At 45.6% G+C, this 69,227-nt stretch overlaps 5 protein-coding genes across 9 annotated transcripts in view; 1 reads left to right on the plus strand and 4 right to left on the minus strand.

The window, feature by feature from the left end:
- Window positions 1-6,535: 6,535 nt before the first annotated feature.
- On the minus strand, window positions 6,536-19,204 carry ik (IK cytokine). Of its 2 annotated transcripts, XM_084565186.1 has the most exons (19): window positions 19,029-19,204; window positions 18,191-18,350; window positions 18,042-18,101; window positions 17,794-17,961; window positions 16,569-16,683; window positions 16,350-16,420; window positions 16,040-16,086; window positions 15,776-15,939; window positions 14,930-15,038; window positions 14,763-14,802; window positions 14,508-14,688; window positions 14,338-14,356; window positions 12,780-12,864; window positions 12,570-12,656; window positions 10,893-10,950; window positions 10,719-10,807; window positions 9,791-9,899; window positions 6,851-6,885; window positions 6,536-6,730 (listed from the first exon to the last, which is right to left on the minus strand). In XM_084565186.1, the coding sequence occupies exons 1-19, from the start codon at window positions 19,036-19,038 to the stop codon at window positions 6,703-6,705; spliced, it is 1,635 nt and encodes a 544-aa protein (XP_084421312.1). In that variant the 5' UTR covers window positions 19,039-19,204; the 3' UTR covers window positions 6,536-6,702. The 2 variants fall into 2 exon arrangements, with proteins under 2 accessions (XP_084421312.1, XP_084421313.1); XM_084565187.1 differs by lacking the exons at window positions 6,536-6,730; window positions 6,851-6,885; window positions 9,791-9,899 and adding an exon at window positions 9,906-10,347.
- An 841-nt stretch (window positions 19,205-20,045) lies between these two features.
- On the minus strand, window positions 20,046-26,505 carry ndufa2 (NADH:ubiquinone oxidoreductase subunit A2). Its single transcript, XM_084564406.1, has 3 exons — window positions 26,349-26,505; window positions 20,425-20,531; window positions 20,046-20,250 (listed from the first exon to the last, which is right to left on the minus strand). The coding sequence occupies exons 1-3, from the start codon at window positions 26,450-26,452 to the stop codon at window positions 20,159-20,161; spliced, it is 303 nt and encodes a 100-aa protein (XP_084420532.1). The 5' UTR covers window positions 26,453-26,505; the 3' UTR covers window positions 20,046-20,158.
- Window positions 26,506-28,457: 1,952 nt separating this feature from the next.
- On the minus strand, window positions 28,458-46,433 carry LOC311502758 (A disintegrin and metalloproteinase with thrombospondin motifs 2-like). The gene is made up of 26 exons (XM_084565123.1): window positions 46,282-46,433; window positions 44,419-44,876; window positions 43,495-43,553; window positions 43,259-43,359; window positions 38,760-38,983; window positions 38,546-38,629; window positions 38,334-38,417; window positions 37,873-38,026; window positions 37,663-37,768; window positions 36,993-37,136; window positions 36,785-36,917; window positions 33,418-33,531; window positions 32,772-32,917; window positions 32,598-32,687; window positions 32,242-32,324; window positions 31,725-31,858; window positions 31,508-31,631; window positions 31,342-31,422; window positions 31,107-31,270; window positions 30,871-31,030; window positions 30,660-30,792; window positions 30,366-30,573; window positions 30,158-30,287; window positions 30,008-30,082; window positions 29,681-29,864; window positions 28,458-29,600 (listed from the first exon to the last, which is right to left on the minus strand). The coding sequence occupies exons 1-26, from the start codon at window positions 46,367-46,369 to the stop codon at window positions 28,979-28,981; spliced, it is 4,083 nt and encodes a 1,360-aa protein (XP_084421249.1). The 5' UTR covers window positions 46,370-46,433; the 3' UTR covers window positions 28,458-28,978.
- Window positions 46,434-48,672: 2,239 nt separating this feature from the next.
- Window positions 48,673-52,204, plus strand: LOC311502963 (uncharacterized protein). 3 transcript variants are annotated; one of them, XR_014699564.1, is made up of 4 exons: window positions 48,673-49,496; window positions 49,630-50,107; window positions 50,186-50,359; window positions 51,732-52,204. XR_014699564.1 is itself a non-coding variant. In XM_084565436.1 (3 exons), exons 1-3 carry the CDS (start codon window positions 50,071-50,073, stop codon window positions 51,782-51,784), a joined length of 264 nt encoding a protein of 87 aa, XP_084421562.1. In that variant the 5' UTR covers window positions 48,673-50,070; the 3' UTR covers window positions 51,785-52,204. The 3 variants fall into 3 exon arrangements, 2 of the variants coding, with proteins under 2 accessions (XP_084421562.1, XP_084421561.1); XM_084565436.1 differs by having other exon boundaries at window positions 48,673-50,107; XM_084565435.1 differs by lacking the exon at window positions 51,732-52,204 and having other exon boundaries at window positions 50,186-51,439.
- A 5,797-nt stretch (window positions 52,205-58,001) lies between these two features.
- Window positions 58,002-69,227, minus strand: part of LOC311502959 (arf-GAP with Rho-GAP domain, ANK repeat and PH domain-containing protein 1) — a 17,070-nt gene continuing 5,844 nt past the window's right edge. For both annotated transcript variants that reach the window (XM_084565426.1, XM_084565427.1), the window contains exons 8-25: window positions 69,146-69,206; window positions 68,928-69,048; window positions 68,353-68,617; window positions 67,919-68,118; window positions 67,377-67,462; window positions 66,309-66,491; window positions 66,152-66,220; window positions 65,683-65,782; window positions 65,545-65,601; window positions 65,020-65,146; window positions 64,745-64,844; window positions 63,194-63,395; window positions 62,016-62,061; window positions 61,713-61,918; window positions 60,920-61,129; window positions 59,738-59,843; window positions 59,038-59,179; window positions 58,002-58,623 (exon numbers count right to left, since the gene is read on the minus strand). In XM_084565426.1, coding sequence (XP_084421552.1) covers window positions 58,570-58,623; window positions 59,038-59,179; window positions 59,738-59,843; window positions 60,920-61,129; window positions 61,713-61,918; window positions 62,016-62,061; window positions 63,194-63,395; window positions 64,745-64,844; window positions 65,020-65,146; window positions 65,545-65,601; window positions 65,683-65,782; window positions 66,152-66,220; window positions 66,309-66,491; window positions 67,377-67,462; window positions 67,919-68,118; window positions 68,353-68,617; window positions 68,928-69,048; window positions 69,146-69,206 — 2,335 coding nt within the window. In that variant the 3' untranslated portion in view covers window positions 58,002-58,569. The remainder of the gene's footprint in view (window positions 58,624-59,037; window positions 59,180-59,737; window positions 59,844-60,919; window positions 61,130-61,712; window positions 61,919-62,015; window positions 62,062-63,193; window positions 63,396-64,744; window positions 64,845-65,019; window positions 65,147-65,544; window positions 65,602-65,682; window positions 65,783-66,151; window positions 66,221-66,308; window positions 66,492-67,376; window positions 67,463-67,918; window positions 68,119-68,352; window positions 68,618-68,927; window positions 69,049-69,145; window positions 69,207-69,227) is intronic.

A 69,227-nucleotide genomic window follows, 5' to 3' on the forward strand; every position in this document is an offset into this window, starting at 1 on the left:
TTTGAGAAGGGTCAAATCATTGGCATGCATCAAGCAGAGAAAACATCCAAGGAGATTGTAGAAACTACTAAAACTGGGTTAAGAACTGTCCAAGGCATTATTAAAAACTGGAAGGATAGTGGAGAAGCATCAGGGGAAGAAGAGAGGCAGATGAAGTGATGCACCCATCATGCCTAGTGTCTACTGTACAAGCCTGTGGGGGCAGTGCTATGATCTGGGGTTGCTGCAGTTGCTCAGGTCTAGGTTCAGCAACATTATGTGTCCAAAGAATGAGGTCAGCTGACTACCTGAATATACTGAATGACCAGGTTATTCCATCAATGGATCATATTCCAAGATGACAATGTCAGGATTCATGGGGCTCAGATTGTGAAAGAGTGGTTCAGGGAGCATGAGACATCATGTTCACACATGGACTGGCCACCACAGAGTCCAGACCTGAACCCCACTGAGAATCTTTGGGATGTGCTGGAGAAGGCTTTGTGCAGTGGTCAGACTCTCCATCATCAATACAAGATCTTGGTGGAAAATGAATGAAACACTGGATGGAGATAAATCTGGAGACATTGGAGAAGATTATAGAAACAATGATACAGAGAATGAGCTGGAATCAGAGATAAAGGAGGTCCAACCACCTGTTTTTTTGATGGTGACTTTTTTTTTGGCCAGACAGTGTATTTATCGTCCATTTTTAAAGCAGCACTAAATAAGTTTTCCTCTTCGGTCCCCCTACTGGTTGGAAGTGTAATTGTCCATTACTTCCGTCGTAAATAAGTAAGCCTACTGCATCCTACTGTCGCAGGCACGTTATTTGTCTATGCAGAACCGGCTTTGGAAACAATCAACGATTTGAAGGATGTCCAGTGACAAGGTAGAGTGTGTTGCATGATTTTACGAAAGTATGATGTATTGCAACATTAGAATGAAGTAAAACAAAATAATGACATTGCTTGCTATTTTTATTTCTGTGTGAAACTGTAAATTTGAAACGGCAGATTAGCAATAGCCAGATAGGTTTACATAAGGATGAAAAATAAAGAAACGTATTGCCTAACAGTTTAGCATGTAATAGCCATTTGCATTGTCTGTGAAAATCTTGTGAATGTTGTTGAAAAAAGTTTCAGAGACCGTTGTGAACTAAGAATCAACAACTTTGGGAACGATCAAACATTTGGGGTTATTTTGGCAGTTATTGTCTTAGCTTGCAGTGATAGTTACAGCGATATTTAGCTTAGCGATAGTTACATACAATAGCGAACACCTTAGCTAACATGAGCCATAGCGATAGTTACATATATATTAGCACAATAGCTAACGCCTTAGCTAAGATGAGCCGAAAAAATAATTGACAATGTATTGTACACCGATGCACAGCAGCAAAGCCAAGTCACCATCCGTCTTGCATTTTGTTGCCTCCTTCAGCTCCTTCAGCTCTCGCCATCGAGTATGAGCCGGTCCGATATTCACTCTCGTTTTAGCTCTTTCTTTATCATGCTCTCGTTTTCTTTTCTTCGCCTCATCGGACAGTACACTCCTCCTTTTCTTTGCAGGCTCTGTCATGAAGCTGGTATCTTCCACACACCTGCTGAGTGTTCTCTCACTGATCTGATTCACTCTCTCACTGATTTGAGCCTCAACCTACCGGCTTTTGTAGCCGCGTTGCCGTAAAGCAGGTCAAATTTGTAGTCTTTTTAGAACTACAAAAACGCTACCCGACGAAGCAAAGTTACATAGTGCGGTTACAGCCAATAGAGGGCCGCAAAGCGAATACAGAATTGGCTTTCACCCGGTTTTGAGGTGATAAATCACTGAAACTATTTTTGAAACATTATTTTAAGGTACTAAAAACTCTTTATTGTTGCTTTAAGTTTTTTATATGTATATTTATTCTATTTTGTACATACCATTTCTGTCAATATTCCTGCTGTGCTCTGAGGCATTGCACTGAAATTTCATTTTGATGGAAATCTAAATGAGAAATAAAATCTGACTAAGTCTAAGTCCTAAGTCTTTAATCCCAGAACATCTCCAGGTGGTGGAGCAGCAGAGATGTCTCCCTTTAGCCGGCCCTAGGATCTGTCTCTGCCCAAACCTTGTCCTTTCTATGGAGTCAGAGCCAAAAGCTCCCTTGCTCTGCCTCCTATTCCAGCTCTTTGAGGACTCTCTCCAGTTTGGTGCCTCTAATGCCAAGGGTCTAGAGTAGGGGTGTCAAACTGATCCGTGAAAGGGCCACTGTGGCTGCAGGTTTTCATTCCAACCATGCAGCAACCATGCAGTGGGTGTGGCTGGCAAGTTTTTGTTCCAATCAAGCAAGAGGACACCTGAAATGACTGCGTGAAGGCAGTTCAGTTGATTGACTGAGCCAAGTCAGGTGTGCTGCTGCATGGTTGGAATGAAAACCTGCAGCCACATGGCCCTTTCACGGATCAGTTTGACACCTGTGGTCTCGAGGAATCGCTGGATGGAGGTTCCCCTGCAGCCAGCTTCCACTGGGTAGGTGTGTACTCTCCACCTAGCTCGTGTGCAGCTTTGATCCTGCGTGCTTCGATGGCTTCAGATAGCTTTCACAGGATCCTGTTGTGACGCCAACCATCAAACCCCTGGGTCAGTGCAGTCTCGCAACCAGAGAGGATATGCTGGAGGCTGGGACTGTGGCACAGCTTCTCTGTTTTTTTCTTGTTCAGACTTGGACTTTGGCACTTTAGCACTCTGTACAACTGGGTCAAGATGAATCTTTCAGTTCAAACAGCAGTCTCACCTTCTCCAGTTTGTATCCCAAGGTGATGGTTTTCAGCGGAAGTCTCAAGGCATTCCCTCCGAATGGAGCTGAACTTGACAGGCATCAGGGATGGCCCAGCCACTTCCAGATGTAATTGTTTGCCTTAGCATCCATCTTCAGGTGTTGCTGAAAAGGGGATGTCACAGTTTTAAAGGCCACATGAGGTGATAGATCAGGGTGAACTGGTAGCACCAGACCTTAAACTTGCCAGGTAGTGGGCTTTGGTCGATCTTCTTTAGACCAACAGAGAGCTGTGCAGTGACAGAGGCAGCCATGTTTTTATCTTCCCAGGCTTTTCACCGACTCTTCTGCCTCGCCATCCACTGAGAAGGAGATGTCGTCCCTCCTGGCTCCTTTGTGGATTGAGACACTGTGAGACTCAGATGGCTTTATCTTTATCCTGGCCCAGGCCCGGAGTGGCTAATCGGGAGGACCGGGACAATTCCCGGTGGGCCGGTCTGACTTTCGCGCCGCGAGGGCCGGTGTTCAATTATTATTTTTATTTATTTATTTATTTTGGGCCGGTGTTCAGTCATGGCACTGAGTGGGTATCACGTGTATGCTGTTACCGCTGTCGCTGGGCCGTCTCCACTTGCAGCTCTTTTCTTTTTCTTTTTTTGCAGACGCAGCCTGACGTAATCACGTCCGTGCACACCGCACACTGTCAGTGGTGTTTGGAGCCTGGCTCCAGCCCCAGAAATGCAAGGGTGTTTGCAAAATGGAAAATAAAAAGAGCAAGGGTGGCGCAGAAAAAGCGAGAATTAAAAAGAGAAAAGCACTGGAGACAGATGCAGCCAAATGTGCAAAAATCGGCAGCTTTTTCAATAAAATGTGCTCGCGGTCTGAAACGACCAATGAAGATGATGAAACGGGTAAGACAAGATGTTGAACAAAATGCAACTTTACCTGCACCGTTCAAGTTAATTAATAAGCCTATCAAGTCAATGAATTGCGTGGCGTTGTAACATAGCCTGTCTAACCTAACGTTACATAATTTAAATAATAGTATGATGCGACGTCACATAACTGGCCACAAACTTTCTCTTGTAGCCCCTTAGATGAAAGATGCATCACCAAGCACCAGCCATGAGCCCACAGGTCCAGAGTGTGCAGGTAAGATTTCTCATTAAGTGACTATTATTAGAATTAATATAATGAAGAGTATGGTGTACCAGCTCTATATGATAAATACCCTGAGATAATTGATGATGATAGATGATTCAGCACTACAATAATGAAACTGACTTGAATTTTTAACTTGAAAAAGGGGAGAGTTGTGTTGAGATTTATGACAATTTTTATGATTTAGTGTCAGAGGCAGAGCCAGGAGCCAGTGGTGAGGAAGAAACAGGTGAGCTAGTGTGTGAACAAGCAAGCATCAGTTCCAATAAAACCACTTTCTATGCCCAAATGATAGTAGTGGCCCGTTATACTTTTTATCATTAGTAATAGTAAAGTAATACCTGCTTATTTTTGCCATTGAACAAAATCTTAATTGGTTCAGTCAAAAGTTTTGACTGAACCAGTAATGTCAATAATTCCTCCTTATATTTCACAATGCTGTTTCCTTTTTTTTTTTTTCTTTGGCACTCCTGAGATTCCATGGAATTCTGCTAGATCTAATTTTGACAAGTTGTTAAACCAGCCTTGAACAGGTTCATACAAAGGCAGGTCTCGGAAGAGTTACTTTAAAAGGGGAGTTAACATTGGGTGGGGTATGTATCATAATGACTCCTAAAACTCTGGAGGAAGGAATAACAGAGACTGCACAGGACACGTTTGCAGAAAGAATAATATACCTTGACAATGGAAAATTGTTTTAATATGAAGGATTATGCCGACGCTGTTGCTTTTCTGGGTCTCTTTTCTGGTTCAGTCAAAACTTTTGACTGAACCTATTACATTATTTTAATGTAATAGGTTGTGATCTAAAGTGGGCCGGTCTGAGGCATGCAACTCCAGGGCTGAAAATGAGTCCCACTCCGGCCCTGTCCTGGCCCATATCAACAGTTCCTCACATCTTTTCAGGAGTCTATGAGTGCATGCTGCTGGTACTGCAGTTACCGTAGCCCAGAGGTATAAAGTAGGTTAAGGATAAAATCAGGACAGAAGAACTTGAAACCGAGGCAACAATCCAACTCCTTAATGTTAAGTTGAGGTTGATGCTATATGAGACAGGGTCTTTAGTAAATCTAACTCTTTCATCTATGATGCATCAACTACACACAGTTACAGCTGTCATGAGCTCAGAGGATCAGGGCTAAACAGGATAAACTATGGTAAAGTACATGTGAGGAAGCTCACTGTTATACCTGTCATATACTTATATATAAACCCATTGTGCTTATTAAATTAAAACATTTCAGTTGCATTAACTATAGCAGCCAATAAATGTGATAACCAATCAGGGGAAAGTACAAACATACTGGTGTTGGGACCTGAACCTGGTGGTGACCTATGGAAGCTCATCATGCATAACCAAGTTAACCACGTTTGTCTTTGTCTTGGAAACAAAGGGAAGTTCAATGCTTAGCTAAGCTAAGCTAAGCTAAGCATTGAACTCTTAAACTTTGATTTAATGTGATATTTGTTTTTATTGAGTTGTTGTGACCATTCGGTTGTAAGGTTAGAGTATTGTTAAGTTGATGTTAGATTATGCAACACATAGACTCAGGGTCTTACATGCTAAACTAACCATCTTTCCTCTAACCTGACACCTCATAGACTATTATCACAATCGACGAAGGCATTCAGCCGCATACACACACACACACACACACACTTGTATAAAGTACACTGTAGTTTGAAAATATGTTTTACTTTTATTCTTGTTAATAAATGTCTTTTAAACATACCTGTTTAATGTTGCACAAGAATGAATACTGCCAACCTCTACACTGTCAAGAACTCTAAATTCCTTCAACTTTAACGTGGTAATTTTGGTTATTATAGTTAATTATTAATCAGAAATCCAAATTGACAACTTAGTATAATTTATGAGACTGATTTGATTAATTGGCTATCTTTTCCCTTCTTAGAAGGGTGGCGCCCCGAGGTGATCTAGTAATTCAGATCCAATTATTTAGTAATTAATAATTACTTTTGATAATTATTAATTATTCATGATAGCCGAACCCCAATATTTAGTGCCTTAGTAACACAGGGTTTCCAAGTCTCCCTATCTAGGGGCACAGCTGACAGACACTTTTGACACTCAGTGAGCACATGTACAGGTCAACATATTTAATCGTCCACTTTTTCCCTCTTTGCTGCTGCTCAACACAGAACAACTCCGTGTTAAAGTGGCGTTCTCTGAGTTGAGCGTCTCTTTTCTTCAACAACATGTGAGTGAAGTCATTTCAGGACTACAAACTAAAACCAAGACTTTGAACTCATTATCAGGAAATCTTTCAGCTCCACCTCAACCACAGCTTCTGTCCTTATTTGGACATCTCAAGTGTTGATGCTGAAGAAAAAGATCAGACAATCAAACAAGGTGTGACTCGAGGTTTACATCGTTTTAGCTGATAACTAGAAATAAGAGGGGGGGGGCTTTAAATACAAGATTATCAACAGAAGGTCACACACTCAGACTGCTGTGTGTGAGACAGTGCATTATTATTAAGTTGTAAGAACACTGTTGTAGTCAGCTGTTTGCATAGAAGCCACTGCTGAGCTAAAGGTTTATCTGTTGATGTGAAACGTTCCTGTACGGAGACAACGTCCAAAGATTATACAGTAAATAATAAACTGTAATCTGATCAGATGGTTCATGAGTTTAATGAGTCATGCTTCAAATGTTCACAAATAAAACTGGATCAATAATTGATCAATAGGTCGTTAATAGCATCTAATTAACAACATCAATAACATCTAATTAACATGTAATTAACATCTAATCAACATGTAATAATCAGAAGTCCTCAGTACTTTGGTCTCTTCATGTCCACCCTGAAAAACAAAGAACACAGTTACTTCCTGTTTATGGTTTTACTTCCTGTTTACTGTTGCACAGCTGATCATGGAGCGTGTGCTCTGATTGGCTGGTGAATAGAAAGAGGAAGTAGTCACCCGTCAGCCTCCATCTTCTTCCTCTTCTCAATGATCTGAAACAGAAACAGATGTTCTGAGGCTCCTCCCACTCCTCATTACTTAATGAATAATTAATGAGTCATTGAGTCTCACAGCGCTGATCTGAGGCTCCTCCCACTCCTCAGTCAGTTAAGGAGTTAACTAATGAATAATTAATGAGTCATTGAGGCTACTCCCACTCCTCAGTCAGTTAAGGAGTTAACTAATGAATAATTAATGAGTCATTGAGGCTCCTCCCACTCCTCAGTCAGTTAACCAGTTAACTAATGAATAATTAATGAGTCATTGAGTCTCACAGCGCTGATCTGAGGCTCCTCCCACTCCTCAGTCAGTAAACGAGTTAATTAATAATTAATGAGTCATTGAGTCTCACAGCGCTGATCTGAGGCTCCTCCCACTCCTCAGTCAGTTAACCAGTTAATTAATTAATAATTAATGAGTCATTGAGTCTCACAGCGCTGATCTGAGGCTCCTCCCACTCCTCAGTCAGTTAACGAGTTAACTAATTAATTAATGAGTCATTGAGTCTCACAGCGCTGATCTGAGGCTCCTCCCACTCCTCAGTCAGTAAACGAGTTAACTAATTAATTAATGAGTCATTGAGTCTCACAGCGCTGATCTGAGGCTCCTCCCACTCCTCAGTCAGTTAACCAGTTAATTAATTAATAATTAATGAGTCATTGAGTCTCACAGCGCTGATCTGAGGCTCCTCCCACTCCTCAGTCAGTAAACGAGTTAACTAATTAATTAATGAGTCATTGAGTCTCACAGCGCTGATCTGAGGCTCCTCCCACTCCTCAGTCAGTTAACCAGTTAATTAATTAATAATTAATGAGTCATTGAGTCTCACAGCACTGATCTGAGGCTCCTCCCACTCCTCAGTCAGTTAACCAGTTAATTAATTAATAATTAATGAGTCATTGAGTCTCACAGCGCTGATCTGAGGCTCCTCCCACTCCTCAGTCAGTTAACCAGTTAATTAATTAATAATTAATGAGTCATTGAGTCTCACAGCGCTGATCTGAGGCTCCTCCCACTCCTCAGTCAGTTAACCAGTTAATTAATAATTAATGAGTCATTGAGTCTCACAGCACTGATCTGAGGCTCCTCCCACTCCTCAGTCAGTAAACGAGTTAACTAATTAATTAATGAGTCATTGAGTCTCACAGCGCTGATCTGAGGCTCCTCCCACTCCTCAGTCAGTTAACCAGTTAATTAATTAATAATTAATGAGTCATTGAGTCTCACAGCGCTGATCTGAGGCTCCTCCCACTCCTCAGTCAGTAAACGAGTTAACTAATTAATTAATGAGTCATTGAGTCTCACAGCACTGATCTGAGGCTCCTCCCACTCCTCAGTCAGTTAACCAGTTAATTAATTAATAATTAATGAGTCATTGAGTCTCACAGCGCTGATCTGAGGCTCCTCCCACTCCTCAGTCAGTAAACGAGTTAATTAATAATTAATGAGTCATTGAGTCTCACAGCACTGATCTGAGGCTCCTCCCACTCCTCAGTCAGTTAACCAGTTAATTAATTAATAATTAATGAGTCATTGAGTCTCACAGCGCTGATCTGAGGCTCCTCCCACTCCTCAGTCAGTAAACGAGTTAACTAATTAATTAATGAGTCATTGAGTCTCACAGCGCTGATCTGAGGCTCCTCCCACTCCTCAGTCAGTTAACCAGTTAATTAATTAATAATTAATGAGTCATTGAGTCTCACAGCACTGATCTGAGGCTCCTCCCACTCCTCAGTCAGTTAACCAGTTAATTAATTAATAATTAATGAGTCATTGAGTCTCACAGCGCTGATCTGAGGCTCCTCCCACTCCTCAGTCAGTAAACGAGTTAACTAATTAATTAATGAGTCATTGAGTCTCACAGCGCTGATCTGAGGCTCCTCCCACTCCTCAGTCAGTTAACCAGTTAATTAATTAATAATTAATGAGTCATTGAGTCTCACAGCACTGATCTGAGGCTCCTCCCACTCCTCAGTCAGTTAACCAGTTAATTAATTAATAATTAATGAGTCATTGAGTCTCACAGCGCTGATCTGAGGCTCCTCCCACTCCTCAGTCAGTAAACGAGTTAACTAATTAATTAATGAGTCATTGAGTCTCACAGCGCTGATCTGAGGCTCCTCCCACTCCTCAGTCAGTTAACCAGTTAATTAATTAATAATTAATGAGTCATTGAGTCTCACAGCGCTGATCTGAGGCTCCTCCCACTCCTCAGTCAGTTAACCAGTTAACTAATGAATAATTAATGAGTCATTGAGTCTCACAGCACTGATCTGAGGCTCCTCCCACTCCTCAGTCAGTTAACCAGTTAATTAATTAATAATTAATGAGTCATTGAGTCTCACAGCGCTGATCTGAGGCTCCTCCCACTCCTCAGTCAGTAAACGAGTTAATTAATAATTAATGAGTCATTGAGTCTCACAGCACTGATCTGAGGCTCCTCCCACTCCTCAGTCAGTTAACCAGTTAATTAATTAATAATTAATGAGTCATTGAGTCTCACAGCGCTGATCTGAGGCTCCTCCCACTCCTCAGTCAGTAAACGAGTTAACTAATTAATTAATGAGTCATTGAGTCTCACAGCGCTGATCTGAGGCTCCTCCCACTCCTCAGTCAGTTAACCAGTTAATTAATTAATAATTAATGAGTCATTGAGTCTCACAGCGCTGATCTGAGGCTCCTCCCACTCCTCAGTCAGTTAACCAGTTAACTAATGAATAATTAATGAGTCATTGAGTCTCACAGCACTGATCTGAGGCTCCTCCCACTCCTCAGTCAGTTAACCAGTTAATTAATGAATAATTAATGAGTCATTGAGTCTCACAGCGCTGATCTGAGGCTCCTCCCACTCATCAGTCAGTTAACGAGTTAATTAATTAATAATTAATTGAGTCTCACAGCGCTGATCTTCTTCCACTGTCGGTCCAGTTCTGCTTTCTCATTGGTTTCTTTGAAACGACGAGTTTTTCTTCCTTCAGACATTTTGATGCCGTACTGGAAGGCTGCCCTGGACACACAATGTACACAACGTTAACTACACACTGGAAGGCTGCCCTGGACACACAATGTACACAACATTAACTACACACTGGAAGGCTGCCCTGGACACACAATGTACACAACATTAACTACACACTGGAAGGCTGCCCTGGACACACAATGTACACAACGTTAACTACACACTGGAAGGCTGCCCTGGACACACAATGTACACAACGTTAACTACACACTGGAAGGCTGCCCTGGACACACAATGTACACAACATTAACTACACACTGGAAGGCTGCCCTGGACACACAATGTACACAACATTAACAACACACTGGAAGGCTGCCCTGGACACACAATGTACACAACATTAACTACACACAATGTACACAACATTAACTACACACAGGAAGGCTGCCCTGGACACACAATGTACACAACGTTAACTACACACTGGAAGGCTGCCCTGGACACACAATGTACACAACATTAACTACACACTGACTTGGGCAGGGCCTCCTTGTTGTTCATGTAGTCTGAATATTAACACACTAACACACACACACACACAGTGTAACAGACACACTAACACACACACACACTAACAGACACACACAGTAACACACAGACACACACAGTAACAGACACTGACTTGGGCAGGGCCTCCTTGTTGTTCATGTAGTCTGAATATTAACACACTAACACACACACACAGTGTAACAGACACACTAACAGACACACACAGTGTAACAGACACACTAACACACACACACACTAACAGACACTAACAGTAACACACAGTGTAACACACAGTAACACACACTAACACACACTGACTTGGGCAGGGCCTCCTTGTTGTTCATGTAGTCTGAATATTCCTCCTGAGTGTCAAAGTCCCAGCGTCCCAGAGGACCCTTCTTGTTGCCCTGGCAACACACACACACACACAGTGAGTTAGCATCAGGCTGAGGCAGCAGCAGAGCAGCAGTGCATGCTGGGAGCTGGAGTCACCTGGTCCATCTTACTGTAGTCCACCTCCTCATCACTGTCCACAGCCAGGTCGTCCATCCTGGAGACACGAGACAACAGAGACACGCTCAGCCAATCACAGCTCACCTGGCTCGGCCAATCACAGCTCACCTGGTTCACCTGGCTCGGCCAATCACAGCCAATCACAGCTCACCTGGCTCGGCCAATCACAGCTCACCTGGCTCGGCCAATCACAGCTCACCTGGTTCACCTGGCTGTGTGTGTAGCAGTAGTGTGTATCTTACGTAGCAGGGTAACACTGAGTTGTGTAGCAGGTGTGTAGCAGTAGTGTGTATCTTACGTAGCAGGGTAACACTGAGTTGTGTAGTAGGTGTGTAGCAGTAGTGTGTATCTTACGTAGCAGGGTAACACTGAGTTGTGTAGCAGGTGTGTAGCAGGTGTGTGTATCTTACGTAGCAGGGTAACACTGAGTTGTGTAGCAGGTGTGTAGCAGGTGTGTGTATCTTACGTAGCAGGGTAACACTGAGGTGTGTAGCAGGTGTGTAGCAGTAGTGTGTATCTTACGTAGCAGGGTAACACTGTGTTGTGTAGCAGGTGTGTAGCAGTAGTGTGTATCTTACGTAGCAGGGTAACACTGAGGTGTGTAGCAGGTGTGTAGCAGTAGTGTGTATCTTACGTAGCAGGGTAACACTGTGTTGTGTAGCAGGTGTGTAGCAGTAGTGTGTATCTTACGTAGCAGGGTAACACTGTGTTGTGTAGCAGGTGTGTAGCAGGTGTGTGTATCTTACGTAGCAGGGTAACACTGAGGTGTGTAGCAGGTGTGTAGCAGTAGTGTGTATCTTACGTAGCAGGGTAACACTGAGGTGTGTAGCAGTAGTGTGTATCTTACGTAGCAGGGTAACACTGAGTTGTGTAGCAGGTGTGTAGCAGTAGTGTGTATCTTACGTAGCAGGGTAACACTGAGGTGTGTAGCAGGTGTGTAGCAGTAGTGTGTATCTTACGTAGCAGGGTAACACTGAGGTGTGTAGCAGGTGTGTAGCAGGTGTGTAGCAGGTGTGTGTATCTTACGTAGCAGGGTAACACTGAGGTGTGTAGCAGGTGTGTAGCAGTAGGTGTGTATCTTACGTAGCAGGGTAACACTGAGGTGTGTAGCAGGTGTGTAGCAGTAGTGTGTATCTTACGTAGCAGGGTAACACTGAGTTGTGTAGCAGGTGTGTAGCAGTGGTGTGTATCTTACGTAGCAGGGTAACACTGAGGTGTGTAGCAGGTGTGTAGCAGGTGTGTAGCAGGTGTGTGTATCTTACGTAGCAGGGTAACACTGAGGTGTGTAGCAGGTGTGTAGCAGTAGGTGTGTATCTTACGTAGCAGGGTAACACTGAGGTGTGTAGCAGGTGTGTAGCAGTAGTGTGTATCTTACGTAGCAGGGTAACACTGAGGTGTGTAGCAGGTGTGTAGCAGTAGGTGTGTATCTTACGTAGCAGGGTAACACTGAGTTGTGTAGCAGGTGTGTAGCAGTAGTGTGTATCTTACGTAGCAGGGTAACACTGAGTTGTGTAGCAGGTGTGTAGCAGTAGTGTGTATCTTACGTAGCAGGGTAACACTGAGGTGTGTAGTAGGTGTGTAGCAGGTGTGTGTATCTTACGTAGCAGGGTAACACTGAGGTGTGTAGCAGGTGTGTAGCAGTAGTGTGTATCTTACGTAGCAGGGTAACACTCAGCGTATGAGTTGGATCCTCCAAAGAAATCTCCCAGCTGTTCTTTACCAGAGTCTCTCCTCTGAGAACCAGTTCACTCTGGTTAAGGTCTACTACCACTACTACTGGTACTAATACTACTACTACTGCAGTACTACAAGTAGTATACACAGTGTAGTACATTTAGCCCCTCCCCCAACAGTAATGAAGGATATGGCTCCTGGCTCTGCCATTGGCTGCCTGCTGCTCCTGCAAACTTCTCATTGATCATCTTGATGTGATCTCTGACTGATGCAGGACCTGGAGACAGAATACTGGTCACTGATTGGTCCGTTACTACTACTGGTCACTGATTGGTCCGTTACTGATACTGGTCACTGATTGGTCCGTTACTGATACTGGTCACTGATTGGTCCGTTATTACTACTGGTCACTGATTGGTCCGTTATTACTACTGGTCACTGATTGGTCCGTTATTACTACTGGTCACTGATTGGTCCGTTACTGATACTGGTCACTGATTGGTCCGTTATTACTACTGGTCACTGATTGGTCCGTTACTGATACTGGTCACTGATTGGTCCGTTATTACTACTGGTCACTGATTGGTCCGTTATTACTACTGGTCACTGATTGGTCCGTTACTGATACTGGTCACTGATTGGTCCGTTACTGATACTGGTCACTGATTGGTCCGTCACTGATACTGGTCACTGATTGGTCCGTCACTGATACTGGTCACTGATTGGTCCATTACTGATACTGGTCACTGATTGGTCCATTACTGATACTGGTCACTGATTGGTCCGTCATTGATGATTGGTCCGTCACTGATACTGGTCACTGATTGGTCCGTCACTGATGATTGGTCCGTCATTGATACTGGTCACTGATTGGTCCGTCACTGATACTGGTCACTGATTGGTCCATTATTACTACTGGTCACTGATTGGTCCATTACTGATACTGGTCACTGATTGGTCCATTATTACTACTGGTCACTGATTGGTCCGTTACTGATACTGGTCACTGATTGGTCCGTTATTACTACTGGTCACTGATTGGTCCGTTATTACTACTGGTCACTGATTGGTCCGTTATTACTACTGGTCACTGATTGGTCCATTATTACTACTGGTCACTGATTGGTCCGTTACTGATACTGGTCACTGATTGGTCCGTTATTACTACTGGTCACTGATTGGTCCGTTACTGATACTGGTCACTGATTGGTCCGTCATTAATACTGGTCACTGATTGGTCCGTTATTACTACAGGTCACTGATTGGTCCGTTACTACTACTGGTCACTGATTGGTCCGTTATTAATACTGGTCACTGATTGGTCCGTTATTACTACTGGTCACTGATTGGTCCGTTACTAATACTGGTCACTGATTGGTCCGTTACTGATACTGGTCACTGATTGGTCCGTTATTACTACTGGTCACTGATTGGTCCGTTATTACTACTGGTCACTGATTGGTCCGTTATTACTACTGGTCACTGATTGGTCCATTAATAATACTGGTCACTGATTGGTCCGTTATTACTACAGGTCACTGATTGGTCCGTCATTAATACTGGTCACTGATTGGTCCGTTATTACTACAGGTCACTGATTGGTCCGTTATTACTACTGGTCACTGATTGGTCCGTTATTACTACTGGCCACTGATTGGTCCGTTATTACTACTGGTCACTGATTGGTCCATTAATAATACTGGTCACTGATTGGTTGACATGTCAATGAAGTTGATTTAAAGACACTTACCTGTATCCACCTCCATCACCTGCACAAGGACAAACACACACAGTTAGACAATCAGCCGTCTCTCCCCACCTGTCTCTCCACCCCTCCGTCCCCACCCGTCTCTCTCCACCCCTCCGTCCCCGTCTCCCTCCACTCGTCCGTCCCCACCCATCCGTCCCCACCCGTCTGACCTGGTGTTCCTCTGCCCGTGGTTTCTCAAAGTAGTTGTGTCTCCTCTTGCTGTCGTCCTCTCTGTCTCTCTCTCTGTCCTTGTCTCTCTCTCTCTCTCTGTCCCGGTGTCTGTCTTTGTCTTTGGGTGGTTTGGAGGACGAGGCCGTGGACGGGATGTAGTCCCCGATGTCCTCAAAGATGCTGAAAGACAGACAGAGTCAGAGGGAGATGTGGAGGCTGCTGATGAGACAGTGATGAGGAGGTGGAGGACTGACCTCAGATCAGCATCAGGAGCTCTCTTCTCATCCAGTTTACCTGAAACACAGTCACCTGGTGAGACCAACATGTCTGTCCACACCTGTCCACCATCAGACCAACATGTCTGTCCACGCCTGTCCACCATCAAACCAACATGTCTGTCCACACCTGTCCACTAACTCACCTTTGTCCTTCTTCTTGATCTTCTTGTGCCGTGTCCCCTGTCTCAGGTAGGACAGGATCTGGGTGAGCTTAGAAATCACGATGTCATTGGTGGTCAGAGTCGTCTGGGCCTGAGGGACAGAGGGACAGAGAGACAGAGGGACGATGTTACGACGACAGGACGGAAAGTGACAGGTCCATGATACTGGAATATGTCATCCATGCTGGGACACAATAGGACATGTCCCACCTCCATACTGGGACATAGTGAGACATAGTGGGACATGTCCTACCTCCATACTGGGACATAGTGAGACATAGTGGGACATGTCCTACCTCCATACTGGGACATAGTGAGACATAGTGGGACATGTCCTACCTCCATAGTGAGACACAGTGAGACATGTCCTACCTCCACACTGGGACATAGTGAGACATGTCCTACCTCCATACTGGGACACAGTGAGACACAGTGGGACATGTCCTTCCTCCATACTGGGACATAGTGAGACATGTCCTACCTCCATACTGGGACATAGTGAGACATGTCCTACCTCCATACTGGGACATAGTGGGACATGTCCTACCTCCATACTGGGACATAGTGAGACATGTCCTACCTCCATACTGGGACACAGTGAGACACAGTGGGACATGTCCTACCTCCATAGTGAGACATAGTGAGACATAGTGGGACATGTCCTACCTCCATAGTGAGACATAGTGAGACATAGTGGGACATGTCCTACCTCCATAGTGAGACACAGTGAGACATGTCCTACCTCCACACTGGGACATAGTGAGACACAGTGAGACATGTCCTACCTCCATACTGGGACATAGTGAGACATAGTGGGACATGTCCTACCTCCATACTGGGACAGTCGGCCTTGCTGCGGATCAGAGTCGTGGGGATGTCTGTGTCAGTGAACTCGTCGTCCAGGTCGACCACGTACGCCATCCTGCCAGGGAGGAAGAGCTCGTTCCTCTCGATCTGAGCCGACCTGAACACCACACGGTAGATGTTCCTACCTGGTGGGGGGGGGGGGGGGGGGGGGGGAGGACATTTACCTGATGGACACTGTCACAGCAATGATGTGTTGGAAAGAACATCAAACATCAGAGGACTCACCAAGACGGGTCTTAAACTCTATCTTCTCCTCCGGCTCCACGTCCTTCCTGTCAGAGGACAGACAGGTCAGAGGACAGACAGACAGGTCAGAGGACAGACAGGTCAGAGGACAGAGGACGGACAGACAGGTCAGAGGACAGAGGACGGACAGACAGGTAGATCAGAGGACAGAGGACAGACAGGTCAGAGGACAGAGGACAGACAGGTCAGAGGACAGACAGACAGGTCAGAGGTCAGAGGACAGACAGGTCAGAGGACAGAGGACAGACAGGTCAGAGGACAGACAGGTCAGAGGTGAGTTTGTTCATACTTGGCTTCTTTCTGAACTTTCTCCATCATGTCTTCTTCTTCTTTCTCTTTGCTGGTGATCTCAGCTCTCACCTGTCACACACAGAGGTCAACAGGTCAACAGGTCAACAGGTGAGCAGGTCACCAGGTCAACAGGTGAACATGTCAACAGGTGAACAGGTGAACAGGTCACCAGGTGAGCAGGTCAACAGGTGAGCAGGTGAGCATCCTTCATTCTAACCTTCTGCAGCAGAGCGAAGTCCAGACCTTTCACCAGGTGAGTGTGCTCCATGTCACCTCCCAGAAACTTGGACTCCTGGATCAGCTGACGACGTTTCTCTGCTGCCGACTTGTCTCTGAGCGGACAGACATTACACGTTAACAATGCTAGTTAGCTGTACCATTAGCACTGTTAGCATTACTCACGCCTCAGCTGTGGGCCCTACAGCTCTGTAGTTAGCTGTACTGTTAGCATTAGCATTACTCACGCCTCAGCTGTGGGCCCTACAGCTCTGTAGTTAGCTGTACTGTTAGCATTAGCATTACTCACGCCTCAGCTGTGGGCCCTACAGCTCTGTAGTTAGCTGTACTGTTAGCATTAGCATTACTCACGCCTCAGCTGTGGGCCCTACAGGTCTGTAGTTAGCTGTACTGTTAGCATAAGCATTACTCACGCCTCAGCTGTGGGCCCTACAGCTCTGTAGTTAGCTGTACTGTTAGCATTAGCATTACTCACGCCTCAGCTGTGGGCCCTACAGCTCTGTAGTTAACTGTACTGTTAGCATTAGCATTATTCACGCCTCAGCTGTGGGCCATACAGCTCTGTAGTTAGCCGTACTGTTAGCATTAGCATTAGCATTACTCACGTGTCAGCTGTGGGCCCTACAGCTCTGTAGTTAGCTGTACTGTTAGCATAAGCATTACTCACGCCTCAGCTGTGGGCCCTACAGCTCTGTAGTTAGCTGTACTGTTAGCATTAGCATTAGCATTACTCACGCCTCAGCTGTGGGCCCTACAGCTCTGTAGTTAAATGTACTGTTAGCATCAGCATTATTCACGCCTCAGCTGTGGGCCATACAGCTCTGTAGTTAGCTGTACTGTTAGCATTAGCATTAGCATTACTCACGCCTCAGCTGTGGGCCCTACAGCTCTGTAGTTAGCTGTACTGTTAGCATTAGCATGAGCATTACTCACGCCTCAGCTGTGGGCCCTACAGCTCTGTAGTTAGCTGTACTGTTAGCATTAGCATTAGCATTACTCACGCCTCCGCTGTGGGCCCTACAGCTCTGTAGTTAGCTGTACTGTTAGCATTAGCATTAGCATTACTCACGCCTCCGCTGTGGGCCCTACAGCTCTGTAGTTAGCTGTACTGTTAGCATTAGCATTAGCATTACTCACGCCTCCGCTGTGGGCCCTACAGCTCTGTAGTTAGCCGTACTGTTAGCATTAGCATTAGCATTACTCACGCCTCAGCTGTGGGCCCTACAGCTCTGTAGTTAGCCGTGGTGCTGATTAGCTCCGTCTCTTCGTAGTCCTTGTTGACGCCGTCTCGTCTCTCTCTCGCTCGGTCGCGGTACTTCTCAGCTAGCTCTCTCTCTCGTTCCATCTCCTGCTGACGTAGCTTAGCATAGTAGCTACAACGACACAATAATCAACAACAGATCAGACTGACGTCATGCTACTGCTAATGGCGGCCATGAGCGCCCAGACACACCTCTTCTTCTTCCTCCTCCTCGCAGCAGGATCCTCATCTTCATTGTAGTCCCTCGGCATTCTGGGAAATGAACCGTCCACATTAATTTATTAACATCCAATCAGTTTATCTGTTGAGTTAATAAATAAATAAACAAGTTGGACTCTCACTCATGGTGTCTGGACTTGGAGGGCGGAGCCGAGGAGGGCGCCGCCCGTGGCGTCATCAGCAGCTTCCTGAAGTCATCGTTGGTCAGTTTGGACTGAGCTGCAGCTCTGTGGTCGTCCACGTCGTGGCCCTCAGGGGCCAAAGGGTTGGAGTAGCTCTCAGCTGGAAACAGACAAACAGACAGACAGCAGGGGGCGCTGCAGTCACCTGACACTGATCTACGTCACTGATTGGTCAGTTTATTAGGACATATATAATTACGAAAACTTACGTAAACAAGTTACCTTTACTCATCCCCTGTAATATATTGTTTTAATTAACTAAATTATTCATTTTTTAATAGTTAGTTTATAAGTATTCATATTTTAATCCTGTTTATGAACTGATAATTAATTATTAAAATCAACACTTAGCTATATTCTGACCGGAAGTAAACACTGGTCACCAGCTGTGACTGTGGGGGTTTATGTGTTTAATGTGTTATATATAATGTTATATTCTTTAAATGTTAATGTTTACAGCGTTTATCATTCTTTAACCGGAGCTAGCTGAGCAGGACGGAGCTAAGCTAAGCTAAGCTAAGCTAAGCTAAGCTAACGGCTCAATCTCGTTGTGAGGTTTACGGGCAGATAAAGATCTGATGACGCATATAAACTACATTAAATTAATATAAATGTGTTTTATTTTATTTATTATCCTGGACACAAGAGTTCATTAATAAAGTTATGTCCTAAACAGATCAACGATGCTAACAGTGATGCTAGCTGTTGACGGTATTAAAGCGGACTGCTAGCATGCTACTAAACCTCTAGCTAACAGACTTCCGGGGCTTTGACTTACTTTCCGGCATCTCGGCGGAGATTCGGTCCTCTGCTGTGGAAAGAGACGACTTTATTCTGTCCGGTCAGAAAACCAGACTAATAACGCTCAGTGTTTAACCTGCACGGTCGGTTAGCAGCAGGTTAGCATGCACTGAGCTGCTGATGCTTCTGCTTCTTCTGCTCCTTCTTCTTCTTCTCCGCTCACTGCGGACTGACCGACAGCGCCGCCGCAGGAGGAGCCGCGTACTGCAGCTACAGCGACAGACTGGATGTTAACGAAAGAAAAACTGAACAAACGCAGGCTTTATTTTAAAGATGAACATTTAATTTAAACTATTAAAACACATCAGACTAAATTAACTTGTCCTGCGATAGACTGGCGACCTGTAACCCGCCTCTCGCCCGATGACAGCTGGGATAGACTCCAGCCCCTGTAACAGATATTTAGTTATCTGTAACCGATAACTCCATGTTATGTTAATTATGTTATTTTTGGTTATACTATTTTTATTTTATTTCACTATATTTTATTTTACTCATTTTTATTTAATCTTTCTTATACTTGTGCTTCTTAAGAGTGTTTTTTATGTACAACTAAGCTACTGTGACCAAGCAATTTCCCTTGTGGATCAATAGTTTATTTAGGTCTAGAATTTGATAAACTTTAACCCCCCCCCCCCCCCCCCCCCCCTTCTCCAACAATAATGTAAGGAAATCTGTCTCGTTCAAACAGTGAACTCCTCTTATTTTATGGATGTTTTGTATTTTGACTCGTTTTATTTGGAGCGTGCTGCTGAGGCGGACTCATCCGGAGAGACGCTGCCCTCTAGCGGCCGCTGGAGGCAGCGCTGCCGCTGCAGGACCTCCAGGACCAGCTGGAGAAAGATTCCTGTTATATGATCTGACTGTTTAAACACGGCCAGACTAGAACCAGGCAGTGAGCAGACTAGAACCAGGCAGTGAGCACTCATCAGAGAACATAAAAATAAAATATTCAATAAAATACACCTGTATGAAAGAAGAAGCAGCAGAACTCTAACAGTTTAACAGATTTTAATTCTTATAAACACATTTACAGACACAGAAACTGACTGAAGGACTCAGACGAGTCAATCCTGGACTGAACCACTGCCAGCAGGTAGGGGGGTGTCAAGGTTTGGACTGAGCCAGAGTCTGCAGAGCTTTAGTCACCTGGTCGGCCGACATGTTGTCCACAGAGACGCTGCTCTCTTTACCGAAATCTGAAGGAACACAGACAGATTTAATCAGTTTATTTATTAATGAGGATCAGTTTAAATCCGTTATCATCATGGTGGATCTGGTGCTAGGAACCAAAATGGTGGACGGTTTCCGTCAGGTAAATGTTGGGGGGACTCTAGGGTTCATCTCCCATGATGCCGTGCGGCCGGGCTCACCGTATCGGGCCCAGAGCCGGGCCTGGACTCCAGAACACTCTCGGATCAGGAAGGGGAAGTCTGGGTTGGACTTCTTCAGGGTCACATAGTTCTGCTCCACGAAGTCTCTGAAACACAGACACAGGGTCAGGACACGCTGACCTCTGACCTCTGACCTCAGCTGACCTCTGACCCGACCCGCTGCTGCTTTAACACACAGTGAACACCACTTCCAGATCCTTCATTCTGATCGACCTCAGCCTTCGACGCCGTTGACCATGACATCCTTTTAAAGAGCTTAGAGGACGATGATGGTCTGCATGGGTCAGTGCTAAAGTGGTTTACATCCCGTCTGAGGGACAGAACCCTCAGCCCCTGCTCCAATCACATGTGGTGTCCCTCAAGGGTCAGTTTCAGGGCCTCTTCTTTTTTCCTGGTTCCTTTTTGACCTGGAACAGTTACCCATGCTCTTATAACCTCCCAGCTTGACTACAGCTAACCCTTCACATACAGGACCGACCCATCCAACCTGTCTCAGCTGTAACCAGGGTTAGGGATGCAGGTCAGAGACACATAACCCCTGTGAAGGACAGAGTCCATTTTAAAACCTTATTCTTTGTTGTTAAAGCCCTCAGTGGTTTATCTCCACATCTCTGACATGCTAACTCTATATTCTGCCCCAGGTCACTAAGGTCCTCCTCCTGGACATCCTGTCCCCAGGTCACTAAGGTCCTCCTCCTGGACATCCTGTCCCCAGGTCACTAAGGTCATCCTCCTGGACATCCTGTCCCCAGGTCACTAAGGTCATCCTCCTGGACATCCTGCCCCCAGGTCACTAAGGTCCTCCTCCTGGACATCCTGTCGGTCCCTGACCTTTTTCAGTTGACGCTCCAAAGCTCTGGGACAGTCCTCCATCCCACATCAAGTCCTGCTCCACTGATTTAACTCTCTCTTCTCTTAGTTTGGTCTGGTCCTGGGGCTACCTCTGTCTGGTCCTGGGGCTACCTCTGTCTGGTCCTGGGGCTACCTCTGTCTGGTCCTGGGGCTACCTCTGTCTGAGGGCTACCTCTGTCTGAGCCTGGGGCTACCTCTGTCTGGTCCTGGGGCTACCTCTGTCTGAGCCTGGGGCTACCTCTGTCTGGTCCTGGGGCTACCTCTGTCTGGTCCTGGGGCTACCTCTGTCTGAGCCTCTGTCTGAGCCTGGGGCTACCTCTGTCTGAGCCTCTGTCTGAGCCTGGGGCTACCTCTGTCTGGTCCTGGGGCTACCTCTGTCTGGTCCTGGGGCTACCTCTGTCTGAGCCTCTGTCTGGTCCTGTGGCTACCTCTGTCTGGTCCTGTGGCTACCTCTGTCTGGTCCTGTGGCTACCTCTGTCTGTTCCTGTGGCTACCTCTGTCTGAGCCTGTGGCTACCTCTGTCTGAGGGCTACCTCTGTCTGAGGGCTACCTCTGTCTGAGCCTGGGGCTACCTCTGTCTGGTCCTGGGGCTACCTCTGTCTGAGCCTGGGGCTACCTCTGTCTGGTCCTGGGGCTACCTCTGTCTGGTCCTGGGGCTACCTCTGTCTGAGGGCTACCTCTGTCTGGTCCTGGGGCTACCTCTGTCTGGTCCTGGGGCTACCTCTGTCTGGTCCTGGGGCTACCTCTGTCTGAGGGCTACCTCTGTCTGGTCCTGGGGCTACCTCTGTCTGAGGTCTACCTCTGTCTGGTCCTGGGGCTACCTCTGTCTGGTCCTGGGGCTACCTCTGTCTGAGGGCTACCTCTGTCTGGTCCTGTGGCTACCTCTGTCTGGTCCTGTGGCTACCTCTGTCTGAGCCTGGGGCTACCTCTGTCTGAGCCTGGGGCTACCTCTGTCTGAGCCTGGGGCTACCTCTGTCTGGTCCTGGGGCTACCTCTGTCTGAGGGCTACCTCTGTCTGGTCCTGGGGCTACCTCTGTCTGGTCCTGTGGCTACCTCTGTCTGGTCCTGGGGCTACCTCTGTCTGAGCCTGGGGCTACCTCTGTCTGGTCCTGGGGCTACCTCTGTCTGGTCCTGGGGCTACCTCTGTCTGAGCCTCTGTCTGAGCCTGGGGCTACCTCTGTCTGAGCCTCTGTCTGAGCCTGGGGCTACCTCTGTCTGGTCCTGGGGCTACCTCTGTCTGGTCCTGGGGCTACCTCTGTCTGGTCCTGGGGCTACCTCTGTCTGAGCCTCTGTCTGGTCCTGTGGCTACCTCTGTCTGGTCCTGTGGCTACCTCTGTCTGGTCCTGGGGCTACCTCTGTCTGTTCCTGTGGCTACCTCTGTCTGAGCCTGTGGCTACCTCTGTCTGAGGGCTACCTCTGTCTGAGGGCTACCTCTGTCTGAGCCTGGGGCTACCTCTGTCTGGTCCTGGGGCTACCTCTGTCTGGTCCTGGGGCTACCTCTGTCTGGTCCTGGGGCTACCTCTGTCTGAGGGCTACCTCTGTCTGGTCCTGGGGCTACCTCTGTCTGGTCCTGGGGCTACCTCTGTCTGAGGGCTACCTCTGTCTGGTCCTAGGGCTACCTCTGTCTGGTCCTGGGGCTACCTCTGTCTGGTCCTGGGGCTACCTCTGTCTGAGGGCTACCTCTGTCTGAGGGCTACCTCTGTCTGGTCCTGGGGCTACCTCTGTCTGGTCCTGTGGCTACCTCTGTCTGAGGGCTACCTCTGTCTGGTCCTGTGGCTACCTCTGTCTGAGCCTGGGGCTACCTCTGTCTGAGCCTGGGGCTACCTCTGTCTGAGCCTGGGGCTACCTCTGTCTGGTCCTGGGGCTACCTCTGTCTGGTCCTGGGGCTACCTCTGTCTGGTCCTGGGGCTACCTCTGTCTGAGGGCTACCTCTGTCTGGTCCTGGGGCTACCTCTGTCTGGTCCTGGGGCTACCTCTGTCTGAGGGCTACCTCTGTCTGGTCCTGGGGCTACCTCTGTCTGAGGGCTACCTCTGTCTGGTCCTGGGGCTACCTCTGTCTGGTCCTGGGGCTACCTCTGTCTGGTCCTGGGGCTACCTCTGTCTGGTCCTGTGGCTACCTCTGTCTGAGGGCTACCTCTGTCTGGTCCTGGGGCTACCTCTGTCTGGTCCTGGGGCTACCTCTGTCTGGTCCTGGGGCTACCTCTGTCTGGTCCTGTGGCTACCTCTGTCTGAGGGCTACCTCTGTCTGGTCCTGGGGCTACCTCTGTCTGGTTCTGTGGCTACCTCTGTCTGGTTCTGTGGCTACCTCTGTCTGGTCCTGGGGCTACCTCTGTCTGAGCCTGGGGCTACCTCTGTCTGAGCCTGGGGCTACCTCTGTCTGGTTCTGTGGCTACCTCTGTCTGGTCCTGGGGCTACCTCTGTCTGAGCCTGGGGCTACCTCTGTCTGGTCCTGGGGCTACCTCTGTCTGGTCCTGGGGCTACCTCTGTCTGGTCCTGTGGCTACCTCTGTCTGGTCCTGGGGCTACCTCTGTCTGGTCCTGTGGCTACCTCTGTCTGAGGGCTACCTCTGTCTGGTCCTGTGGCTACCTCTGTCTGAGCCTGGGGCTACCTCTGTCTGAGCCTGGGGCTACCTCTGTCTGAGCCTGGGGCTACCTCTGTCTGGTCCTGGGGCTACCTCTGTCTGGTCCTGTGGCTACCTCTGTCTGAGGGCTACCTCTGTCTGAGCCTGGGGCTACCTCTGTCTGAGCCTGGGGCTACCTCTGTCTGGTTCTGTGGCTACCTCTGTCTGGTCCTGGGGCTACCTCTGTCTGAGCCTGGGGCTACCTCTGTCTGGTCCTGGGGCTACCTCTGTCTGGTCCTGGGGCTACCTCTGCCTGAGCCTGGGGCTAACTCTGTCTGGTCCTGGGGCTAACTCTGTCTGGTCCTGGGGCTACCTCTGTCTGGTCCTGGGGCTACCTCTGTCTGAGCCTGGGGCTACCTCTGTCTGGTTCTGTGGCTACCTCTGTCTGGTCCTGGGGCTACCTCTGTCTGGTCCTGGGGCTACCTCTGTCTGGTCCTGGGGCTACCTCTGTCTGGTTCTGTGGCTACCTCTGTCTGGTTCTGTGGCTACCTCTGTCTGAGCCTGGGGCTACCTCTGTCTGGTTCTGTGGCTACCTCTGTCTGGTCCTGGGGCTACCTCTGTCTGAGCCTGGGGCTACCTCTGTCTGGTTCTGTGGCTACCTCTGTCTGGTCCTGGGGCTACCTCTGTCTGAGCCTGGGGCTACCTCTGTCTGAGCCTGGGGCTACCTCTGTCTGGTCCTGGGGCTAACTCTGTCTGGTCCTGGGGCTACCTCTGTCTGGTCCTGGGGCTACCTCTGTCTGAGGGCTACCTCTGTCTGAGCCTGAGCCTGGGGCTACCTCTGTCTGGTCCTGGGGCTACCTCTGTCTGAGCCTGGGGCTACCTCTGTCTGGTCCTGGGGCTACCTCTGTCTGGTTCTGTGGCTACCTCTGTCTGAGCCTGGGGCTACCTCTGTCTGGTCCTGGGGCTAACTCTGTCTGGTCCACTCTGAACTCATCTTTATTATTCTACTAGTGTATTTTATTATTGTATTATACTCTACACCGCGACCCGGACCCGGATAAGCGGAGGAAGACGACGACGACGACGACGACGACTCTACATCAGATGTTTTCATCTGCTCTGACTGGAAAACACTTTAACTTCTGTTAATGTGTTATAGAAATAAACTGACTTGACCTGTCTGTCTCTGACCTGTCTGTCTCTGATATGTCTGTCTCTGACCTGTCCGTCTGTCTGTCTCTGACCTGTCTGTCTGTCTCTGACCTGTCTGTCTGTCTGTCTCTGACCTGTCTGTCTCTGACCTGTCTCTGATCTGTCTGTCTCTCTGTCTCTGACCTGTCTGTCTGTCTGTCTGTCTCTGATCTGTCTGTCTGTCTCTGACCTGTCTCTCTGTCTCTGATCTGTCTTGTCTTCTTCTTCAGTCAGTTTGTTTTGCTAACTATCCGCTAACACTCACTGGGTTGGGTTTATAATAAGCGGCTAGCTGTTAGCTGTTAGCTTCTCTGATGTTTACTATCCACTAACAGGTCATTCTGGAGTTAGCCGCTAGCTGTTAGCCTTCTTGCTAACTGTCTGCTAACACTCATGTCTCTCACTGTATTCACTTTATAATGAGCTGCGAGAATCTTCTTGCTGTGAGGCATCAGTGCTAACTATCGGCTATCAGTCAGGTCACTCTGGTGTTAGCAGCGGCTAACTGTTAGCATTACTCTCTGCGACGCTGATTACCGGCTATCAGTCAGGTCACTCTGGTGTTAGCAGCGGCTAACTGTTAGCATTACTCTCTGCCATGCTGACTACCGGCTATCAGTCAGGTCACTCTGGTGTTAGCAGCGGCTAACTGTTAGCATTACTCTCTGCCATGCTGACTACCGGCTATCAGTCAGGTCACTCTGGTGTTAGCAGCGGCTAACTGTTAGCATTACTCTCTGCGATGCTGACTACCGGCTATCAGTCAGGTCACTCTGGTGTTAGCAGCGGCTAACTGTTAGCATTACTCTCTGCGATGCTGACTACCGGCTATCAGTCAGGTCACTCTGGTGTTAGCAGCGGCTAACTGTTAGCATTACTCTCTGCGATGCTGACTACCGGCTATCAGTCAGGTCACTCTGGTGTTAGCAGCGGCTAACTGTTAGCATTACTCTCTGCCATGCTGACTACCGGCTATCAGTCAGGTCACTCTGGTGTTAGCAGCGGCTAACTGTTAGCATTACTCTCTGCCATGCTGACTACCGGCTATCAGTCAGGTCACTCTGGTGTTAGCAGCGGCTAACTGTTAGCATTACTCTCTGCGATGCTAACTACCGGCTATCAGTCAGGTCACTCTGGTGTTAGCAGCGGCTAACTGTTAGCATTACTCTCTGCGATGCTAACTATCGGCTATCAGTCAGGTCACTCTGGTGTTAGCAGCGGCTAGCTGTTAGCTGTCCTCCGTGTCTCTGAATAAACGGTCCCGGCTGTTCCCGCCTCAGGACGCCGTCTCGGAGCTCACCTGGCCCCTTTACTGGCCGCGGAGGTCTGGCAGAGGTGAAGACGGATCTCTCGGAGGTTTTTCCCCAGACTGGAGCCCAGACTCCTCACTGCGGCGGCCGCCATCTTAGCTTCCTGTTGTGTCAAGGACAAAGTCAGGGCATTACAGCCCAGAGTTTATCCTGTAAGGCACAGACTCTATTATTGACCCTGGGTTTGTCCTGACAGGCACCTCTGACGAACAAAGTACATTTACTGTGACTGAATAAATACTAATAACTAATAATGTGATTTAAAGTAGATAAAACCATGTTCAATAATATGATCCATAAAATACAACTATAAACATAATGATATTACACAGTTAATAACATTAAACATAAATGTACTTATCCACTTTTATCTGTCCTGATTATTGACATCATCTAATTGTTAAGTTTATTTTCTCCAAATTTATTTACTTCTGTCTTTCTACTGACAAGCACCTTCTTTTAACCTGTTTTTATGTCGCCATGGTTACTGGTCTCTAGAGTCCAGGTTAAACAGGTCCAGGTGTGAACACTGATCTGGTCTCTAGTGTCCAGCTTAAACAGGTCCAGGTGTGAACACTGATCTGGTCTCTAGAGTCCAGGTTAAACAGGTCCAGGTGTGAACACTGATCTGGTCTCTAGAGTCCAGGTTAAACAGGTCCAGGTGTGAACACTGATCTGGTCTCTAGAGTCCAGGTTAAACAGGTCCAGGTGTGAACACTGATCTGGTCTCTAGAGTCCAGGTTAAACAGGTCCAGGTGTGAACACTGATCTGGTCTCTAGTGTCCAGGTTAAACAGGTCCAGGTGTGAACACTGATCTGGTCTCTGGAGTCCAGGTTAAACAGGTCCAGGTGTGAACACTGATCTGGTCTCTAGAGTCCAGGTTAAACAGGTCCAGGTGTGAACACTGATCTGGTGTCAGTCCACATGTGGAGGTGGTCTGGGACACATGTGACCTCCTTCCTTTGGTAGTGTGAACACACAATGAGTCCTGGGTCACATTAAAGACCACCTACTCAACAGGGCTGATCTGAGGAAGAGGAGTTTAACTCATTCATTCAACCACTAGTAGAAATGATCACATGAATCAGTGATGTCTGTTCATTAGTAATGAGAGCCTTTTAAAAGATTCTGGTCTTGGAGCTGAGAACCAAACTAAACTAGAAACTAATCTGAACTCGAATCAAATCATTAGCTTCCAAGGTTCAGCTCTAATCTGAGATTTGTCTCTAAAATAAATTAGATCTTAACAGGTGAGAGTCTTTCCACCTTGTTCCAAAATCTGGATCATGTCTGGTCAGTACTGGTCAACAACACCTTCTCAGACCTCAGTTTCACCTGGACTGGCTCCCCCCAGGGCTGCGTGCTATCACCCCTGCTCTCCATCTTGTACACCGATGACTGCAGATCCACACAGCCCAACTGCCACCTGGTCAAGTACACTGACGACACAGTTCTCCTGTCTCTGCTGTCGGGACCCTCACATCACCACGGACCAGCTCTTCAGGAGTTCATAGAGTGGTGCGACAGCTCACGCCTGGAACTGAGCGTCAGTAAAACCAAGGAGATGGTGGTGACTTATTCCAAGAAGCAGAGGGACCTGACTACAGCAGCCACCGCCACCTTCCATGGGAAGCCAGTGGAGCTGGTCGAGGAGTTCAGAAATTCTCCTCCAACACTGAAGAGACTCTCAGAAGGTGTCAGCAACGTCTCTACCTCCTAAGGAAACTCAGCTCTTTTGGAGTCAGCAGAGAGAGACAGAGACAGAAACCAATCATTGGTCTGCCTCTAAGAACTATCACACATTCATGACCAACAGACACTCATCAGATAAAATCACTAAAGACTCCTCACACGTCCTCCACTCAGCGTTTCAGTGTCTCTCCTCTGGACGATGACTCTGCTGCCCCGCCTGCAGAACTCAGCTATAACTTGTAAATACATAATCCCTGTAACTACTGTTCACTTTATTTATACAGTCTGTTTACATTCTCCATGGACATTTGGATAGTCATAACATTTATGGCATGGCAACTTATATACTTCGTATTTTGTATCTGGTTCTGATTTTTTTGGGGTTTTTTTGCTCCTTAAAATGTCTGTACTTGTACGTTACGTTACGTTACGCTGCTCACTTGTGCCTTAAATTGTTCCCCGGAAACAAATAAAGTTTTCTGAATCTGAATCTGAATGTCAACAAGCAGCTGTTGATGGTTCTGATCCAGCGGTAGGTAGAGATCCATTAGAGACAGCAGCTGCTACAATATTCTACTGACCACATGATGGCGCTGCTGATTTACAGACACACAAACTGAGATCAGATCTCAAGTGCTGGCTGGGGACGCATGTGGAGACACATTTAGATTAAGACCAGGTAGATGGACAGGTGAGACCAGGTGAGACCAGGTGAACCCAACATTAGAGACTGACTCAGAGTCTCTGAGATAAATGACTTGAAGCAACCAGAGGTTTGATCCAGATGTTAATAAGTCAGCAGCTGGATGAGAAGTTGCTTTATTCAGAAACAAGATTATTTGGTACAGACATCATGAAAGAGTTTAGGACAAGTTGTTTCAGTCTGGTTCTGTTGGTTCTGGTTCTTGTTCAGAGTCCATTACAGGTTTAGTCTTTGTCAGTCCGCCTCGCTCGGACCGAACTCGGCCTCCTTAGGAGATCCTTCCGTCGCTTCTCGTTCAGAAGCTGCTGGATGCGTTTGTTTTGTGTTCGCTCGCGGAATGGCGGCATCCGCGGCACAAAGTAGTTCTGGTGACCTCTGGAGGTGTCGGCATCCAATCCTACAACCCGGTACGGGACCTCGTCCACCGAGTTGTTCTCCTTCCTCGACAGCGGAAAGAACGATGGCGCTGCTGGTTCTACTTCCGTCTGATTGATTGGACTCTGGAGGCTCCACCCCCCTGGCGATGTGGTGGTGAAGTTGTCGTCAGGTTCAGCTGGCGTCAAGGTCTGACTTCCACCATCAACAGTTACCATGGGAACAGCAGCAGGGGGTATTGTGGGAGTTGTCCCTGGAGGCGTGGCAGTGGTGACGTCACTCTCGTAGGACAAGTACTCGTCGTAATCCTCCACGTACACGAAGTCGGTGCTAACCCTGCCGGTCGGGGGCGGAGTCACAGTGAACCTGGGAGATGGCGTGCTGATGACATCATCCACCGCATCACCGCTGGAGTAAGTGCTGTCGGACCAGGTGAAGGACAGCGACGTCTCTGTGACCGAACTCAACAGACTGAAAGACGAAGACAGACGTCAAGTTATTCAGAAGGTTTTCATCCTAATGAACAAGTTTCTGTTAACGTCACGTCTCACCTGCTGCCGTCCGTCGCCAGGTTGCTGCTGCTGGAGTTGCTGGAGTTCCTTGAATTGCTGGAGTTGCTGAAGTTTCCCTCGCTGCAGGACTTACAGCACATCTGCCAGTATCCGGCGATGGAGCAGTACCGACTCAACACCTCCATCCGACAGAACACAGAGCGATCACCACGGCAACGCTGCCCTGGAGGAGGAACAGGTGATCAGACCAACAGGATGTTTCAGGTTTATACACCTGGATACACCTTTGAGAGAAGAAGAAAAAGATGAAGATGATGAAGAAGAAGAAGCCTGTGGAGGCCTCATGGTGGAGGCTGAGGGTTTTACTGGAGGAGATCTTTGGAGCTGGGAAGTCTGGGTTGGACCTGGACAGCCACAGGATGATGGCGTTCTTCTGGTCACCTGCAGGGGGAGACAGAGCCAGTGACACACAGACTACAACTCCCAGAATCCCTCCCTGTGTGGTGCAGTTCCTACCGCTGCAGGGCGGGGCCTGGCACGTGCGCATTGTGATTGGTTGAGGCTTGCTGCAGTTTGCAGCCGATCCCTCCGGACTTGAACACACAACCTGCCGCTCCTGAGTCCCGTTTCCACAAGAGACTGAACACTGAACAGACAAAGACCAGACTGGTCAGACTGTGACCTGATCAGGAATTGATGGGGGGACAGAACAAACAGTTCGTACCGGGGTCCAGGGCCCGGCTCTCCAGGACGGGGGGCAGGGGAAGCGGTTGCAGGTCCGTTTGGCGTCTGGTCGGTCGTGGCCGCAGAGCTTGCTGTTGACAGAGCGGTGCTGCCCCCTGCTGGACTCTTGCTGGCAGCCCACCCAACGCCGCTGCCACCCGGTCTGACCACAGGAGGCGCTGCAGTCTCCCCAGTCTCCGCTCGCCCAGCTGAGGACGAACCTCTCAAATTAACTTGTGCGTTACTGTGGTGACCTGTGTGGTACGTTACCGTGGTGACCTGTGTGCTGCGTTACCGTGGTGACTTGCAGGCCTCTGTGTTGCAGGTGCGACTGATCGCTCTCGGTTTGTTGATGTTGGAGCAGAATGTCCTCGGGACCATTTTCCCGTCGGCCTTCCTCCTGCAGCCAAACCTGGTGTACTGTTTCCCTGGCAACCACAGATCATCGTTAGCTATGCTGTGGTGGTTGCCGTGGTAACCAGTTTATAGGATGAGCCAGTGCGTACCTCCTCCACAGGGCTTGGAGCAGTGAGACCACTTCTTCAGCGCCCACTCGTAGAACACGGCCTCCTCCTGCACCAGGTTGGACTCCAGCGCCGACTGCAGACCGTCCTGGATGATGTACTTGTAGGACACTGTCACTTTGGAGTCGCCATGGGAACGGATCTGAGGGACACAGACAGGGAGGTTCAGTTCTGGGTCTCACCTGTGGACACTCCGTCTTCGTCCAGCGTGGACTGACCATGAGCAGGACTCCGTACTTCAGGGGCCCGGTGGTCTGGACGGACTCCTGCTCGTCAGTGTTGCTGTACTCCCAGGCCACGCCCCCCTCAATCACCACTCTGGACTCCGCCGTCTCGTCCTCATCGTTGAGGAAAATCTGACCCGTCTCCTGGTTCTTCACGGCTGCAGGAAAGAGAACAACGTTGGTGGAAAAGAACAGTAGCTAGAAGACGTTCTCCCCCTCCTCCTCCTACCCAGGATGTGAGGACTCTCCTTGAACTCCTGGAGCAGGAGGTGACGAGCGCCTCTGGGGATCTCCAGGATCTTCAGGTAACCTGGAGACATCAATCAACCAATCAATCAATCAATCAATCAATCAACCAATCAACCAATCAACCAACCAACCAACCAATCAATCACCTTGTCTCTTGGCGCTGCGGGTGAAGTTTCCTTTGATGACTTTACAGCTGGAGTTGTCTCCTCCACAGACTCCACATCTGTCCTCCTGCTGGTCTGAAGCTATCAGTCCATCACAGCCCACATGCTGCAGGACAGAGACAGAGACAGAGACATTCAGGGACTCCTCAGCAAAGTGGTTTGATCAGATCAGTGACTGAGGACAGATCTGAATAAAGACCTCACACTCTCCTCGGACACACACGCTGTAGGCGTCGCCATAGGAACACAACGTCCCATCATGCACCATTCTGTTCATGGACACCACGGAGGACGTCTCCTTGGACCGACAGTAGAGACGACAGCGCTGGTCAGCTGGAGACACAGCAGGACACTTAAGCTTAAGGTGGAACACTTAAAATAAAATGTTTAAAGTGGAACATCTAAGAGAAGGTTAAAGGAGGAGAGGTTGGCGTAATGAACTCCCAGAACACTGACCAGAACCAGGCTTGGACCAGAACCAGGCTTGGACCAGAACCAGGACACTGACCAGAACCAGGCTCAGAACCTTCAGTTTATTAAAGGTGGTCCTCAGACCTGGTGCAGAGACAAGTTCTCCGGCTGATCTTTAATTGTGTGTGTTCCTGTTTCTGGCTCCAGACCATTTAGAGGGTTCTGTCTACACCTGATTCCAAGGTTTGGGGAGAGAGTTCAGACCTAGTTCCAGACCAGTTTCCAGGGTTAGGGTGTGTTCTTACGGTCAGGGTGCTGGTAGGGCAGCCAGTGATGTTTCATTCCTTCGTGTTCAAAGAAGGGGTTCCAGACTTTACACTGATCCTCCCTGAAACACAAACAGAACTGGGTCGGTGAAGAACTGGTGGAGGTCCAACCCTAACCCTTCTGATCCATATTCACACCATCTAAAACCATGACTAGACACCCGTCTGTGACCCTGATTACCACCTGAAACTAGACCACCTGAAACTAGACCTCTATCTACATCCAGACGATCTGTGATGTCTTTAAAACGTTTCTGAGCAGACGTTAGCTTTAGCCTCAGACTAACATTCAGACTGAGAACCAGGAGAACCTGTCCAGCAGTGGATCTACTGACCTGAAGTCAGTCAGGGGGGGACAGTCTCCTTGGCTGCACAGCTGGAACTCAAAGCTGTTTCCAAAACATGTGCGCCCCCCATTGGCCGGTCTGAGAACAACAACAACAATGACGTTAGCCTCTGATTGGTCTGAGCCTGTGTGTGACATCACAGATGATTGACAGCTCACTCACGCCGGGTTGTCACAGTGTCTGGTCCGAAACCTGACTCCGCCCCCGCAGGTCCGGGAGCATGTGCCATAGGAACTCCAGGTGCCCCAGCTGCCATCTTGTCTCAGGAGATCAGGGGTTAGCTTCATGCAGAAACCTTTGAAACAGTGCTGAAGACACAGTTACCATAGAAATGGAGGTTAGCCTAGCTTAGCATGGAGATGGGAATTATAAAGACTGATGTTTACTTCCTGTTTCTGTTCAAACTAAAATCAGTTCCATCAGAGAGCAGTTTGAGAGTCTAACTACCTTAGCTAACTACCTTAGCTAGTATTATATAAATGATCTTACCTTCTCCTCTTCCGTCGTATAAGAGACAAGGGGACTAGGGACAACAGAGCTGGACACACTGCTCAGCTAGCTAAGCTAACTAATGCTAAGAAAGAACAGTGGAAGTTATTTGATTCCTCCATAGTTCAGACTAGACCAGCAGCAGTTTGGGGGGGGGCGCGCCTGCTGTCACTGTGTCGGGCCCCTGGTTGCATGGGGCCCCTCTGTTTCCAGTGTTTACGCTACACTAAGACAATGAACAAAATGTCGTGTAACATCAGATCTGAAAACCTCTCAAACAAACTTAACCGCTGACCTTTGACCCTAAACATGACCTCACCTTCCCGGGGCCACACTTGGTCCCGTCCAGCGGCGGACCTTTCTTGGTCTTACAGAAGAACGGGTTGCTGTAGTCGCTGCACCACAGCTGTTTGCAGGGGTCAGAGGTCGCGTACTGAAGACAAACACAGAAGAATCAAACTACAGACCTGCTGCACGGTTTTCAAAATGTTCAACGTTTTTATTCTGGAGTGATCTTTGTTGATGGACCACTCCTGTGGAGGGGAACAGTCGTCTTCAATCTGTCTGACTGTGGATTATCTGTGGGTTCCAAACTCTTTAGAGATGGTTCTGGAACCTTTTCCAGTCTGATGAGCAACAACAACTCTTTCTCTGAGCTCCTCAGAAAGCTCCTTTGTCCACAAACGTGTTGTGAAGATCAGACTGAGACAAACCCCTGATTTATTGAAACTAAACCAGGAACTGAACCACACCTGAGTCTCATTACATTGATGGAAACACTTCTGAACACATGGACTCTGATTGAATCGTAGAGGAGCTCCTCTCTGATATGTAATATTGGCTCATTTTAGTCTCATATTTAGGTTCTTTGTCAACTTTCAGGATGTTTTGAGTCATTTTTGTGAAGAATCTGCTGATGTCTTGTTTCTGTATTCAGTCATTTAATCAGAGACAGAGGATCATCATGTTCCTGTGAATAATAAAGTTGAAATGCTGAGGAGGAACAGAAACTAAACATCATTTAAAGTGAAACAGGGCGGTGATGTTTTCAGTGACGTGTCCAGATGTGATCCAGCAGCCACATCTGTTCAGGCTGTTAACTGAGAGGTGACGTCAGCAGCAAACGTCTCAGGACGACGTTCACTCAGTTTGGACTTTTCTTTCCAGGTCAGACTCTCTGGGTTTAGCTCCGATTGCTTTCCTTCTGGATCTGATTAAAGTTCCTCCTGCTCCTCTGTCACATTTATTTTCCTTCAGATTTCAGGAGAAACTTTTCTTTAAAAACATCCTGAAACATTGGACTGCACCCAGATATTTCTGTGTTCTGAGCTGACGTCAGTGTCTGGATGACAGTTTTATTTGCTGCTCTTAAACTTTAATGAATTGGCTCCGGTCTCTTCTCGGCCTCATTCCTTTGGTTTCTGGGATTTTTCCCTCATGTCTCTGTTTGTGGATGTGGACATCTGATCTTCTACTGTCTTCTACTGTCTTCTATTGTCTTCTACTGTCTTCCAGTGAATTTGGAGGTCTGGAGACAACAATCCATCATTTCTCAGCAGAGCACCATGATCTTGGAGTTTCTTTTTTTTCTTTTTCTTGTTCATCATCAGTAGGCCTTAACTGTCAGTAACTGATGTACACCGATCAGCCACAACATTATGACCACTTTCCTAATATTGTGTACAGGGCCGTTGCTAGGAATTCTGGGCCCCCTGAAAGAATATCGGCGGGGGCCCCTCTACCCCATTCATTGCCACTTTTTTTACAACTGTGTATTATGATGTTTTTTCTTTGTTTTTCTGTTGATGCCTGGTGTATAATCACTCAACAATGAGTTAGAATATTGTTATGTACTCATTTCTCTGATTTGGAACACGTTATTACACCTCTGACTGCATATATCTTCAATTAACCACTTAACAAATGGGTAGTATAAATCTTGTTGGAATATTTAACTTCTTTGTATTTTCAAATGTACCACCATAGCTAACACATTTTTACAAGACCACATTTGAACACATCATGATAACGTTATTGACCTTCGCCTAATGCTCATAATTACTGAGTAGAACTTGAATGCGTCATAATACATTTGAACGTAGCCTGGTAAGTGAGCGGGTGCTTGGTGCTGACTGGAGCACTGTCCGACAGTAATATGTGTGAAACACACAGTCCGCTGTAGATAGCCTCCACATTAGTAACGTTCAGTTATCTACACTAGGAATCGCTGCTCTACAATGAACTGGCCACTTCCCGCCTCTCACCCGATGATTGACAGCTAACGTAAGCTACAGCCCCTGCGCCCCGTCAGCTACGCGTTACAGACAATGAATGAATGAATGAATGAATGAATGAATGAATGAACAAGAGGCGCCCTCGGTAGTTTTACTCTCACCATTCTTAGAAGAATGTTGATGTCCTGGGCCCCTGCTCTGTTGCTCCTAGCCCTGGCCTCCCTCTCTAGTCTTTTCTAGTCTCCAGATTTGTGTTTTTTGTTCCATCATCTTCATCTCCCTCGCTCCCTGCTGGAGTTCGCTCGCGCTCAACTCGAACCCGCGGTGTGGACCAAACCATTTTTTAAGAAGGGGCCAAGGGGGTTACTGAAATTATTAAAATTAAAATATTGCGTGACTTTGTGGCTTTATTTTAGTTCGGATTCATTACTATGAATATATATTAGTTAAGCCTATGCATAATAATTTAGTCGTAGAGGCTACTGGGGGCTGTGTGTGGCCCTGATGGGCTGTGGGCCCTTAGAATTGTCATCACTTTTCCCCCCTATACGACGGCGCTGCCTGTGTAGGTGACTCATCAGAGAATGGACATGGGCCTTCTGAGGGTGTCCTGTTGTTAGTGTGTGTGTGTGTGTGTGGGGGGGGGTCTTTGAGGGGAGGGGCCTCTGTGGATCATCCCACAGATACTTGATCAGTTTGGGATCTAGTGAATTTGGAGGCCAGGTCAACACCTTGTGTCAGGCTGCATCCTGCTGGGGATGTCTGCTGCCATCAAGGAGTGTCATTGCTATGGGGTGGGGGTGCCTGGTCTGGTCTACCTGGTCTGGTCTAGGTGGGGGTGCCTGGTCTGGTCTAGGTGGGTGCTACATGTCTAAGTAACATCCACACCAATGAATGCCAGGTCCAGAAGTTTCCCAGCAGAACACTGAACTGTCACAAGATGGTTTAAATGTTATTCACTTCTACTGTCAGTGGTCATAATGTTGTGGCTGATCGGGGTACCCTCATCACTCAACATGTTCATATTCTATTTAACTCACCTGTTTTATGATATTTATATAATTATGTTATATTATTTATATATTATGATCTTTAACATGTCTTAAACCGTTCATGGTGTTTGGTTCCTCTGAGGAAGAGATGATCATCATCAGTCCAGATATCTGAATGTGTTCTGGTCCCGCCCCTTTTATCCAGGACAACCAGGTATCCCAGAATGCACTGCTGCTGTTCCAGTTACAGACCAACCGTCTCCAGAGTCTGAACTACCAAGAACACCAGTCCAAGCCTCGTCTCTACTGTCCACCTGTCAGGTCCTGAGGGACGTTCACTGACACCAGGAACTCAAACTTCAGGCCAGTTCTCTGAAGTTCAGACTCTGGAGGACGGTAGAGCGGTAATAAAAGATAAAACCCTCCTGGACCTGGAGGTCAGGGCTCTGATCGGACTCACTGCGGTGCACAGACTGTATCCCGGGCCGAAGTCGAAGCGGCACTGCTGGTCCATGGAGTACTGGAAGCCCGGCAGCTGAGGCTGAGCCGGCCAGTCGTGGTTGAACGGGTCGTCACGGAGACAGTCGTAGGAGCTGCACACAGAAACATGGATTTATCCGGTTGATGGCGAGGAGAGGTGATGATTCGACGCTCAGGGCTTCACTCACTGCAGGTACTTGTGGAGCTCCATCCAGCTGCACCGGGACCAGTGGTACCGATGGAAGGTGGCCTGAACCCGCGGTGACATGATGCTGCCCAACGGCACGTCGTCAGCGCAGTTATTGGCCTCTCCATCATGCTCCATCCCCAGCCTGAAGGCAGGAGGACAGATAATGAAGACAAACATGTTCCAGACATCAGCTCCAGAGTCGACATGAAGCCTTCAGACGTTCAGAGTCATCTGAGCTCAAGTCTTTATTTATTAATCTCTTCATTTTACAAAATGTTTTACTCTACACTCTAAGTGCTCTAACTAAATCTACAGACTGAACCAAGATGACAGACAGACCCTTGGTTACACGTTGTCATGGCAACCGTCAATCACCATGACGCCACTTCCTGTTTCTATAGCATCAAATAACTTGAAGATACATCAGCATTATATTAACTACCTAAAATCTATGTTGCATGTACTTTGGTCCCGCCCACTAACATGGAGGGGCGGTGCTTATGACCTATGCTGCAGTCAGCCACCAGGGGGAGCTCTGCATGCTTTGAGGAGCCGTCATGGCGTCCACTGGTTCTGCAGTTTAATCTAGATCATGATGGACTCTGTTGATGTTGATGTTGTAACATCTTGTAAAGTTTCAGTTTGGTTGTTTTGTGTGTTTGTCTCACACGTGTCCGGTTTCATGTGCAGCTACAAAGGCCGAGGAAAACCCGTCCTCCAAGACCAGGACACAGCTCCGATGCAGGTGACACATTCCTGTAACTGGAGCATAACCTGAGAGACAGGAGGTCAGAGGTCAGAGGTTGTCGTATCATTGTCATCATCTCTACTCTAGGTGTTATCTGTTAGGTGGTATCTGCGGTGTTCTGGCGTCATACCCTGCATGCCGGACGGCCCAAACTCCTGCCTGGTCAGGTAGATGGTGTGGTCGTGCTGCTCGGCGTGACTCTGCTCCCTCTGCTGCAGATACGACCATCCACAGACGTTCTCCAAACTCTTCTGAGGGTTCCCCACAGAGATCAGCTCCTGGGACTGATCCACAGACGGAGACTTATTCTCTGATTCATGGAGGGTAAACCTTTCCCTGGCGTGTTCAAAAGAAGCTGAAACAAGGCCAGCTGGGCCAGCTGGGCCTGGACATACTGGACAAGAAGCCGTCCACTAGCGCAGAACATGGAGGAAACCTCCAGATTACAGGAACCATTAACGTTAGTCCAGCTGCTCTTGTTTTAATACGTTTTAACAAACTCTACTTTTCTCTGTTCATTTCAGATGAACCTCAGTAAACATTGACTTCTCAGCGGCCCAGAGAGGAACAGCTGGGTCCAGGGGTCAGTACCTTAGTAGGAGACAACATGATGATTTTGACCAGGACAACGTTGATGTTGGCGCCCAGAGAATGATCCTGATAGATCTCATTGACCTGAAACAGACAGACAGACCCTGACCCATCAGTCCTTCACCATGAAACCTGGTTCCAGCCGTGGACCAAGATAAATCAGAACCACTGACCCGACCCGACCCAACAGTATCTGAGTCTTGTTCACCTACTATGTTCATCAGTGTCAGCAGATATTTCTGAATGTGGTCTCGACCGTGGAAAAGAAGAACCGAATAATCCACCGCTAACAAGACCTGGACGAGAAATCAGACAAAAAGGACAGCTCATTAACATAAATGTTTAAATGCTCATTAACATAAATGTTTAAAGGCTCATTAACATAAACGTTTAACGGCTCATTAACATATTTATCAATTCATGAACCTCAATGTTGAACAGTTCAGCCTCCTCGATGTAGCGCCGTCTTCGAGCTGAGCCGGATTCCATCGTCTGGCTCTGGTTCTGGTTCTGGTTCAGGTTCTGGTCCTGGTTCAGGTTCAGGTTGTTGTTGTGGTTCTGGTTCTGGTTCTGGTTCAGGTTGTTGTTGTGGTTCTGGTTCCGGTTCAGGTTCAGGTTCAGGTTCAGGTTCAGGAAACCAAGGAGAGGACCTGCAGAGAAACAACAAACTCCTTTAACACCAGCTCTTCTTCTATTGTCTCTAAACCTGAGGATGTTTCTTCTTCTGTGGTTTTGCTGGATAGATCTGTGCTGACTTCATGTATTCATGTATTCATTCAGGTGAAGGTGATCTAAGGTCAGACCAGCTCAGAGTCAGTTAGTCTCTTTGGTCACGTGGAGGAAATCTGTGTTTTCATTGGTCAGTTCAAAAAGTTCAGCGAAGGTTTTAATTGTTTCCTTGGTAACAGAGCAGTTCATGTTGGAGGAGGTTCTAGAGAGACCATCTCCATCATCTTCATCATCATCTTCATCTGTCTTCATCCTGACTCTGACTCGTCTCCTCATTTATTCATCTGAGCAGCGTTTATAACGTTTCATATTCATTTAGTCTGTTTCTGATCTTATCTGGATCCTGATTGGTTGTTGGTGGACGCTTTATTCTGATAGAACCTGTCGTCATGGATCAGATGTCCAGATGAAGGTTGGTCTGCAGACACGGAGTCTCTGTCCTGATGAAAACATGTTCTCTGTGTTTTTATCAAACAGCTGAGCGGCGTGTTGGACGCCAGAGTCCTTCCACATGTGCTTCAGTTCAACATCTGCTAGTGTCTCCGACCAGAGACAAACACGTCCAGGAGCTGAACTACCCGTCAACCCTGAGCCTCAACCCTCCCTAACCCTCCCTAAACCTCCCTCCCCCCCTCCCTCCCATCCTCCCATCCTCCCCAACGCCTGAATCCTCAGACTGCCACGTTGCTCAGAGTGTGTGTGAGCTCTTGTGTTGCTATCTCTGTGAGGACCAGTTTGAGTATTAGACCATCAGAGTGAGGACATTTCAGGGGGTCCTCCAGTCTTCACAGGTCTGAGGAGTTATGGTCAGGGTTCAGGGTTAGTGTTTAGGATTGGGGTGGAGGCCGGTGCATTATGTCCATGGAAGTCCTCACAGAGATAGCTTTCCTAATGTGTGTGAAGCCTCCGTCGGCGCTGCCAAGTTTCCTGGAACACATCGTCTGTTTCCACTTGTTTCTTTCTGCAGATTTTCTGGATCTGTGGATCGACGTCTAAACAGCTTCAGATATCAGAGAGAACGAGGTGAAAGTTCAACTGGAGCTTCAGCACATCTCTCAGCTGCTCAGGTGTCACCTCCACAGGAGACACTGATGAACGGGTTCTAGTAGAAACTGATGAACGGGTTCTAGTAGAAACAGATGAACGGGTTCTAGTAGAAACTGATGAACGGGTTCTAGTAGAAACTGATGAACGGGTTCTAGTAGAAACTGATGAACGAGTTCTAGTAGAAACTGATGAACGGGTTCTAGTAGAAACAGATGAACGGGTTCTAGTAGAAACTGATGAACGAGTTCGAGTAGAAACTGATGAACGAGTTCTAGTAGAAACTGATGAACGGGTTCTAGTAGAAACAGATGAACGAGTTCGAGTAGACACTGATGAACGGGTTCTAGTAGAAACTGATGAACGAGTTCTAGTAGAAACTGATGAACGAGTTCTAGTAGAAACTGATGAACGGGTTCTAGAAGAAACAGATGAACGAGTTCTAGTAGAAACTGATAAGCGAGTTCTAGTAGAAACTGATGAACGGGTTCTAGTAGAAACTGATGAACGAGTTCTAGTAGAAACAGATGAACGGGTTCTATTAGAAACTGATGAACGAGTTCTGGTAGAAACTGATGAAGCAGTTCTAGCAGAAACAGATGAACGAGTTCTAGTAGAAACAGATGAACGAGTTCTAGTAGAAACTGATGAACGAGTTCTCGTAGAAACAGATGAACGGGTTCTAGTAGAAACTGATGAACGAGTTCTAGTAGAAACTGATGAGCGAGTTCTGGTAGAAACTGATGAAGCAGTTCTAGTAGAAACAGATGAACGAGTTCTAGTAGAAACTGATGAATGAGTTCTAGTACAAACTGATGAGCGAGTTCTAGTAGAAACTGATGAACGAGTTCTAGTAGAAACTGATGAACGGGTTCTAGTAGAAACAGATGAACGAGTTCTAGTAGAAACTGATGAACGAGTTCTAGTAGAAACTGATAAATGAGTTCTAGTAGAAACTGATGAACGAGTTCTAGTAGAAACTGATGAGCGAGTTCTGGTAGAAACTGATGAAGCAGTTCTAGTAGAAACAGATGAACGAGTTCTAGTAGAAACTGATGAATGAGTTCTAGTACAAACTGATGAAGCAGTTCTAGTAGAAACTGATGAAGCAGTTCAGGTAGAAACAGATGAACGAGTTCTAGTAGAAACTGATGAGCGAGTTCTAGTAGAAACGGATGAACGAGTTCTAGTAGAAACTGATGAACGAGTTGTAGTAGAAACTGATGAGCGAGTTCTAGTAGAAACTGATAAATGAGTTCTGGTAGAAACTGATGAACGGGTTCTAGTAGAAACTGATGAACGAGTTCTGGTAGAAACTGATGAAGCAGTTCTAGTAGAAACAGATGAACGAGTTCTAGTAGAAACTGATGAATGAGTTCTAGTAGAAACTGATGAGCGAGTTCTGGTAGAAACTGATGAACGGGTTCTAGTACAAACTGATGAACGGGTTCTAGTAGAAACTGATGAAGCAGTTCAGGTAGAAACAGATGAACGAGTTCTAGTAGAAACTGATGAGCGAGTTCTAGTAGAAACTGATGAGCGAGTTCTAGTAGAAACTGATAAATGAGTTCTAGTAGAAACTGATGAGCGAGTTCTAGTAGAAACGGATGAACGAGTTCTAGTAGAAACTGATGAACGAGTTGTAGTAGAAACTGATGAGCGAGTTCTAGTAGAAACTGATAAATGAGTTCTGGTAGAAACTGATGAGCGAGTTCTAGTAGAAACTGATAAATGAGTTCTAGTAGAAACTGATGAGCGAGTTCTAGTAGAAACTGATAAATGAGTTCTGGTAGAAACTGTTGAACGGGTTCTAGTAGAAACTGATGAACGAGTTCTGGTAGAAACTGATGAAGCAGTTCTAGTAGAAACAGATGAACGGGTTCTAGTAAAAACAGATGAACGAGTTCTAGTAGAAACTGATGAACGAGTTCTAGTAGAAACAGATGAACGGGTTCTAGTAGAAACTGATGAACGAGTTCTAGTAGAAACTGATGAACGAGTTCTAGTAGAAACTGATAAATGAGTTCTAGTAGAAACTGATGAACGAGTTCTAGTAGAAACTGATAAATGAGTTCTAGTAGAAACTGATGAGCGAGTTCTAGTAGAAACTGATGAACGAGTTCTAGTAGAAACTGATGAACGGGTTCTAGTAGAAACAGATGAACGAGTTCTGGTAGAAACTGATAAATGAGTTCGAGTAGAAACTGATGAAGCAGTTCTAGTAGAAACTCATGAACGAGTTCCAGTAGAAACTGATGAACGGGTTCTAGTAGAAACTCATGAACGAGTTCCAGTAGAAACTGATGAACGGGTTCTAGTAGAAACTCATGAACGAGTTCTAGTAGAAACTGATAAATGAGTTCTAGTAGAAACTGATGAACGAGTTCTAGTAGAAACTGATAAATGAGTTCTAGTAGAAACTGATGAACGAGTTCTAGCAGAGTTCTACTCCTACAAACCCTTCACGTTCAGTCTCACTGTGTTTCAGAAACAGGAAGGAAGTCTAGAGGACTTGTCCATCATGTGAACCAGGGTTAAAGGAGACCAGGATCTTGTCTGATATATTCTCTTCTTTGCAGGTTTTATTTTTCTGACTTAAAATGATCTGAATGATGATCTGAGAACAGGAACCAGTTCTCATAGAACCCCAGTGATGTCAGACTAGAAACAAACAGATCTGTGTCCACACGAAGAATGTTTAGTCAGTAGTCGTAAATTTACAGTTTCAAACTATCAGTTATATCCAGATCCAGATCCAGATCCTGATCCTGACTCTGACTCTGACAGATCCAGATCCTGACTCTGACCCAGATCCTGACTCTGATCCAGATCCTGATAAACATTAACCCAATAACAAGTTAAAATATTTTATTGAGCGTTATTAGATTAATGCATTATAATTGAATGTACCACATTCTGCTAAGTGTTAATACTTGTACATGTATCACAGTAATCCAGGTGCAGTCATTTTTACTATCTAGTGTTGTTTTTACCTGCAGTATTTATTTTATTTGATCATTTACATTTGATGATTCTGGTTCAGGTTCTGGTTCCTAATCTGATTTTAAGAACTAAACACTTAAGAGTGTTTAGTTCTGATTTAAGCTGGAGGCGGAGCCTAGTGTCTAGAGTCATGTGTTCATTTGTCTCACCTCGGAGGAAGTCATCAGCAGTTTGATTGACAGCTGTCTGGTTCTTGATGACGGCTGAGGAGCGATAAATGATGTGCTGTCGTCGTCCTCCTCCTCCCCCTCCTCCTTCTCCTTCTCCTCTTCCTCCTCCTCCTCCTCCTCCTCCTCCTCCTCCCCCTCCTCCTCCTCCTCCTCCTCCTCCTCCTTCTCCTCTTCCTCCTCCTCCTCCTCTTCCTCCTCCTCCTCCTCCTCCCGGCCTCCATCGATCCAGTGGCTCAATAAAAAACTCCTCCTCACCCATCCGGATCATTCCTGCCTGGAGACAAGACAACCGTCAGTCATGTGATCAACCACTGGATTCTGCAGGTGTTTGATTCCTGTCACTTCCATCTGTGAGCAACCAATCAAGTTCTCTAGAGAACCTCAGGAACAGAACCAACGTGTAGGAAACATGCTCATGATTTGTTCTGTGTACGATGGACGCTGCTCCAGGACATGGTCTGGAAAATATTCCTCTGCCTCTTATTTTTTTCCGTGCTCTTTGAACGCCTCTCGTCTTTCTTCCACATCTGGCTTCACTCAGGCTCCGCCCACGCTGGACCTCTAGAAAAACACATCTGTTCCTAAAGACCAATCAGACGTCCAGACGTCCTCCAGCCGGTCACACAGCTGCACTCAGGACGAAGAGGATGATGATGAAGGGGATGATGATGATGATGATGAAGTCCAAACAGACTACCTTACATTAACGTCCTGGTCTCACCTGGTCTCACCTGGTCTCACCTGTCCATCTACCTGGTCTTAATATAAATGTGTCTCCACATGCGTCCCCAGCCAGCACTTGAGATCTGATCTCAGTGTGTGTGTCTGTAAATCAGCAGCGCCATCATGTGGTCACAGCTGCTGTCTCTAATGGATCTCTACCTACCGCTGGATCAGAACCATCAACAGCTGCTGGTTGACTTGGAGACATGATCCAGATGTTGGAACCAGATGGAAAGACTCTCACATGTTAAATGACGTTAGTTATTTTAGAGAAGGAAGGAAGGAAGGACACAGATTGACAGATGTAATCAGATTACTCTGGACAGGTGTAATCAGATTACTCTGGACAGGCGTCAGAGAGACACTGAGTCAGAGAGAGTGTTCGTTAGCTTAGCCGCCGTTGCTAACAAACCTACCAGTCCGTCACAGTTGCTGATGGCGACCGACGTGTCCTCCATGTTGGACACTGTCCCTGTGTAGAGGCAGTCTGTGTCTCCTATTGGCTGAAAGTGTCCTGACTCCTCCCACTCCATGGTGGCGGTGGGTGCGACCAGGTGAGTGTTGAGGTGTAGCCGCAGGTGGAGCTCTTGACCAAACACCGTGACATTGTAGAAGAGCTCCGCCTCCTCAGCCCAGTGACCCCGCCTCCTCCCCTCGTGGGTTGATGATGACATGACTGTGGGCGGGGCCTGTTGTAATATGGGCGTGTCCGTTTGACTCTGTACATACTTGGGTGTGTCCTCTATGGAGGGGGCGTGTCTTTTGCGGCGTTGTAGTTGGTGGGCGGAGACTAACGCAGACAGGAAGCGTCCCTCTGAGTCTGTCGTGATTGGACGAATGATGCTGAACTCTGACAGGATCTGATGGAGAGAATCTGATGGACAGACAGAGACAGGGACAGAGGGAGAGAGGGACAGAGACAGACAGACAAAGAGACAGAGGGACAGAGGGACAGAGACAGAGACAGACAGAGGGAGAGAGGACCAAGACAGACAGAGGGACGGAGGGACAGACACAGAGACAGACAGACAGAAAGACAGATTTCATTAGTCTCCAAGAGATGACATTGTCTCCAGATCAAAAACATTTAGAAATGAACTTCTGATCTGATGTTCACGATGAAAACTGGTTTCTAATGTCACAGACGTCCACAGATGTCCATATATGTCTAAAGATGTCGATACTGTTCACAGATGTCCACACTGTCTATAGATGTCCTCAGACGTCCTCCCTGTCCTCTCTGTCCTCAGTCATCCTCAGACGTCCTGTCTGTCCTCTCTGTCCTCAGTCGTCCTCAGATGTCCTCAGTCATCCTCAGACGTCCTCTCTGTCCTCTCTGTCCTCAGTCATCCTCAGACGTCCTCTCTGTCCTCTCTGTCCTCTCTGTCCACATAAACACTCTGCGAGGACGTGATCATTTCTGATCTGAGTGCTTCACATTCCTCAGATGCCTGAAGGACATAAACAATGAGACTGATGTGGACGTGGAGACGGACTTGGAGAGGGACGTGGAGACGGCTGCTGAACTGATCGACCATGACCTTCACTGCTGAGGTCAGAGGTCAGAGGTCAGAGCCTGGAGGACTGAACAGCTCCACCACAGAAGAAGTGAGAGTAGCAGGTATCAGTGCAGACAGGGAGGACATGTGGACACTCAGTAGTACCTGTAATACTAGTATCAGTACTAGTAGTATTATAAGTAGTAGTATCAGTACTAATAGTATTATAAGTAGTAGTATCAGTACTAATAGTATTATAAGTAGTACTAGCATCAGTAGTCATAGTATCAGTACTAATAGTATTATAAGTAGTAGTAGTATCAGTACAATTGATGGTAGAACTCACAGTAAGAGTCAGTAGTACTACAGAGAGAGGAGGCATGTCCCAGTATTAGTAGTAGTAGTATTATAGTACTATGGTAGTATATGTAGTAGTAGTAGTATCAGTAGTAATATCAGTAGTAGTAGTAGCAGTAGTAGTAGTATTATAGTATTATGGTAGTATATGTAGTAGTAGTAGTATCAGTAGTAGTAGTAGTATTATAGTACTATGGTAGTATATGTAGTAGTAGTAGTATCAGTTGTAGTAGTATATGTAGTAGTAGTACTATCAGTAGTAGTATCAGTAGTATTATATGTAGTAGTAGCAGTAGTAGTAGTATTATAGTACTATGGTAGTATATGTAGTAGTAGTAGTATCAGTAGTAGTAGTATATGTAGTAGTAGTACTATCAGTAGTAGTATCAGTAGTATTATATGTAGTAGTAGCAGTAAACTGACCTGTGTTTTCTCTGATGGAAACTGAGTGAAAAGAGTTGATCTGCAGCAGAAACCCAACGATCAGTAATCCATAACAACAGTCCTCCATCCTGAGACAGAGACAGAGACAAAGAGACTGAGACAAAGACTGAAGTAGAGACTGCAGTAGAGACGCTCTCTGAGACAGAGACAGAGTCAGACTGAAACAGACACTCCTCCACTCTGGTTTTATCTCCTCCCTCTGACTCTGGTTTCAACTCCTCCACATGTTCTGATCCTGACCAGCACAACATCTCAGTCCCCCGATCAACCAGTCAACTAGTCAATCAACCAACTAGTCAATCAACCAACCAACTAGTCAACCAATCAACTAGTCAATCAATCATCAACTAGTCAATCAATCAATCAACTAGTCAATCAACCAATCAATAGAAATCAGCTCAGAAACCAGACACGTGGAAATCAGGTCTGACCTTACTGATGTTTGAACTGCAGCGCCTCCGTGTGGACACGGAAAGACATGGACCATCTGAGACAGACCTTCAGAATAAAAGCTGCAATTATACAGACCTTCAGAATAAAAGCTGCAATTAAACAGAACTTCAGAATAAAAGCTGCAATTAAACAGATCTTCAGAATAAAAGCTGTAATTAAATAGACCTTCAGAATAAAAGCTGCAGCGAGACAGACCTTCAGAATAAAAGCACGTCAGTCTTTCATTGGGAGTGTCAGGAAGAAGCTGAACCAGTGAAGTTAGAGACAGACTACTTCCTGATTGTCTCAGTCGTCTCCTCGTCTGTCCTCAGACTCAGAGTCTTCATCCCGTCGTCCCTCAGAGGAGGACGTGTCTCTCAGGTAGGACAACGTCTCTGAACCTTTAATTAAAGGAGGAAGGTGATTGTTGGTCTGGCCCAGTTTGATAAAGTTTGGTCGTTATTGATTCTATCAGCTGATCTCCACCAGCTGATCTCTACCAGCTGATCTCTACCAGCTGATCTCTACCAGCTGATCTCCACCAGCTGATCTCTACCAGCATTAATAGAGTCATATATTCTTGATCTCTATCAACACGATGTTAGAACCAGAGACAAGTATCAGTCGACAGTTCTCTGCTCAGTAACGTTATTTAACTGTTGGACTGTGACACCATTTTGTCTGAGGTCTGTGATCGTCATGGAAACAACTTCTGAGCGGTGATGGAGGAAGTGCTCACATCCTCTCCAGTTCAACCACCGAGCTGAGATCAAACAGTGTGAGACCACCAGTCTGGCCAGAACTGATAGTTTATGTTTTATTTAATAGTTTATGTATTTATTACGATGTTGTTGAACCTTTCAGCTCTTTTGTGTTTTTATGACTGATTTCATGTTTTAATGAAGCAGCTTCTCTTATATTCAGTCTACCACAATCATAAACATTCAGGACTTTTAATGAAGCCCAGGTGAGTGTCAGCTGGTCAGACTCTAGTCATGTGACCTTCAGGTGATCAGAACCCAAAGCCCTCATCATCATTTAGAGCTGAACACTTGGAGGAACCAGATGAGTTAGTGTCACGTAAACAAAGCTTCATTCTTGTCGTTCAGACTTTAGTTGAGGACAAACCTTCATGTGAGCAGAGAACAGACGGCTGAATGTCAGCTTCTAATAATAATCATGTTCTTCTGAGGTTTTGTGTCTCTTGTGTCTTCAGCAGCTGTGACTCTGGTCGATTTACACTGAACCACAGAATTACAGACCGTTTCTTCTAAAGAGATAAAACTAGTCTTGGTTTTACTGATAGAACACCTTGAAAAATAGACTAATATCTTCTGTCCTTTATATTATTGACACTTTATTTTTAACCATGTCCTGTAACATCTTGTTTCAAGACATGGTTCTTACACCTTTAATCTCTCCAGCCCTATAGGGGTTGTAGTCTCACCTACAAACACCAGATAAACCAGGACCAGATCCAGAACCATCAGGTCCATGTTCCAGGGTCCATAGAGACCAGGGTCCATAGAGACCAGGGTCACAGAGACCAGGGTCCATAGAGACCAGGGTCCATAGAGACCAGGGTCCATATAAACTAGGGCCATCTACGGACCCTGGTCTCTATGGACCCTGATCTCTATGGACCCTGGTTTCTATGGACCCTGGTCTCTATGGACCCTGGTCTCTATGACCCTGGTTTCTATGGACCCTGGTCTCTATGGACCCTGGTCTCTATGGATAGGTCAGACTTCAGTAACATTGGTTCTAATAATAATAATAATAATACATTTTATTTATAGGCGCCTTTCAGAACACCCAAGGTCACCATACAAGAAAAACAGGATTTAAAATACATAACAGACATCAAAAGCAATTAACAAACTACAAGTATAAGACACTAAAATATACGATAAAAAGATAAAAGATTTGGTTAAAAAATAAAACATCTGGAGAGTGACAGTCAGGGAGGGTATGCTTGCAGAAAAAGGTGGGTTTTGAGATCTGTTACTATGCCTGATTAATTAGTGATAAACTGATGGAGAATTTTACATTTCACATTCTACCATTGTGATCATTATACAATCCAGAAGATTATTGAGATTGCCTCCATGTTGTTCACACATGGAACTCTTCAGGGAAACCAGTCACCAAGGCATGCTACATATCAATGCTAAGCTAATAGGCAGTTTATGCTTCTACATCAATTTGATACCGTAGCTATGGCGACGGTAGCAAGTAGAAAGGACTCTCACTGCCGTAGGCTGCGTACGTAGGTTACTGCGTCTATGTCCTGCAGTTAACTTTCACTACTAGATGGGTTATTGTGTTGATTAGCGGAGTACCACCATTGTAGTACCACCATTAGCCCACTAGATGGAGGCAGAGGACCATGTATGAAGTTGAAGCACAGGATCGGAGTCTGTCAGGCAAGTCACCATGTGGTGCATAATTTTGTAATTTCTCTGTTAGCTGATGCTAACTGGTTAGCTCTAGCTATGTGATGCTTGGTATCAATGGATAGAGTAGCTTCTCTAGTTTGTAGTTGCACCCAGCATGACAGAGTGGAGCAGGGAGGATTGTGGGTAATGTTACCAGACTCTGATTTTTTAACTGAAATATTGAGGTTCATAACAAACACTTGTCTCTGTGTCTGTGTTTCCTCTTTTCAGTGACTGACAGCTGAGTGGGCGGAGCCAGCAGACGTGTCATGTCGGTTCTGATCTGGTTATTGTTCCTGATGATGATGATGATGAAGAGTGATGGTCAGTCTACTACCACTCCCAGCATGCATTTCTCTGATAAAAAAAAATCAAACATCCTCATGTCTGACAGTCTTCTTCACGCAGCAGCTGGGGCTCATGGGTAATTCTGTCTGTGTGTGAACTTTGACCTCAGCCGACCCTGGAGAAGTCGTCAGAGTCCGCAGCGGGGTCGACGTCCAGCTGCACTCCAATCTGAGCATGGAGCAGAGATGGGACGTCCGGTGGACTCACCACCACCTACTGGTGAAGAGGAACAAGTCAGAGTGTCACAGACCCTGTGAGCTGCAGCCGGACGGATCTTTGAAATTGAGACAAGTTCAGAGCAAAGACTCAGGAAACTACACCATGGAGGTGTTTGACGAACAAGGGACGCTGAAGATGAAGAGACGCTTCCTGCTGCAAGTGGAGAGTGAGGACAGGACAGTAGAGACACCATCAGACTCCACCCTCTCTCTCTCAGGTTCAATAACAGGTGTGTCCATCTGCTCTATTGCCAGATTCATCGTTCAACTACATCTTCCTGCCGCTACTCTTCATCTTCATCTTCATCTTTATCTTCATCATCCTCTTTGTCATGAGGAGGAGGAGGGTTCGGAGGACAGTGACCTCAGGTACAACCAATCAGAGACAGTTTAGACTTCAACACCTGGTTTGTTTAAAAGTTAATAAATCATGATCTGCTGCTTCAGGTCCGAAGGAGGAGAACATCTATGTGTTGATGACCGCTGGAAAGAAGGCGAAAGTTCAGGAGGACAAGAATGAGGACAAGAAGGAGGACAAGGAGGAGGACAAGAAGGGGGACAAGGACGAGGACAAGAAGGAGAAAGAGGAAAAAGAGAAAAAAGAGGAGGAGTCTCTATATGGTACAAACACAGTAACACTCTCTAATACACTCACACAGACACTAGTAGATGCTAACAAATGCTAATAGATACCAATAGATGCTAACAAATGCTAATAGATACCAATAGATGCTAACACATGCTAATAGATACTAGGAGATGATTCTGTTGAATATAAATGTTTAAAGTAAAAACTTTTGATACATTCGATTCTGATGAAGATGATGATGTGATGAAGATGATGATGTGATGAAGATGCTAATGTGATGAAGATGATGATGTGATGAAGACGATGATCTGATGAAGAGGATGATTTGATGAAGATGATGATCTGATGAAGATGATGATCTGATGAAGAGGATGATCTGATGAAGAGGATGATCTGATGAAGATGGTGATCTGATGAAGAGGATGATCTGATGAAGACGATGATCTGATGAAGAGGATGATCTGATGAAGATGATGATCTGATGAAGACGATGATGTGATGAAGATGGTGATCTGATGAAGATGATGATCTGATGAAGAGGATGATCTGATGAAGATGGTGATCTGATGAAGAGGATGATCTGATGAAGATGGTGATCTGATGAAGAGGATGATCTGCTGCTGGTAAATGTTCACATGTCTGTGATAAATGTGAAAGGTTCCTCCTCGTTCCTTCGTCCTTCTTCAGGGAAAAGGTTGATGAAGCAACATTTCACGATGTGTTTCACAGAAACATGAGATAAAAAATAATCCTTTGGTCCTTTAATGAAACTAGAAGTAAAGGAGGAACCAGTGGTTATTAGAGTCATATAAAACCAGAAGAAGTTTCCATCAGTCAGTGATTTCAGATCTTTTCTGTCTAAACGGAGCATGGACATGACTCTGGAACAATATTCAGATGTAATGTTAGACTTTCTGTCTCAAGGTATCTGGTCATCTGGATTTATCTCTGAATCTGGAGAAGAACCAGGTTTATTTAGAGCTGAACACAATGATCCATGGACCAGAGAGACCTGGACCAGAGAGACCTGGACCAGTGGTCAGCATGGAGACTACTTCCTGGACCAGTGGTCAGCATGGAGACTACTTCCTCCTTCAGTCAAGGACAAGAAATCACCTCAGGACAAACAGAAGACTCAGAAATGAAAAGTTTGACTTTAAAAACCAAAGAAAGCACCTTTCATCATCTTCACTTCAGAATTTATTTAACTTTTATCAGATTTTTCTCTGACCTCTAACCAAACATATTTCCTCATGTAGCCTGCAGTAATGGTCTGTGGCAGAGATGCAACATTTCTAGATATTAGTGGAAACAGTGATTTCATTAATAAGTAAAAACGTCTGAACTGAACAAGGTAAACCATATCTGGTCGGTCTCTCTAACCTTTATGTTCTGGTTCTCCAGTTCCCTGTAACTCTGCTGTGTCCATGGAACCAGAAGAAGACATCTACGTCTGACAACCAATCACAGCTCACCTGGAGACTCACCTTGGTTCAGCTCTGTGTCACCTGTTATTCTTTTACTATTTCATCCAAATCATCTTATTGAGATGTTACTGACTGTGACTGGTGTTAGTCCTCGGGGTCCTGATCTTTGCAGAACAAAGAGTTCTGTAGTAAAAATACTTCATTATATTATGCAGTCCAAATGTTCTTTGACTGTAAGAAAACACAGATCACAAATTTAAGCGAACTTTACTCCAAAAGATTCAAAAGTAACATAAAATAAAAAGCTGCAGTTCATCAACCTTTTCTGACCTTTGGGCCCAGTTTTCCCAGCACACAAAGACCCGGGGCCCATTCAAATATTAACACTTTCATTTTAATTGATCCGAGTCTTGGTTTGATTTGTAACCAATAACTAAATCAAGTCCACTTATAGTTTAATAAGCTAAAACCTTGTGAAATAAATGATATCATACACTGTGATTATCTCATTCACTGAAGAGAACTTCTGATAAATAAAATAAATACATTCAAAATAATAAAATTTTCAAATAAAAAAAAAGTTTCCTTGTATGTGTACATACTTGGCCATTAAAGCTGATTCTGATTCTGATTCTGAAATAAATAAACTGCAAATAATATATAAATAAAGTGCAAATGAAACTATTGCCTTATAACCTGCTGATGAATTTGACAGTTTAGCAGTCTTCATTTATGCATGGCAGAAATAGAAGTTACTCTTCATGTCTGTGACAAATGAACAACAACAGTCACAACAGTCCATTCTGTAACATGCTACAACTCCCACTTCATGTTCACATCTTAATGAGACACTTGGCCCTGCCTCTTCCCGATTCCCGATTCACACAGGTAGTCGTGAATGGGAGAAAGAGTTTCACAGCCCTCAGTGCTAGACATGGGTATTGGATGAGTCCTCTTGAGAGCCATCTCACCTCACTGTGATAGAGCAGCTGGACATGATCTGCTTCCATGTCCTCACAAAGCTGAGCAAAGAGTTCACAGCATTATTTTTAATGAAGTTGATGGTTTTCACGCTTACATCCATCACTTCATGGAACTCTGGTGACATCTTCTTTGCTGCAAGGCTTTCACGTTGGAGAAAACAGTGGATCCATTTAGCTTCTGGTTCACGATCAAGTATCAAGTAGCCTGATGACACCGCTAAGCCTGCCAGTCACTGATGCTGCATCATCACTGCACACTCCAACACAGGTCTGCCAGTCCAGGCCGTTCTCAGTGAAGTAGTTATCCCTGCAACGGAAACATTCCTCAGCTGTAGCTCGAGTTGGTAGCTCTCCACAAAACAGTATGTCTTCTTTGAAACTACTGTCCTAGCGATAGCGAACAAAAACCAGCAGCAGTGCATCAGTGGACTCTTCTAGCTGTAAAAGAGAAGAAAAAATGGCCATGTAGTGAAAGGCCATGTCAGCAATACAGTGAGTCACAGTGTTGTTTGAGTCACAGCAGCAGGCAGAACCGATTCCTCTGCTGTGGTGAACGCTTCCTTACCCTGTGCCACACGTCTGGCTACGAGATAGCTGGCTTTCAAAGCACATTTAGTGTTGCCAGTCAGTGACACAATGGATCTTTTCTGTATCTGTAGCCCATTTTCTTTTCTCTTGAAAAAATCCACCAGCTTTCCAACAAGCTTGAGATGTTTGGTTTCTAGATGCCGCCTTAGTTTTGAACCCTAACAATAACTATAACTGCGCCTCATATAGGTATCAATAGTCACAATATAAGTTGAGGAACTGCATTATTCTAAATGATCAACTTTTGAATATTAACTAAAGGAATAACTACAATTAAACTGACCACAACAATAGTTTAAATGTTGAGTGTTCTACATAGTAGAGACTGACATCATTCACTCTTGAAGGTTCAGAGTATTACAGAGCGTCTGCTCCAGAAAGAATGATTATGGTTTTGATCATATGAGTAAGAAAAGAGAGAGAGAACAGAGGAACTGTAGTTTTCTCCCATGGTGTTGATCAGCTGTCCAGGTGGTGTCATGTCACCTTTACAGGAAGTGACCAGAACCCCTTATGTTCTATCCCTGTACTGTAAGTGTTTCTGATGTTTGTGTTGAATAAAAACCAAGAGGGAACTGTCAGAGTCACAAAAACATTCACTGCTGAAAATCTAGTTGATGCATTAGTGTCTTCCAGGCTGGATTACTGTCATCCATTAGTGCTCTCTGCTCTAAGTTACATGTGATAGTGATTATATGAATAAGGTAATGGGACCTTAAAGAAATGATCAGAAGCCTGATAATTTAGAGAGATAGACAGATAAATATGCTTCATTGTCTGTCCCAAATGGTGACAGAAATTCTTCTTTGACAGGACTCACAAGCAACAATCACACAATTCCCATCAAGACACATTCAACATTAAAAACACAATTAAAATACACACATTTACAGAAGCTTAAAACTCACATGAATGGTGGAGTGTTAAAAAGTTGAGTGTCTACTTCAGGGTGTTCAGGATGGTTATTTCAGATGGAATGAAGGATTTTTCGTGAATGTTTTTTTTTGTGTCAGTGGAACTTTGTACCTTTTGTCTGATGGCAGTAAATGGAAGGAGTGGTGAAGTGGATGAGAAGAGTCCTCTGTGATCAGGGTGGCCTTTCTGATCTCAGAGCGGCTGTAAAGTTCAGACAGGGGAGTGTGTTGTTTTGTTGACACATCAAGTGACACTGTGTTGTATTCAACCACCTGGAGGTAGACCAAATAAGAGAAACTGCATCATGAACTAAAAGAGTCAAATCAGAATAACCCACATTGACCCAGACGCCGTAACAGTTTTTTCATCTGCTGCTACAGCACAGAGACAACGTGGGAGTCCAACAGCCAGACTCAGACTACAAGTCAACGTGGTCTGGTAGTTTCTTGTAGTTGCAATGATGTCATACATCCATGTCTCTGGTCAACAGTCTGGCAAGCCTCAAATCAGAGAAATCTGCAGTTCTGTCTTTAAGTAATTAAAAGCCTGTTGGAGCTTCTAGACCTGGATAGTGAGGGTCAAAGGTTCCACAATATCTAAAAAGAGAGAGCTTGTTTTATAGTGATTTGCTTCAATGTGTTTGGGTGAGAGGAAGTTTTAACTTCTGCTTTGATCACATGACCAAAAAAAAAATACTTTTTGTTGAACAAACTGGAGTTTAGAGAGACTTGCTTTGTGTCCTTCTGCAGCTAAATGTTTCACCAGAGCAACTGTGTCTCACATTGTCCTGGAGTTGGGTTTCAATCTTCAACATATTATAACAAAGCAGTGCCTTTGGGAAGTTGTAGTGGTTCTTAGACCTTCATTGAGTGAAGTCTGGTTATTATGTTTTAAACTGGAAGTGGATCAGAACTGATCAGGGATCAGGGCTGTAGACTATATAGTTGTGGAATCCTGCAGTTCTCCACTCCTACCTGAATGAACAATTCTCCAACCTGCCTATGATTCCTCTTACATTTTCAAACTGTCATGTAACATCATCAGTTTGTATCATAAGATTCCACATGTACACTTTAGTCAGATATGTGTATCTATGACAGATGTATGTTTATCTTGCTGTTCTTTTCTCTCTTTCTTCTGTCTGTACCCGGCTGGCCTTAGGCAGATGGGTTCCTCCATATGAGCTGGTTCTGGTTCTGGTTCTGGTTCTGCTCAAGGTCTTCCTGTTAAAAGGGAGTTTTTCCTGCCACCAGGACGGGTTTTTGTAAAGCGTCTTGAGACGATTTGTATTGTTATTGACGCTATATAAATAAAATTGAATTGAATAGTTGTACTTACAGCTTTAAGTTTAGCACAGAATGCCTTTCAGTAGGCTGAATGTGGTTAACTGGAAAGATGCAAGAGCACGGACACATTCATTTTCACTTGGTATGATTACTTTTATTTACAAACTGAAAATTCATTCAACAGGTTACAGATTAACAGACATTGCTATTGGCAAGGCCTTGAACTAGATTTGGAGATGGTCAGTACTGGTTCTTCACATTTTAACATCATGTTCATGAATGACCACAAACGTTGTTGATCTGGACTGTTTACTACACAAATGAATGAAACGCTGTCGTAGTGATTCTCTGCTGAGGAACCCACAGTCAGCCAGAGTACGCCACAACTGTATATGCCACTATAATAATAGTATATGATTTATATGACATATATCATCCACATGACACACAGAGTTTCTCTGCTGGACTCAAACCAGTGACACTGTGATCACATGTTCCACCTCGTTTCCAGGAAACAGGACATTTGACTGTATTGATCACAACATTTTACTATAGACACTTGATTAAAGGTTTGAATCCTGTCAGACAGATCCCAACAACGATTTTTCTAGTTAGTTATGGAGTTCCTCTGGGTTTCCCTTAGGAAATATTATCAGGAAACACTGCATCAACCTCCATCTCTATGCAGATGACACCCAGATATATTTATCTAGTTACATAAAGGATGAGCTGTATCTTTCTCCTTCTAGACTCAAACAGAAGTCCTTGTATTTGTCTCTAAACTCCTCAGAGCTTCACTCTCTGAGCATCTAGTTAACTTGGCCTCCTGTTCTACTGATATCTGACCAGGACATCTCCTTTAACTCCAGGACTGTCTTCTTTAAAAACAAATGTAAACAAGACAAGATCAACTGGACTTGTTTGAGGTTTCTCAGTTAAGTTTTACCACCCATCCTCTAATTCAGGAGAGGATGGGTGGTAATTCAGGTTTACCCATGCTTAAAGTCTAACCCTGTTTCATTATCTAATCACGTGGTTTCTTTGGATGGCATTACCTTGGCCTCCAATACTACTGTTATAAACCTTGGTGTTATATTTGATGAGGATATGTCCTTTAAATGTCACATAAAGCAAGTGACCAGGACTGCCTTCTTTCACCTGCGTAATATCGTCAAAATTAGGAACATCCTGTCTCAGAGTGATGCTGAAAAACTAGTTCATGCATTTGTGTCGTCCAGACTGGATTATTGTAATTCATTACTGTCTGGCTCCAAATAGCTCTTTAAAAAGCCTCCAGTTGATTCAAAATGCCGCAGCAAGAGCATTGACAGGAATTAACCAGAGAGATCATATTACTCCAGTTTTAGCTTCTCTTCATTGGATTAAAAATGCAACTGGACTTGTAGAGTTTTTTTGAGGAGACGTTTCATCCGTGTAGCTTCTTCACTTCTAGGGGACTGGTGGGAAGTCTGAGGTTTAAATAGGAACTCCTCCTGAAAAAACTTGCTTGTTATGCTAATAACCAGAAACTGGTGCAGCTAATTTCCATTAACGACTGGGTACTTACCTGTTGTTGAGGGGAGACTGTTTTGTCCCTGTCCTCTTCCCTATGAATGGTGCTCTAACGACTCTTGTCCGTCAGAGGCTCCAGTGTCAAGGTGTGAATGAGATTCAAACTTTCAATCTCATTCACACCTTGACACTGGAGCGGTCTGAAAGTTCAGGTCTACTTGTGGTTCCTTGAGGTTCTAAAGTAAAGTGGGAGGTAGAACCTTCAGCTATCAGGCTCCTCTCCTGTGGAACCAGCTCCCAGTTTGGATTCAGGAGGCAGACACTCTCTCTATTTTTAAGGTCAGGCTTAAGACTTTCCTTTTTGATCAGGCTTATAGTTAGGGCTGGACTAAACCATCCCTTAGTTATGCTGCTATAGGCCTAGGCAGCTGGGGGACGATGCACTGAGGACATGTCCTCCTTCTTTCTTCTCTCTCCTCTCTCGCATCCTCCACTTTCTTTTCTCTGGCTCAGAGCTCTTGTCCTCTAATTTCCTATCTACTACTAGTCATGCTATTCTGTGCTATTACTGTATAGCATGTTTACTGCTGTGTGTCCCTCTCGGGGAGTTTTTCCTGCCACCGTCGCCTTCAGGCTTGCTCTGGGGGTTTCAGGCCGGGTTTTGTAAAGCGTCTTGAGGCGATTTGTATTGTTATTGATGCTATAAAAATAAAATTGAATTGAAATTGAATTAAATTAAAAGGATACGCTGGTGTTTTGAGAAAATGTGTATTGTTATTGGTGCTATATGAATAAACGAGAAATCCAAAAAATATAAACTACCTTTTCTGCCATTGATGAAAATAAAGTAAAAAGGTGCATTAAGTCAATAGGGCTGTGGATTTCACTCTTAGCATATGTTACTAAAAGATGAATTTGTTTCTTCCAGGTTGATTTACTGTCATTCCAGCAGAGGGCGCCAAGTCAGCAGAAACATCATTATCACATTTATTGTTCATGATAATTACAGTTTGTCCCAAATAACCATGAACACCCAAAACATAAGACATAAACTGATGAGTCATAAAGAGATTCATTTCATTCATTCATTCATTCATTCATTCATCTTCTGTAACCTTTTGAAGGGTCATGGGGGTCTGGAGCCTATCCCAGTTGTCATTGGTCTGGAGGGGGGATCCACCCTGGACAGGTCTCCAGTCTATCCCAGTTGTCATTGGTCTAGAGGGGGGATCCACCCTGGACAGGTCTCCAGTCTATCACAGGGCTAACACACAGAGACACTCACACCTACGGCCAATTTAGAATCACCAATGAACCTAACCAGCATGTCTTTGGACAGTGGGAGGAAGCTGGAGAACCTGGAGAGAACCCACGCAGACACAGGGAGAAAAGATTAATTTCATCTCACTAAATATTTCATTTGTTTAAATCCATGAAAATCCATTTTAAAGTCAGTTTGATAAATAGTGTTTGATTATTTAATTCATCTTCAGAAACATTAAAGTGAGAAAACATCAGCTGATGTTCTTCATCAGAAGACGGTGACGTGTTCCTCCTCCTCCTCCGTCTGCTCTCCACCTGGTGTCTGCAGAAAAACAAATCAGTTCAACATTGAACTCTGAGATGACGCTGATCCTCTAACAGACATTAACATGTCAGGAGGATGTTTAGTAAATTCATCTACAACTCAGCTGATATGATGAGACATGAGCAGAAAACACTGGACTTAATGATGAAGGTTTCATCTCAGGTACAGCTACCAGGTGTATATACCAGCTTTATCTACCAGATATCTCTCAAGTATATCTCAGGTATATGCAGGTACATCTACCAGATATATCTCAAGTAACTTTCTCAGGTATATCTCAGGGATATTTTATGTGTATCTCAGGTATATCTCAGGTGTATATCTCAAGTGTATATCTCAGGTGTATCTCAGGGATATCTCAGGTGTATCTCAGGTGTATCTCAGGTGGCATTAGGTGTGTCATGTATTTACCAGGAACAGCAGAGTGTGGTGGATGATGAACTCTCTGGTGAGTCTGATCATATCCTGGTTCATAACCTGAAACACAGACGGAACCAGGACCACAGCCAGGTTGTGGGCTGACATCTTGTTCACCTGAGAGAACACCTGGACCCTGAGGTGGAAGGAGGAGGGGTCAGTAAACAGGTAAACAGCTGAACATTGACTGTTGACACCTGCTTTCAGTTGTTTCCTCCAGATGTAGATCATGTAGAAATAAATGGTGGATCTAATGGCTCTGATGTGTTGTTGGTTTGTTAAACTTATATTCAGATCTCATTTGAACACAAGAGTTCACAGCAACAGTTTTCAGATTCAAAAGATGCTTGGAAACATCTGCATGTCACATTGGTCCATTAATCTGTTTTCCAACCAACTGCCCAATCAGTCTGAGCACCTGAAAATAGCTGAATATATAGAAATGGTTGTAGCTCCTCCACCTTTCCTCCTCTTCTCTATATAAAGGTAACCTCAGCACGTTTTGAGTCGGTGTTGGTGAAGCTAACTGTGTATATATCTCCTGCCTTTGTCTTAGTTGGATTCTATTTATTTTCTATTGATCCTGGTTTTGTCTCTGACCTTTAATTAAAATCGATTCGGACTCTGATGGATGAACTGCTGCACTAACGCATTAATGTTGACGAGTGTAACAGTGTGTGTTAGTGTGTATTACATGTAGAAGTGTCCAAACAGGGCGTTCAGTGTTGCTCTGTTGTCATCAGGAAGTTGTCGCAGTAATCGTCTGTATTCTTTAAATCTGCTGCGTTCGTCTGAAATCACTGAGAGAATTACTGCAATTAATACTCCTGCTACTACTGCAGTATACATGTACGTGGACGTTATATATACACATATAAACTGTAAATATATATATATATATATTGCTTAAAAATGTTTGGGTCCCCCAGAATTTTCTACATTTCTGACAAAAAACAATTAAAAACAGATTTTCAGTCCTGAAAACAGACAAAGAGAACCCAATCAAACACAAATATTATAAGTGAGCCAATATTACATATCATGTCCTCCTTGTGTCCAGTATCTGCTGTGACCTCCTTGTAACTAAATGTTTCTGGTAACTGCTGATCAGTGGTCTACAGCAGCTTGGAGGAATTTTAGCCCATTCCTCAGAACAGAACCACTTCAGTTCTGAGATGTTGGTGGGTTTCCTCACATCAACTGCTTGCTTCAGGTCCTTCCACAACATTTCTATTGGATTAAGGTCAGGACTTTGACTTGGCCGTTCCTAAACATTCATCTTGTTCTTCTTTAACCGTTCTTTTGTAGAACCACTTGTGTTCTTGGTTCTCGTTGTCTTGCTGCATGGCCCAGTTTCTCTTCACATTCAGCTCATGGACAGATGTCCTGACATTATTTGTGGGTTCCAAACTCTTTAGAGATGGTTCTGGAACCTTTTCCAGCCTGATGAGCAACAACAACTCTTTCTCTGAGCTCCTCAGAAAGCTCCTTTGTCCACAAACATGTGTTGTGAAGACCAGACTGAGACAAATCCCTGATTTATTGAAACTAAACCAGGAACTGAACCACATCTGAGTCTCATTACATTGATGGAAACACTTCTGAACACATGGACTCTGATTGGATCCTAGAGGAGCTCCTCTCTGATATGTAATATTGGCTCATTTTAGTCAAATATTTCTGTTTCATGTGCTTGGTCGGATTCTTTGTCGACTTTCAGGATGTCTTGAGTCATTTTTATAAAGAAATGTAGAATATCCTGAAGGATACTGAAATTTTAGGTATATATATATATATATATATATATATATATATATATATATATATACACTAGTAGTAGTACTACATGTACTTGGACTACTGACCCTGTACTGACCTGCAGCCTGCAGCCACTGATGTTGGTCTTGTTCAGGGATCAACCTCTCCTGCTGGCGGACATACTGTTTGAGGGCGGAGCCAGCGTCCAACACACCCTGCTCGTGACTTTCCAGGGGGGCGGAATTTGGTGATGTCATCAGGACCTCCACCAATTGCTTCACTTTGGCAGCGAGGCCGCAGCGCCGGTAGACGCCCTCCACCTTCAGACCTGACATTTAACAGTAAACCTGTCATGATGTGGTTTCCATAGCAACGACCTGTCTCGCAGTGACTGGACAGGAAGTCAGAAGGTCGAGTCTACAGGTTCTTCCTTATGGTCTCTTGTATACAGCCCTCATATTGTCCTCCAGTCTCCAATCTGATCCGGTCTGTCTTTCTATTTATAAAGCTTAAGATAAAATGTGTCACCTGATTCTGTGTTACACACTTCTTTCAAGTAATTACTTCATATTGTACACTTCTGTCTGGATGTCATGCGCAGTAGACCACATTTATGTAGAATTATGTGACATGAAAACATTTGAAGACGGGTGAAATTTGTCTCAGAGGACAATGGGAAGAATATATTTGATATTATTTTATTCTGCTATTAATTCTGTAACGATTGTGTCTTTTTCTGTTGCTTGAGATGCTGCTGTAAACATCTATCCATCAATTAATGCATGAGTCTAATTCAACAATGTCCTTCATCATCTGTTGCCATGGGGATGATGATGGTTGGTTCAGGTTCTGGTTCTGGTTTAATGTGGATCAGAGGAACCTGGATAAACTGAGACTGATGTTCTGCTCACCGTAGGCTGTGATGTGGGAGATGCAGCGTTCGATCGCCGGTGGAACTGAACCTCTGGACCACAGGTCAATCTTTGGATACAGAGCTGAGCTGTGATTGGCTACAAAAGGACGCTGAGGAGCTGAGCTCTGATTGGTCAGAGCTCTCTGCAGATGGTTGAACCAGGACTGACAGCTGTACTCCTCCTCAAAACGCAGCGACACACTCCTGAGGACAGAAACAACAGGATGTCACCTGAGGTCGGTCCAGGAAACATGAGCTGATTTGTAATGTTGTCTATAAACTAAATGTGTATGTTGCACACCTGTCTGTGGTTACCATGGTGATGGTGTTTTCAGAAGAATCCATTTCTAGAAAACAAAGAAAACAAACGTCCACACAGAGACAAAAACTATAACCTGCATCAGTTAAACTCTAAACCATCAGGTCTCCATGACCCTGGTCTCTATGACCCTGGTCTCTATGATCCTGGTCTCTATGACCCTGGTCTCTATGATCCTGGTCTCTATGATCCTGGTCTCTATGACCCTTGTCTCTATGACCCTGGTCTCTATGATCCTGGTATCTATGACCCTGGTCTCTATGGACTCTGGTCTCTGTGGACCCTGGTCTCTATGACCCTGGTCTCTATGGACTCTGGTCTCTGTGGACCCTGGTCTCCATGGACCCTGGTCTCTATGGACTCTGGTCTCTATGGACCCTGGTCTCCATGGACCCTGGTCTCTATGGATAGGTCAGACTTCAGTGTCAGTAACATTGTGTCTGATTAATTAGTGATCAACTAAAACATCTTCTAGATCAGAGAGTAGAAATCACACTGATAGCAATGATATCATTCTGAACTCATTCAGCAACCCCTTGACTAGAACTGGACCAAGAGTTTAGAGAAATACCACAAAGATTCTAGTAACAATAGAACCAGGCCCACTCTCCATCTGGACATTTGGAGAACCAGAGTAGCCAATGCTAAGCTAACGTTCATCATTGTCGCAAAGAAGCCCAGAACATTATAAAGGACACCCACCATCCTGGTCACTCCCTGTTTGAACTGTTACCTTCAGACGGTACAGAGGACAAATAGACTCAAACACAGTTTTTGTCCAACAGCAATAACAAAGCTCAATGCTGCAAAAAAATAATATGCACTTTACTGTGTTTTATGACTGTGTGTGTTACTTATGCTGCTAAATGCTGTTATATGTTTTTTTATTATTATTTGTTCTTTTTATTATATCGAATGATGCACTGATAGGAGAGCACTTTTAATTTTGTTGTACTTGTGACGATGACAATAAAGACCTATTCTATTCTATTCTACTACAAGATGGCTGTGTTGTGTGGCTTCTTTAAGAATAATGTCACAGTGAGTGTGACACTGATTTTTCCTTCAGGCTTCAGTTTGTAGCCGACAGCTGGAACTAGCTCTTCAATCTCAGGAGAAGTAAACAAAGTTTAAGGGAGGTGTGGTTAAAAGACCGTTACCATGGTGACTGAGCATGCTCAGTTCGATCCTCAGAACCTGCATAGCGTGTCTGTGGACAGGGTAAATGCTTACTCCGTCCTCCCACAGTAACAACCAGGCATCAGACTGACTAGAGGCTCTGCCCACTTTAACCACACACACTTTACTGACTGCTGATGCTCCGCCCACCTCCGCATAAGACACGCCCCCTGGAAGTATCACCTGGAGACAAGAACGGTTAAAGGTTACGGATGATATTTAAAATGTAAAACTGTCATGTAACATCATCAGTTTGTATCATCAGATTCCACATGTACGCTTTAGTCAGATATGTGTATCTATGACAGATGTATGTTTATCTTGCTGTTCTCTTCTCTCTTTCTTCTGTCTGTACCCGGCTGGCCTTAGGCAGATGGTCCCTCCATATGAGCTGGTTCTGGTTCTGTTCAAGGTTTCTTCCTGTTAAAAGGGAGTTTTTCCTGTCACCGTCGCCTTCAGGCTGCTCTGGGGGTTTCAGGCTGGGTTTTGTAAAGCGTCTTGAGACGATTTGTATTGTTATTGACGCTATATAAATAAAATTAAATTGAACTGAATTAAACCGTTTCTATTGTTTTACCAAAGAGACTTCAAGAGAAATTAGATAAGATCTTAAAATAATCTTTAAATGATTTAACCAGACCAGAACCATAGAACCAGACCAGGGGCCTCATGTACGAAGGCTGCGTGCGTACAAAAACACTCTGTACGTTCTCATTCATGGAAAAGTTCAGATGTATCAAGAGTGAAATGTCTGTGAACTTGTATGTTCCTCACGCCAACGTCATGTCTGGCGTACGCTGGCTTCTACAGCTGTTGATCCTTTGGTGACACTTGCCAGTCGACCCTGAGCAGAGCCATGCCAGCCGTGTGGGGCGGAGTTATCCTCATGTCAGCCAGGTATATCAAATTCTCACAATGCATCTGAACAGGTCAACATTAAAGAGCCGGTTCTCTGAATGTATCAGAGCTATGGACTGGACACACATTGATATAAAAGAACCATCACATGATGAAACATGTTCATTCATCAATGATCAGATCAGATGTGATGCTTCATTAACCAACATGGTGGGACGTGGAGGACAGCTGTCAAAGAGGACATGTCTGTCTCCACTCCAGTGGAGGACAGCTGTCAAAGAGGACATGTTTGTCTCCACTCCAGTGGAGGACAGCTGTCAAAGAGGACATGTCTGTCTCCACTCCAGTGAGTAGCGTCTCCAATTCTCTTTCTGTGAAGTTCTTTTTTCTCGTCTTACTCATTCTTATGTTTTCATTTTCTGATCGTGCAGAGAGGGGAATCTCAGGTGGAGGGTCAATGTAAATGTGATTTGCATATGTAAAAGGGGGCGTGGCCAGGGAGGGGTCAGGTACAACATGTGTCTCAATTCCGCGTTGATTGGGATGAACAAAGGAAATGTGCTTCTGGATCTGAGCGTGCTGCACGTTTTAGTAGGAAATCCATTCAAGTCTTTGTACATGAGGCCCCAGAACCTGAATGCCAGACCAGAACCAGATAAATGTGGGTGCGTTACCTTCAGGATGTGAACCAGGTGACTCAGCAGTGCCTCCTTGTCGTCAGCGTTACAGATCAACTGATCGCTCAGTGTCACCATCTCAAACTGATGAGCCGGTCTGAAACACAGAACCACACCAGAACTACATCAGAACCTGTTAGTGTTTTATATGATTAATAAACGGTCTCTCAACCTGAGGCTCCGGGTCTCTGGAGGGAAACCTGGTGTCTGCTTTGGTTCTAGAGTTGACCCCTGACCCTTGAACCCAGTCCGGTAGAGTTGTGTTTATTTACCCGTCCTTAATGAACACAGATAGAACCTCTCTCAGGTCCAGGACATCGCAGGCGGCCGAGTTGTTTTCAACCGAGAAGAGAAAACGATCTTCCTCCAATTTCCCATGAAGCTCCTCCTCTTCCTCACCTGCGACACATTTATTTATAAATCAAGTATCAACCCTCACAAATGAAAGAATCCGTGTGTGAATTGGTCGTATTCTCAGCTGAGCCTGGCTTCCTGAGGGCGGAGCCTAAAACAAGTCCTATGATGGTGTCCGTCCCCGTTGGACATCAGAACCAAAACAGAGACTTGTTTCCCTCTCTTTGTGAGTAAACAGGCGTGTTCGACTTCATGCAGATCTGTGCAGATCTGACTTGACGTGATGCATGCTGGGTTGTTCTGCTCATAGACCTCGAATATGATTGGTTAAAATGAACTTGTTCAACCCAGCATGCATCACGTCAAGTCAGATCTGCACAGATCTGCATGAAGTCGAACACACCTAATGTTTTCACTTTGGATGGCGTCGTCATGTGTCATACCTGAGGGGGTGGAGTCAGGTCTCCTATTGGCTGACTGGGGCTGGTGAGGCGGGACATCTGAATACCAGAGAAATAGACCAGGAGGTGAGAGGAAGTCATGAGGTGTTCACTGAGTCAGCTCAACATCACCTGTGTTACCTGTGTACTCGTTGAGTCGAAGCAGCTCTGTCTGCAGCGCCTGATTGGCTCTCTCAGCCAGCAGGAGGGGGGAGGGGCTCTGTGGGTCGGACTGACTCACCTGCACACAGGAAACACCCATCAGACACAAACACAGAGCTACACATCAGGGACATGACTCCGTCCAGGTTCTGATCCAGTCCAAAGAACCATGTGACCAAGTTCAGTCCAAATAACAGGATGTGTTCTGGCCCCGCCCTTTTATCATCAGCAGGTAACTGAAATGTATTCTGGGATATGTGATACAGCCAGGTATCCCAGAATGGACAGAGACTAATGACTAGAATAATCAAGATCACAGGACGACGAACGCAGAGTGTGTGTGAGATCAGAGATCAGAACACTAAAATGCTAACATGTGAAAATGCTAAAATGCTAACATGCTAACATGCTAACATGCAAACAGTTGTACTGAGTGGATCATTCTGACCTTTGCTCCCGAGCAGATTAGAGACATCGTTTCTTCTACATCATCACTACAGACCACCTGACACAGCCTCTGAAACACACACACACATCACCATCATCATCATCACCATCATCATCATCATCATCATCATCATCATCATCACCATCATCATCATCACCTGATCCATCATGGAGTGGGAGGATGTCAGAGCGTGAACTCGTCTGTAGCGCCCCCTGTTGTATTTATCCTGGATGAACTTTGACCTCTCCTCATCAGTGGACTCTGGACGCAGCTGCTCTGCCGCCGGCACCGCTGGAGCCCACACCTGATTGGCCAGCCTGTTGCCATAGATGACAAACAGCTGGGAGGAGATTAAAGGTTCAAGGTTAGAGGGCCTCACCTGTGCTGGGGGTTCAGTCCCTCCTCACCTGTATGAACAGTTCAGTCCCCTCTTACCTGTAGTAGTGGTTCAGTCCCCTCTTACCTGAATGAACGGTTCAGTCCCCTCTAACCTGTATGAACGGTTCAGTCCCCTGTCACCTGTATGAACAGTTCAGTCCCCTCTTACCTATAGTAGTGGTTCAGTCCCCTCTTACCTGAATGAACGGTTCAGTACCCTCTAACCTGTATGAATGGTTCAGTCCCCTCTCACCTGTATGAACAGTTCAGTCCCCTCTTACCTGTATGAATGGTTCAGTCCCCTCTCACCTGTATGAACAGTTCAGTCCCCTCTTACCTGTATGAATGGTTCAGTCCCCTCTCACCTGTATGAACAGTTCAGTCCCCTCTAACCTGTACTAGAAGGCGCGTTCATGCTCATAGACCTCGAATATGATTGGTTAAAATGAACTTGTTCTACCCAGCATGCATCACGTCAAGTCAGATCTGCACAGATCTGCATGAAGTCAAACACGCCTAGTGGTTCAGTCCCCTCTTACCTGTACTAGTGGTTCAGTCCCCTCTTACCTGTACTAATGGTTCAGTCCCCTCTAACCTGTATGAACGGTTCAGTCCCCTAATACCTGTATGAACAGTTCAGTCCCCTCTCACCTGTACTAGTGGTTCAGTCCCCTCTCACCTGTATGAACAGTTCAGTCCCCTCTTACCTGTACTAGTGGTTCAGTCCCCTCTAACCTGTATGAATGGTTCAGTCCCCTGTCACCTGTATGAACAGTTCAGTCCCCTCTCACCTGTACTAGTGGTTCAGTCCCCTGTCACCTGTATGAACAGTTTAGTCCCCTCTTACCTGTACTAGTGGTTCAGTCCAGATCTTGCTGTCCATCTTCAGACTTCTGACCTTTGACAGGTTGCTGCCCAGAGCTCGGTGTTGACCTGTTAGCATTAAAATCACCTCTTAGCATCAATAGCTTTCCTTGACAATATTATTATTGTCGTCCCTTTGTTTGCTGTCTGATTGGTCAGCTGTCCACCTATCAGAGGGCTCCTACCCTTTGTCAAGTCACTTTCTGTGTTACTGTTGCTAGGTTACAGAAACAATTTCATGGGTTGGTTACCATTTTTTTCCCCATCTGCTGTGTCTGCTGAACAATGCCAGGACCCCCCATGAACACATCAAACCCACCACCATCCCACTGTGAATGTTCCTGTTTTGTATATTTGAGTGTATATATTTACTATTTTATTTTATTTTATTCTTGGTATGTACAAACATACTTGGCAATAAAGTCTTTTCTGATTCTGATAGAAACACATTGAAGACCTTTGAGAACAGAGTCTAGCTGTAACGTGGAGACAGCAGCGCTAACATTAGCAACCATGCTAACATACCTGCACATTCGTGACAGATGACCATCAACAGGTTGACCGACGCCCACTCAGGATTTGCTGCTCCACAGTCACCACACACCTTGTTGTACGGGTTGTCCCAGAGACGCTGCGCCACCTGGCTGCAGGACAGGGCACTGCGGATAGTCGAGGACAAGCTGTCCAACCAGACAGACAGGTCCTTGGACGAATCAACAGACAGGCTGTGGGCGGGGTCACAAGACAGGAAGACAGACCAAGGAGTTAGGGCTACATAGACAGACATGTAGACAAACAGGTAGACAGACAGACAGGTACACAGGTAGACAGGGAGACAAACAGGTTGACAGGAAGACAAGTAGACAGGTAGGCAGGTATGCAGACAAACAGGAATGCAGACAGACGGACAGGTACACAGGTAGACAGACAGACAAATAGACAGACAGGTAGACAGGTACCTGAAGCTCCTGTAGGGTGTGATGAGGGTAAACGAATGCTTTCCAGTGGTCTTGACCGTGGCCAGGTTCAGGGGGACAGAGAAGGAGGCGATGCCCAGCTGGAAGCTCTCCTTGTTGGGGTAAATCCAGAGGTCATGACCCCAGACAGCTGCATAGGCACGGCTACGAGTTTCCTTGATGCTGATTGGTCCCTGAAGTTCTGGGGGGGCGGGGCTTGGTTGTCCTCTAGAAGCCAGCAGAGACGAAACCCAACCTTCCTGAACCTCTGAGAGACAGAAATAAAAATACGTCAGACACTGAAACAGAACGAGGAATGTCCTCATCTGTCAGCTGATCTCCAGTCCTACTGTCCTACTGATGCAACATGTTCTAATGATGATGAATGGATGATGGATGATGTCCTACTGATGATGTCCTGATGATGTGACATGTCCTACTGATGTAACATGTCCTACCGATAATGTCCAACTGATACTGTCATACCAATAATGTCCTACTGATGTAATGCATCCTACTGATAATGTCCTACTGATAGTGACCTACTGATGTCCTACCGTGTCCTCCAGGGATCTCACCGTTATTATGAGCCATGAAGTCATAGTGTTTCTTCCTGAAGTAAACTGAGAACCGTCCTTTGTCCTGTTGCTTGACGTTGGTGATACTGGACACGTGAAACATCACCTCACTGAACCGGTCCTGGTCAACAAAACAAATGCACCCATCAATACACTGACAGACAAGGACGGGACAAGGGGACAAGGGGACTTGTCAAATATACAAAAAATTGACTTACCGTACGTTTCTTCCACAGAGACATCAGCTGTCCGTCCAACATCGCCCATAAGACATTATGTCTGTTAGAGAGAAGACAGGTT

Source organism: Chelon labrosus, assembly GCF_963514085.1.
Source record: "Chelon labrosus genome assembly, chromosome: 17".
Lineage (NCBI taxonomy): Eukaryota > Metazoa > Chordata > Actinopteri > Mugiliformes > Mugilidae > Chelon > Chelon labrosus.

Bases quoted from the DNA above. Each gene is read 5' to 3' on its own strand.
- ik (XM_084565186.1), bottom strand. The intron at 17,962-18,041 runs GTGTGTCTGGGC...GTGTCGTTGTAG, and splicing joins AGGAGGAGGAAGAAGAAGAG to CTACTATGCTAAGCTACGTC. The intron at 6,886-9,790 runs GTGAGACTCAAT...TTTCTGTTTCAG, and splicing joins AGTGGAAGAAGATCAGCGCT to ATCATTGAGAAGAGGAAGAA.
- LOC311502963 (XM_084565435.1), top strand. From the start codon at position 49,442: ATGTCGGTTCTGATCTGGTTATTGTTCCTGATGATGATGATGATGAAG. The intron at 49,497-49,629 runs GTCAGTCTACTA...CTTTGACCTCAG, and splicing joins GATGATGATGAAGAGTGATG to CCGACCCTGGAGAAGTCGTC. The intron at 50,108-50,185 runs GTACAACCAATC...CTGCTGCTTCAG, and splicing joins TCGGAGGACAGTGACCTCAG to GTCCGAAGGAGGAGAACATC.
- LOC311502758 (XM_084565123.1), bottom strand. From the start codon at position 46,369: ATGGAGGACTGTTGTTATGGATTACTGATCGTTGGGTTTCTGCTGCAG. The intron at 32,688-32,771 runs GTGAGTGAGCTG...TGTTGTTCTCAG, and splicing joins AGACACTGTGACAACCCGGC to ACCGGCCAATGGGGGGCGCA. The intron at 31,423-31,507 runs GTGATTGATTGG...TGATGTCTCCAG, and splicing joins CCGCAGCGCCAAGAGACAAG to GTTACCTGAAGATCCTGGAG.
- ndufa2 (XM_084564406.1), bottom strand. From the start codon at position 26,452: ATGGCGGCCGCCGCAGTGAGGAGTCTGGGCTCCAGTCTGGGGAAAAAC. The intron at 20,532-26,348 runs GTGAGCTCCGAG...TCTGTGTTTCAG, and splicing joins GCGGCCAGTAAAGGGGCCAG to AGACTTCGTGGAGCAGAACT. The intron at 20,251-20,424 runs GTGAGCCCGGCC...GTGTTCCTTCAG, and splicing joins CCGGCTCTGGGCCCGATACG to ATTTCGGTAAAGAGAGCAGC.